Here is a 70,528-nt window from a genome sequence, read left to right as displayed (position 1 = left end):
GAGGTCAGAGGTCAAGGGACCCCTTTGAAAATGGCCATGTCAGTTTTTCCTCGCCAAAATTCAGTGTAACTTTGGAGCGTTATTTAGCCTCCTTTGTGACAAGCTAGTATGACATGGTTGGTACCAACAGATTCCTGAGGTTTTTCTAGGTTGATATGATGCAAGTATCTGCATTCTTTAAAACTGTGCTTGCTACAAGGTAAAAGTCTCAAGTTGCGTTAATGCATTATCTATCTATCTACCTATCTATCTACCTAATCTCAGTTTGTAGAATACCAATATTGATTTCAGAGCACTCCCCAATTACTCTCCTGTCACGAGAGATTATGAGGATACCGAGTGTCTGCTTTGGCGGATATCATTAGCCTCGGCATCTGTCGCACCAGATTTAACAATATTGAACTTCTCAGGGGTGTAATTTGTTTAACCTTTTGCTTCTCGATCTCTCTGTCTGGACTTAATTTTGTTTTGCAGGGTGAGCAGGTGTTCTTCATAGTAACAAATTACATCGAGACCCCCAATCAGAGGCTGGGCTTCTGCGCCGAGGTGAGAAGAGGAATGTCATGATTGGCTTTTAATTGCTTTGTTTTTTCATCCTAATATTTGAAATGACTGTAGACTACACGGTGCCAGATTACCACGTCCACACGATTGCTTTTTCATATCTCGCAGAGTTTCAAGGTGCAAGACGGACGATGTCAAAGTGATGATGACTGCGTCGAGGGCGAGGCTGTAATAGCTGGCCATGGTGAGGATCATAAACTCAAAATCTGGATAGTTTTTAGCCACAGTTACAGGTTGAGATCTGTCACATCGGTGACTGACAATCTTAAAACAATATTTCCCACGTAGTCCACATGAATCACTAATGTTGTAGTTTGCCTACTACTCTAAACTCAATGCTATCACAAAGTTATTAGACTTAAATAACTCATTTTATAATAGTTTGTTTCAACAACACTCTCTGTTATCAGTACACACACTACCAATAGTCTTTCAGTTAATCTTATTTTAGCATAAACTCTCTTTAAGCTCCACCCAGCCAAGAATCTCTGCTCTCTCCGTCAGGAATAAAGACCGGCTTGTGTCTAAACAGCACTGGGACCTGTGAGATTCATGCCTGGTGTCCTGTTGAACACAGCAAGAGACCCACGTGAGACCCCCCATCCTCTCTGACAGAACTTTGGAAATGTGCCATTTTGTGCTACTACATTGACACTCACCCTGATCCCCTCACACGGGTCGAGATATTTCACAGGTTCTATTTATTACTAATGCGGCCTGTCAGCTCCACTTGTTTTGTTTTTATTTCGCACAGCTGCCTGTCTCTTTCCCTTCCAGAGAGCCCTTACTGAGTCAAGCAGAAAACTTCACCGTCTACATCAAGAACTTCATCAGGTTCCCAAAGTTTGAATTCTCCAAGTAAGTGGTGCTGATGGCTGGTGCTGCCTATATGGTTTCAAGGCACGGTGACATAGATTGCTGAGTGAGACCCCGCCGGCTGCTTTAAATAGCTTTAGGGTGCAGAGCCTTCTATTTATACCGGCCTGTGCATTGCACTCAGTGGGGCAGTGAAACAGTGATCTGAGACGTCCTTGACAGCAGGCCTTGCCCTGGGGACAGGTGTCCGGTCGGATGGGGCTATCCCGTGGAGCTGAGCCGCTGGCCTCTCTTCTGTCGTCGTCTGTTCAAGTCTTCCAAGAAGGCAGAGAGATGCCACAAGCCACAGCTTATTCATCTGTCAGGATCTTACTCTAATTACACCGCCATATCTTTCATGTTTCCTCACTAATCGTGATATGCTTAACGGGGATTGGCTGGTAGTACAAATCCCTTTAATGTGTGTTACTCGAAATGGCTGGCAGCACTACACTTCTTACAGTGTGACACATCCAGTGTGCTTAGAGCCAGAGGGCGTAATGGTGAGGGTTGAATGACATATGTATACTGTATATGCTGCTGCTGCTGCTGGGGTGTGTGTGTTTGTGTGTGAGGAAAAGCTTACATTTCAGTCAGAAATTATGCTATTAAGCTCCAGTAAGTAAAGATTATAAAAGACAGCGCAAGAGCTCTCTTAGGTTTAAGCAGTAATTGTTTCTAAGATAAAGGTCAAAAGGTCAAATATGCCAATATGAGAAGTTGAGCTCTGTGACTCTGAATTGGCAGGACCAGGTGTCTCTTCGTCTGTTTCCACCTCTCCAGCACTTCTTCTGCATCACGTGAAAACCTGATAATTCCTACTTTTAACTTCAGAGGAAGGTTTACAAGTTTTTTCTGGGTTAGGAAAAGGGACGTTTTGGTGCTAGATCGGGAGCATTTCTGTCAGCCCACATGGCAACAGCTGAGCTCGTAGCTCACAGGGCTTACAGTGAAAACAATGGCAAAACTGCTGACAGAGCTAACGGTGTTAACCGGGGGGAGAGACCACAGGACGTGCGCTATACTTCTGTGATGAAGCTGTAACCACCGTTAGAGAGCAGTGCAGAGTAGCGGCAGTGAGCTAGCCAGTGGGTCACGCTCACATGCACTAACATACACTGTGCTTTGTTGACATCGCGGCCGGCCCAGCGATGTCAACAAAGCACAGAGAAACTCAGATTACAACACAGAGGGAAAGTGACTTCATTCTCTGCTTAGGTAGACATTTCTCTATATCTTTACATAGAAAATAGTTGTTTGCTGCTATATTAATGCTGTGGATATCATAAAGAGCACCTTTAAACTCAGCAATACATAATGTTTCACGTGAAAATAAGACTGGTTTCCATAGTTCCTGAAGATCTGACATATGATACATGTGCTTCATGTCTGCTGTATTGACCTTTTAGGTCCAACGTCCTTGAAACGTCTGACGACAGCTACCTGAAAAGATGCTCCTTCGACAGACAGGACCACCTGTACTGCCCCATCTTCCGCCTCGGGGATCTGGTCAGCTGGACTGGACATGACTTCCAGGACTTGGCTGCTAAGGTACAAAGTGTAATAATGTGCCAATTAAGACTTGTGTGTGGGAGTGATTTCCATTACTGGCTTCCTCAAAGTCATTTGATAATTAACTATAATAGCCTATCACATTTATGAATTATGGAAATCCATTTTAGCTGCTCGTGATTGCAACTGTAGAAACACACTTGTTCCAAAGAGTACAGAAGCAAAGGGATGAAAATCTGGTGCTTTTTTGACAACAGCCGCTAGATGGCGCTGTGGTAGCAATGAAGCCATTTTGGCATGAAAACACCAATGAGTCCATGGCCATGGATGTAAAAAGAGACGTCTGTAAATCAGAGGATCTTTTTTTTTTTTAGGTAAATCAACTTCCTAGTATGAACACTTAAATAGCCCTCATTTAAATCATGATGTCCTCAGAGATCCAACAAACACACCTGCCGTTACCACTTACTGCCATAGTAAAACGTCTGCCTAAAAAATGACGTACAAAAGCAAAACAAAATGATTTATATTCTATTGTCATATTCTACCAAAATGACCTGTGTTCAACAATGAAATATTATAAATATAATAAGCGTTTGGCGGCAGCAGTTGATGTAAAAAAAAAAACAAAACAGAGTTTCATCTCTTTGCTTCTATACTCTTTGATATAAGTAAAGAAAAAATAGAATTAAAAAATGAATTCCATACTTAGGCCACATGACAGGAACTAAACCATCTTCATGAAAACTAAGCTAACCCCTGATGAAGGCTACAAGATGTGGCTGAAAGCTTCGGAAAAAACAAGCAAGTGGACCTCGTGATAAGAACTTTTTTGTCAAACTGCTAAGTCAAGAATTAACCTTCCAGCTAAACGTTTATCTTAAAGCCTCTGCACACCCACACAGGTATTTTCGATTATTCTGGCTGATGAAACTTCTGCTCAGGTTGAATAGGAATCTATTAGGTCATGATACTTGTGTCATTTTTCCTGCCCTAACAGGTTCAACAAAGCTAACAGGAGAGTCAGGAAGATGTCACTCAATTAGTCTGTGGGTGTTCAGATGCTTTAAAGGGATAGTTTGGTTGTTTTGAAGTGGTGTTGTATGAGCTACTTATCCATAGTCAGTGTATTACCTACAGTAGATGACGGTTGGCACGCCCCCAGCTTGGAGAAGCAGACAGGACTTCACGGGAGTAAAGCAATGTACTGCTGTGGACGGAAATCATGAATGTCAATAAAGCAACAAGCTACAGTAACATGTGTGAGGCTGCTCTTATATTCACAAAGTCACTGTTTCTTTCCCCATCAGGGTGGCTCTGTTGGTATTCTTATCGAGTGGGACTGTGACCTGGATAAGGACTCTTCGCAGTGTAATCCAGACTATAGCTTTACCCGTTTAGATATGAACGTGAATAACTCTGTCACATCAGGATACAACTTCAGGTATGACCCATCAGGCATTCAACAATATATACATCTGCCAGCCCACTGCCTCCTCTCTGATTTTCTGTTCGGTTTTATTTTCATGCTTTATCGACTGATTTTTTGCCCGTACAGGTACGCCAGATATTTCAAGGATCAAAATGGTGAAACCTTTCGCACTTTGTATAAAGTGTATGGGATTCGCTTCGATATAATGATCAATGGCCAGGTACAGCAGTGATATGATCCATTTTTTTCTACGGGAAGCATGTGATTCCAGTAATAGACTTCCAGTGATTTCCTGTTATTGTTTTGCAGGCTGGGAGATTCAATATTGTTCCCACAATCATTGCCATTGGTTCAGGTCTTGCCCTGCTGGGTGCAGTGAGTAATTACTGAAATGTTCTGTTGATGTGTCAGTGGATAATTAGTGTGGTGTCACCTGACGTTTGAAACATGTCATATGACAGTGATAGTAGAGGGTGACATATAATGGAAATAATGATTCTTGGCAGCTCGTGAAAATTCTGTTGATATTGTTTTTTCTTCCAGGGAGCCTTTGTATGTGATATGATACTCCTGTACATGATGAACACGAGCTCCTTCTACCGAGAGAGGAAGTTTGAAATCATCAACTTCAAGTATGACTAACTGTATACACACAAACTTAAATGATGGGCCTTTTTAAATCACCCATTTTCCAAACCTTGATCATCACATTTATTGCAACATCTCTCTCATACTGTATGTAACAGGAAAGACCGGACCAAACCGAAGGATGGGAAGACGGGACACCGGGAAAAGAGATCCAGGAAACCAGCTGCAGAGAAAGAGGGCGCCAACTCCACTAACAAGGCGGAGGAGACTGAAGCCACTGCAGAGAGCCAGCTGCCTGTGGACAAACGGGGTCCCACCATTCCACGCAACACAGGACAGCGATACTCTGCCATTATCTCTCCCCAAGCTGCAGAGCCAAAGCCTCACATCACCTTCTCTTCACATAATTAAGTTTGCGGGCAGAGCAACACAAATCACCTGCAGTGGTCTGCAAGAGGTGGAACCAAAAGTTGGACTGATGTCCACTTCTCACCTACTGGCGTGACCGCTGGCATGCCACTAGCTTGAGTGATGCTTGTCCTGACTTGGTGCAGAGAAATGTTTATGTTCTGCACTGTGCACGTGGGCCAGGAAGCTGATGTAGAAATACACAGAAAGGTGGTTTTCAGTGGCTGGGTCAGGGTCCAAAGCTGGGATGTGGGAGATTACAACAGGTCCATCAATAATGATATGCAAAAGTACTGTGGTAATGCAATTAGCAGGGTAAAATCATTCGTCCAAGACTTTAAGTGAATTGCCAAATATCTGTCAATTACAAATGCAAATAATTAATTGTGTCTTTGTTTCATGTCATAAAATCAGTACTTAAAAGCTTTTTTGGCTGTTGATCAGACTAATTAAGCATCATTTCCAGTTTGAATAATATATGATGGGCCTTAGTTTTATTTTTGCCATTTATGGACTAAGTTATAAAAATCACAGCAAAAATACTAGACGTGATAGATTCATGAACCTCAGATGTAGGATTGGATTAAGTAAAATAGACGCTGTAGACTAATAAAGAGTAAAATGATTTCTGCTAAATCACTTAGCAAAATACCTTCTAAATATTTTGTAAGCATGGATTTTAAGAAAAAATGTAAAAAAAACTGCACTTGGAAGCAATATGTAAGAAAATGTGAACGGTCTTAATTGTTGGTATTTCAGTCGGATGCATCACGTACCTGTGTTGTGACAGCAATTTGAGTGTACTGTTAAACACTGCTGATGCGTTTCCTGCTGTATGTTGACGTTGATTATCGGCCATGCAATGGCTACAACACAATCTTATTCACGATATAATTCACTTGTGAAGCTGTGGAATGCGGCCGTGATGTGCTACGAGTCTACTCTGAGTGGACAAGTTATGTACTGGCTGATTGTTAATGAATGGTGCAAGACATCGAAGTGCATGGACTCCCTCTTGTTTGTTCTTCCTGTTGCTATTTATTGAATGGTCTTTAAATGTTATTTGTCATGTTTATTTTGTGATGTCAACAAATGCCTGAAAGACAACCTGATTAATAATGTATACAAACAAATTGTACAGAGGTATTTATTTCATTCAGTAATCAGATTTGTTATAATTTAACCATGATATTATACATGAAATGTAATGCAAAGTGCTTACACCTTGTTAGGATGTAGTCAGTTTTGATCTGTGTTACACTACAACCTACATAATCATAACTGTGGCTCTTATCCTGGCATGGGTGATACTAAGCAGGAGTTACAGGTTGAATATTCACCGCTAAGTGTGGAGCAGGAAGGATAAGAGAACAGTTTTTTGCATACTATAATTATTAATACATCCTCCGTTTAATCAACAGTTCATAATGGAAGAATTCTTCTACTAATGGCTTATCTACAAACAGCAGGGTAGACAATATTATGGGTTTACGTAGCATTAGTTAGGACTAATTTGGGGTTATTTGTGGTAGATAATATTAGTACACATGAACCATTCCGTAGAGGAAAGTCCAGAACAGGACGTAAGTGAAAAGACCTCCGACAAGGCCCCCGGTGAAGAGCAGCCGCCGCGACTTAAAGCATTTGTTCCACCGCCGTCCCGCCTTGAGAATGAGCAGCAGAGAGAGGAGGAAAGCGGAGAGGAAATAAAAAATGAAACCATACAGTCCAGTCAGCCCGAGGATGCCAGCTGTTGCTCCGGACAGAGCGGATACAGAGGTGCGGCAGTAGTCCAGCACGGCGGCGTTTCCCCTCACGGCTATTTCGCTGATGAACTGCGGTCCCTCACGTTTGGCGACAATTCCTGCCATCTCGGCTCTGGTCAGCGTTCACAGGAAGGTGCTCCTGTTTCAGGAAAGATTCAGACACAACAATTTACTCAAATGACCCTAACCATGTAAACAAATACAGTTTTTAAAATACTTCTTTACTCACCCCACTACATTAATTTCACAGATATGGACACTAGTTACTTTGCAGATCAAGATTTTATGTTCAAAATCTATGAGATAATCAAATGTGATGGATTGTTACAGATCACAACATTAAATAATACTAAACTCCACCTCGACCAGCTACATGAAAAAATGCTCCTTACACCTTACTGTATAAGTAGTAATAATATAAAATTGTAGTTCTCCAAAACCTTTTTGTGAGGATTGCAACTCGATCAGAGTCACATCTCCTCTGCTCCTCTATTTAAGAAACTCCACATTCTTACTATTTATGATATCAATATTTCTCAAATATGTGTTTTTATTTATTAGATGCTTTCTGGTGGGAATATTCCTGAGCAGTTCAAGACCTATTTTAAAACAAATTCTCAGGTCCATTCTTACTCAACCCGTCAGTCTCTAGATCTTCATCCTCCTACATTCCTCACTAGTAGAGGTACATTTTCGATAAGATTTAGAGGAACCAAATTATGGAGTAGCTTTTCACATCAATCAATAAAATGTTCATCTGTCAAATGTTTCAAAAGTCGCTTAAAGGGTCATTTAATTGCTGTCTTGTAATTGCTTTCCCCATGTTGTCCATGTATCTGTTTTTATGTTTTTTATTTTTTCCCACTCACAATGTTGTTTGGTTACGATCGGCCAGAAGTCTTTATAGATATTTAATCAATATCCTCCTCACAAATCTAACCATACACTTCCACTCAACACACACACACACACACTTGTCTTTTTTTATATATTTGCTGTATTGTTATGTTGTATTATATATATTTATCTTGTCCTAATTGTTTGTTATCACTATTATGTAGTCATATTATTTCTTATATTAATATTGTCTCTAGGTGGAGGCTTCAGATAAGCCCAGTGGTTTTTTTTGCCTCTTCCTGCACTGTATATTATTCATTTATTTCTTTGTGATGTTGTATAGTCTTAAATTGTGCAAAACAAATAAACAAAAAGGACATATAACACTGACAGGGGCCATTCTGTTGCATAATGACAACTTTTACTTTTAGTATTATCAGTGCTTTGTTTTAATACAATTTTGAATGCCTGACTTTTGGAGTATTTTCACACTGTTGTATTACTTTGATTTGTTTCTATCTTAATGTTTATCCCAATAATGGAAAGCAAGACCATTGCTAGAAAAGCTCCTTTGTACAGGCCTTACAGATGTCAATATGTGAATGTAATGTATTCATGAAACATTTTAACATATTAACCACTATGAGGAAGATATTACAAAGACAGAAGCCCTGATGCATTAAAGCCAGTTAATGAGTGATAAACATGAATGTCAGTCTTGCATTTTTAAAATGATGTTAGTTTAGATCTTTCTTCCTTTTGTGTTATTGTGTTTTTTGTATTCCTTTGTATAAACCTGTGGCTGATTGACCTCTCCTGACACATTTCTTTTTCTTTCATTGACTGGATTTTGTGCAGTTTTATATATGTGCAAATAAACAAATAAAAAAATAAAACATTTGACCCACTATGAGGAACAAATAAAGAACTAGACAGCAGCCCTGATGCATTAAAGACAGTTAATATGAGACACAAATGAAGCCTTGGTCGATGTTAGCTTAGCTAGCTAGCTGCTGACCACAATAAATCAAAGTATATCACATTAGCTAATAACGTTACAACATAAAGAACTCTGGTGACAATTAAACAGGAACATAAAACACCAGAAAGAGACACAAACAGAGTCAATAAGAGACTACATGTGACATTAAACACTGGGTTAGCCTGTAGCGTTAGCATGCTAGTTAGCATTATTAGCTCTCAGAAGGTGACAGATTCTCACCGGAAATACACGCAGCGACTCGTTGGCTCCTCACAGCGAGATTATAAACACATAATCTGTAAGAGTAGCTTCACAGACTTGATGTTAGGTGGTTTTTAAAGGGATATCAGCTGATAAAGACAGAAACAGCTCATTGATTCTCATGAGGATGACACTCCTAGACAAGAGTCAGCCATGTTGCTCCGTATGTGTCAGTCCCGAACGAGCCGACTCTTTGAGCCGACTCTTTTATTTTTTTTTATACTATATTTTTTCCCTTTTTTCAAGGTTGTTTTCATACATGCTTTCCACTGTTCGTAATTACAACAGTCTATAAACCAACTTTTAAGTAGATGAGCTTACAGACAAACCCATCAAGTACACCAGAGAAAACAACCTCAACATTCAAAACCGAAACAAAACCAAGAAAATAAATAACAATAATAATAATAATGACAAAAAGAAAGAATAGAGTTAAAAAAAAACAAAAAAAACACACATAACAGAAAAAAAACAACAATGATAATACAAAAATACGAGAGTAATAATAAATTAAATCAACAAATAAGTTAATAGAAAATAAAAAGAGTCCGAGAGTCTTTTTTTTTTTTTTCTTTCTTTCTTAAAGGGACTATTTGTAACTTTCAGAAATGCTTCTTAACAGCGACACCTGTGGCCGTGAAATCAACGAAAGTCAGCGCCGGGCTCGCGCTTGCTCGCTCTCAATATACCTGAACGAGCATCACTCAAAACAGTGAGGCGACACAAGTCAGCTAAAACCACAATATCACTCTATATTTCAGCTGCTTGGCAGTAATGTTAGCTGACCAGACGAAGGTCTCTCCATTAACATGATTTAGATCTGATCCTAGTGTTGGCTTTTCCTGCCTAAGTGCAGGCTGAGGCAGCGGGGCTCTGCAGCGTGTCTCCCTGCTCTCTCCTCCCGCAGCCGGAGAGAGCAGGGAGACACCGGCACCCGGTCGGTAACGAGAAGACAACGTAACTCTCTGAAAAGCCCGGTCACTTCACAAGACATGGAAAACCTCTGTTGGTCTGGAGGAGCTGCAGCAGTTATTTCTGCACAAACGTCCCCTGTACATTCACTAGATATTCTCAGAGCTAAACTAACTCTTCTGCAGTGTGGAGTGAGCGCGCATTCACGTCTAGAGGTGGAGCGAGCTGAGCTGTCTGAGTGAAGGCAAGCAGGCAGAGGAGGAGGGTACAGCGGTTACACGCGAACGCGCATATGCGAGCGCGCATGTGTGACGACCCGCTACATTTATGCCCGTACAAAGTTACAAATAGTCCCTTTAATTCAAGGCAGAATGATAGTATGATCTTCTCTGCGCCACGGGCACTCCATGCGCTGACTGTGACTGAATGTTGTGTTAATGATGTCCGTGCGACCAATCAGGTGATGACAGACAAGAATCATACCATCAAGCAGGGAGGGGCGGCGCACTGGCGGTCTACAGGTACAGAGCAGGAGGGAGAGGAGGAGAGAAAGAGAGAGAGGAGTGCGGTGCGCGAATAGCAGACAAGATGAGTGACAGTCGGAAACGAAGCAGCATGTAAAATTATGATATTCTGGAAATTATAGGGTTTAGTATAATTATATTGAATAATTTAAGTGATATATGTGCACACATACTAATCATAGGTCAAAACTGCGCTAAATTTGGCTGAACTATAAAAAGGCAGAAGTGGTAAAAGGAAGAGCCGTTTGGGAGCCGAAAGAGCCGGCTCTTTTTGGTGAGCTGAGCCAAATGATCTGGCTCACTAAAAAGAGCCGTAATTCCCATCACTAGTAACGCTCAAACCGGATCAAACAGGACCCGACGGTGTGGTGGTGCGTTCCCGGCACCATGAAGAGCAGAACATTCTAGTTTTTATAATAATACAAGGGAAAATACCGAAATACCTTCAAGCTTACTGTTCTTGGGTGAGACGATAAATCCGCTCTTTTCAAACGCCCAGCTGTTTCACAACCTCACCCAACGGAGCAAAGCCAACAATAAAAAAATCTGTTACCATTGCAGTTAATTTGTTATAATTTCTGCCCAAATTCATCAATATGCAGTACACATGTTTCTTCTTCTTTATTACCGTTATTATTTACTTATTTATTTATCTCACTTATTATTGTAAGTGTTGGTATTATTATTGTTATTGATATTATTATCATGACCTCATCATCATCTTTATTATTATTCATATTAATAATATATATGTGGATGTGTATATACTGTATTATATATATGTATTTTACTCATTTATTTTCTTTTTATGAAGGATATCTATGTAGATATGTGTGCATGTGTACAGTATATGTGTTTAAGAGTAGATATATGTCATATATGACCATCTAACCTCATTCAATGCCAAACACACACACACATTCTTCAACCTGCTTTTATCCCCATGTGTTGTTTTGTTTTTGTACTTTGTTATTTGTCTTTCTCTGTATAATATATTTTGGTCTTTTTATATATGTCCCTGCACATGTCTTCACTTGTTTTGTTATCACTTTATAACACAATAAAAAAAATAAAAAAATGCAGTAACTTTAGTCGTAGCATGGGCAACAGCATTTTATTCTGGGAAAAAAAGGTTTTGTGTCTTCTATTCTTTCTCCCTAGATCCCATAGACCAGTAAAACCAATAAACAGCACACTAGGCTACCCCCACAGTAATAAATAACCCTTCTCATTGAGAATAATTTGCCTTGTCATATGAGGAATATAATAATAATAATAATAATAATAATAATAATAATAATAATAATAATAAAAAATAAATAAATAATAATTATAATAATAATAAGCAGCTATAAAACAGAGTTTACAAAGTGCTTTGACAGTCAAAGCAAAAGCAGGCTACAAGGAAACATAACAACAGAAAGCCAAACAAAAATAAAACATGACCGGATGTAAAACGTAAGCACTATTAAAACAGCAGGCTTACAACAGATATAAACAATAACAAAGCACAGGTAATGTTAATGGAATGAGTAATGACTTCATTACATTCAGGTGTATCATGGCAGTGAGTCATCATTATTCTGCCAATCGGTTGAGTAATTACTAAAGTAACAGCATTTTATTCTGGGGAAAAAAGGTTTTGTGTCTTCTATTCTTTCTCCCTAGATCCCATAGACCAGTAAAACCAATAAACAGCACACTACCCCCACAGTAATAAATAACCCTTCTCATTGAGAATAATTTGCCTTTTCATATGAGGAATATAATATATAATAATAATAATAATAATAATAATAATAATTATAATTATAATACTACTACTACTACTACTAATAATAATAATAATAATAATAACAATACTACTACTAAAACTACTAATACTACTACTATTACTACTACTACTACTAATAATAATAAAAAATAATAATAATAACAATACTACTTCTACTACTACTACTACTACTAATAATAATAATAATAATAATAATAACAATACTACTACTACTACTAATAATAATAATAATAATAATAATAATAATAATAATAATAATAATAACAATACTACTACTACTACTACTACTACTACTATTACTACTACTAATAATAATAATATAATACAAATAATAAAAATAATAATACAAAATAATAAGCAGCTATAAAACAGAGTTTACAAAGTGCTTTGACAGACAAAGCAAAGCAAAAGCAGGATACAAGGAAACATAACAACAGAAAGCCAAAACAAAAACAAAACAAAACGGATATAAAACGTAAGCACTAATGAAACTGCAGATATAAACAATAAAAATGCACAGGTAATGCTGAAGGAATGAGTAATGACTTCATTCCATTCAGGTGTATCATGGCAGAGAGCCATCATTCATATAGTCACACACCTGACATGAATTAAGGGCATTGTTTTTAATTTCCTATTACGTACTTGAGCGTGAACGCCGCGTTGTTGTGATGACAGCTGACTAACCAGAACAGTCCGGTATATACAACCAGAGCTCTGAGTTCATCAGCAGCACCATGTCTACCTGTTATATCCTCGGTGTAGACGTCGGAACCACGTCGATAAAGGTGGTTTTATTAGGAACTGGCTCCAGATTGGTGGAAGAGAGTCACACTTTACCTACTACGGCTGATATCTCCGACCACAGCGGCATAAAGGTGAGTACAACTTTTACCTTCCAGCTCATCTCAGTGTTTACTCTGCTCTGTGTGTGTGCTGTAACCTGTCTACGTGTCCATGCTGCTGCTGCAGGCTAAAGAGCAGGAGACCAGCCGGATCATAGACACCCTGAACCGATGCATCAACCTGCTGCCTGGAGACAAACTGCAGAGAGTCATCAGCATCGGGGTGACCGGACAGATGCACGGGGTGTTATTCTGGAGAGCACAGACAGGTAAGAATACCAATACTAGTACTGCCTGCATGCATGGATGAGCGCAGGCTATTGCATTGCACTAGGTGTGGTAAACTGTGAAACAACGGATGTAATGCATGAGCAGTTTGAGCAGCAACGAGGAAGAAACTTATATCTTCTTTTTTAAAAATAAATAATTACTTTTTTTCATATTAATTATAACATCCATTTGTTAGAGGCCTGAGCTGGCTAAAATAGTAAACAAATGAACATAACTGTAATATATACATTTTTTAAGTCATGTGAAGTGTCAAAAGATTGTAAAGAGGGATCATTTTCAGACCAATTTAGTCTGTATCTATAAGTGTATCTATATTTTGGGTGCCAGAATATAGATACACGTGCAAAACATTTGTAATTACAACCAGAATATGTGCTTATGAAGGTGAAGTAAACAAATATAAAGAGGGGCCCCAGTTCAGAAGATTACAGGACTCATGAAGAAGAAGAAGAAGAAAGGCATTTTATTAATCCCGAGGGGAAATTACATTTTTCTACGCTGTTATATACAGGACACACACACAAATGCACAAACAGGACCTTTATACATGCATTAGTGGAGAGATGTCAGAGCGAGGGGGCTGCCCCTGACAGGCGCCCTGAGCAGTTGGGGGTTTGGTGCCTTGCTCAAGGGCACCTCGGCAGTGCCCAAGCAGCAAACTGGCATCTCTCCAGCGACCAGTTCACACTCAGTACTTGGTCCATGCAGGGACTTGAACCGGCAACCCTGGTCTGATAATGTTGTTGCCCTTACTGTATATTTGCACACTTGCCCAAAAAGCTCTTTAATCTTATGATTCATAGAAGGGCCCAAATATAAGGATCCCACATCACACTCTCATAGCGCTTTGAAGTTAATTGAAGATGTATTTGATATAATCACTCTTCTCTTAAAGGTCCCATGTTGTAAAAAGTGATATTTTCATGTCTTTTATATTATAAAATAGTTTTAAGTGATGTATAAATACTGTTAAACTATCAAAACGCTCAATATACAGAGAAATACACACAGCCTGTATTCAGAAATTGGGCATTTGAAACAAGCCGTTAGGATTTCTGTCCATTTGTGATGTCACAAATATACAATATTTAGACCATTACACGTTTTTTAAACTTAAACATTCTAAGTGTGTCCCAGTTTGTTTCTTGTTGCAGTGTATGTAAATAACATCAGCTGACAGGAAGTAAACATGGACCCAAACTGTTGCCTAGCAACGCAATTCCGTTGCAATTCCGATGAAATGCACTAAAACGGAGAGTTTCAGACAGACGATAAATATAGATTTATTCAGGCAGACCGTATGAGGAAAATAAAGTGTTTTTTTTAACATTAAAGCATGTAAAGCATGATCTAGTAGAAATCCAAAATACAAGTATGAATCTGAAAATGAGCATGATATGTCCCCTTTAAATATTGAAAATGAAATGGTTATACTCTTGGAGCTCACTTTTGAGTAGTATTATTGTTTCCGTATATATATTATATGATGCACACTTTTAAAAGGGGCCCATATTGCCTCATGAGAACCCTCAAGTGTTAATCACCACCTGTTCATTTGGTCATGTACAGTAGCAGAGGCTGGTGGCTGCAGACAGAAAACAATATAAGTGTTTCAAGTACACACAAGTCTCAATATGAACAGGCATGATGGAGATTAAAGTTCTACGTCAGGTTCAAGTTTATATCACAGTCTATTTCATCAAGGACATTTAATGTGTTCAGAAAGTGTTATAATTGAAGCAAAAGGTTCTCAAGTTTGCTACTGTGTGTACTTTTTATTATCACTGGTCAGTTTTACTTGGAGCATGTTCATATGTGACTCATTACAACCCCCTCTTTCTTTAGAGACTAAAGGTTATTAACAGTTTGATTTGGACAACAGTTCCCTTAATGTTTAACCAGACCACAGGCTTTAGGAAAACATTTACCAGAACATGGTGAACATGGGGATTTGTAAGAGTCCTTTCAAGAAGTCATACTGATTATCCAGTCTGTAATACTGATGACCTTTTAAAGATGCTTGTTGAAAATAGATTGAGGAGCTGGGTAGTTATTGGAACTGAATTCTTCTGATAACTTCTCCTTTAAACAGAAACTTGGTCGGTCCGTTGTAGCTCTTTCATAACTCTGCCCTCTGCTGGTTGCAATCAAAACTTGAAAATAGGTTTGTAATCATAGTAAATCTAATATGTTACTGGGATGTTCTCATATCCAAACCATTAAAGCGGACCTAATATGCTTTTGTGCTTTTTCCCTTTCCTTTAGTGTGTTATATATATATATATATATATATTTATTATTTTTATTTTCTGCATGTAAATGATCTGCAAAGTTACAAAGCCCAAAGTCCACGCCAGAGGGAGTTACTCTTCCCCACAGGCTCCTGAACTGTCTGAAACACCTTGCTTAAAGTCCCGCATTTTCTTCTGTAGCGTGATGATGTCACCAAGTAACACATTTGCATAATACCTGCCTAGCGGCTAGTTTGGCATGCCCTCAAACAAAGATAGGTAGAGCGGAGCTGGAGCGGAGTCCAAAGAGTTTGGTTCGGTTGACCAATCACAACAGAGTGGGCCAGCTGACCAATCACAACAAAGCAGACATTAAAGCATGTAAACATATTCCAGTAGAAACCCAAAATACAAGTATGCACCTGAAAATGAACATGATAGGTCCTCTTTAAGTCAGATATAACTTATTTTGTCTGCTGTAATTTTCTGTGTCTCTTGCTCCTCGCAGGTTGCGATTGGACCAAGAGGGATTTCTTCACAACCAGAGACACCAGTCAGCTGATCACTTGGCAGGATGGACGCTGCAGCAGTAACTTCCTGTCCTCACTTCCAGAGCCAGACTCGCATCTCAGTTCAGCCACGGGGTTTGGCTGTGCAACAATCTTCTGGTACATGAAACACAGGTCAGTGCTTTTTAAAAATCCCTCGTACTGCGCCGCTTGGTTTTGTGATATGAAAGTGAACTTAAAGGTTTGTTGTTGTTTCTCTGCAGGCCTCAGTTCCTCGAAGACTTCACAGTTGCAGGTACCATCCAGGACTACGTGGTGTCCATGCTGTGTGGTTTGGACGGCTGTGTGATGACGCCCCAGAACGCGGCAAGCTGGGGCTTCTTCAACACCTCCTCCAACCGGTGGAATACAGACATGTATGTAAAGAGCAGAACTTCCTGTTCAGTTCAAGTACTAAACGCATGAAACATAAGTTTGCGCATGCTCGGTGTTAAACTGAAAATACGTTGTAAGCTTGTATTGAACTGTGAAGAGTTGTTATGCCTAACCGACATAACAAGCCACTGTGTGTGTGTGTGCATGCTCTAGTCTGGAGGGTGCCGGCTTCCCTTTGCACCTGCTTCCTGAGTGTGTGCCGTCTGGTGGCTTGGCGGGACAGACGTGTTCTGACTGGCATGGCATCCCTGCTGGTACGCCAGTAGGGGCCGCCCTGGGAGACTTGCAGTGCTCTGTCTACTCCTGCATGAGTGCGCAAACAGACGCAGGTGAAACATGAAGTCCAGTTATTTTTCTCAAGGCCAGGATCACATTTAATGCAGTAGAAAAACATCCATCAGACTTCTGCTATTGCACTGCTGATTAATGCTTAAATTCACTGTGGTTACAAACAGCAAAGAGAACAATAGCAAAGCATAAGAACGGTTTATAAAAAACCCTACAAAAGATTCTACAATAAAGAAAGTACACAGAAGTAAATACCCATGTCTTAGTTTTGTACTCATTATGTTTGAGCAGACACACAGAAAACAAATGCATTATGGATCAAGTGTAATCCTGCCATCAGTGTCTCTTGCATGTCTTGTTCGGAGCTGTTCGTTCATACGCCTCAGATGACAGTATTTATCTTTCTGCCAATTTCCGTAGTTCTTAACATAAGCACCTCAGCCCAGCTGACCTACGCCATGCCAGCTGACTTCAAGCCTCCAGAGTTTCCTCAGCCTGCCTCCTCCGTCTCCTACTTCCCCTACTTTTACAACTCGTACTTGGCGGTGGCGGCCTCGCTCAACGGAGGGAATGTGATGGCGGCTTTTGTGGAGATGCTCACTTCCTGGATGAGAGAGCTTGGTATGTATTTTTAGCCGTGCTAGTAGTAGTAGTGTGGTTCTAGGGGTGGCAACGTCTGTTCACCACTTTAGTCAAGACTAAAATATCACAAATATTGGATTGCCATGTTATTTGGTATAGACATTCATGGTCCCCAAAGGATGAATCCTAATGACTTTGAGAAGGGAAGCCAATGCAGTAGTGCATTAAACTTGCATTCTTTCTAATAACCAGCAGGGGGCGACTCCTCTGGTCTCAAAAAGAAGTCTGATTGTATAGAAGTCTATGAGAAAATGAGCCTACTTCTCACTTGATTAATTACCTCAGTAAACATTATAAACATGAGTTTATGGTCTCAATCGTTAGTTTCAAGTCTTCTTCAATACAGCATGATGTTCATTTAGTAAATTATGGTCCCATTTAGAGTCAAATAGACCATAAAGCAGGGGATGCTTTAGGGCGTGGCTACCTTGTGATTGACAGGTCGCTACCACGGCGTTGTCCGGTCTGGGAGTTGTCTGTGTTTTTGTCTTACAACTTTAACCCTTTCACAGTGTGTAAAAACTATTCAGCGTTTGTCTGTACTTAGCTCCACCCTCTCGTGTCACTCCTTGTTGCAAAAAAAACCCCAAGATGGCAACGGCTAAACTGCCGAACTCGAGGCTTTAAAACAGTAGGCCACAAACCAATGGGTGACGTCACAGTGACTACGCCCACTTTTTATATACAGTCTGTGGTTGTACTGTACACACATTCATGTTCCCATCAGGATGAATTGTAATCACTTTGGTTACTTTTCCTCTAGCGCCATGATCAGTTCAAAATGTTAATGTGTCCAACACTTTGGTTTATGACCAAACACCTGCATAATTAATGACATTCCCATCAGCCTCAGCTGTCCTTTTTGTTAAGTGGTAATTAGCGGCGGTGTAGTGGTCGTTGACTAGGTGGATGAACTACTACTGTAGGTTACCGAGGAGGAAGAGGGTATACTCCTCTATGTACTCCAGTGGCTTTTTGGTTGATAGGTGGGTGTATTGTAAACCACAAGAAAAAGAGGTGGGTTTACCCCATATATATATACATATATATAGTTGACCTTTGACCTTTGATATACCTGCGTATACTCTTCACCGCGCCACTGCTAATTAGCTAATGCTTGTATGCCATGTGTTTCTAAGTACAGCCTCATAGAGCTGCTGGCATGGCTGTAGACTCTTGGACTCATTCATGCTCTAATGGTGGAAATAAGCAATAAGAGTCTGGTCAGATGCATATAGGACTGTAATATACACAACCCATTTTAAACCGCAGCTAAAGATCAATGGCAGATCAGAGAGGACAGTGTTCAGTAAACTTTTTAAAGTGTTTCATCCAAATGTTAAATCACGCCTCCTCATCCCTCACAGGTGCGGAGATGAGTGACTCGTGCTTATACGAGAAGCTGATAGATTCTGCCCTGAACCAGGAGACGAGCGACCTGAGGGTGAGCCCTACCATCCTGGGAGAGAGACACAACCCTCTCTGCCTGGGTCAAGCGGCCAACATCTCCACCACCAATCTCTCTCTGGGTCATGTGACCAGGGCAGTGTGCCGCGGAGTCATGGACAACATCACCACCATGATGCCCGCCGAGCGTCTGCAGCGGGCGGGCGTCAGCAGGATTGTGGGCAGTGGGAGCGCCATCGCCCGCAATGAGGTGCTGAGGCAGGAGGTGGAGAAGGCATTTCCTCAGCCGGTGGTGTACGGACTAAACGCGGACTCTGCTGTCGGCGTGGCCTTGGTCCTCTGTGACCTACTTTAAATGGGGAGTTGTAATCCACAGGGGAATCCCTGTCTGTTTACAGGATCAAGTGGAAATTGTGCACATATAACTACTTTATCGAATGGCATCACTTTGTTTAAAAAAGGAACAATCAGGCAAACTGAAATGCTACAACATAATTTGCTCTGTGAAACTAAAAGCAAAACGTGTTTGCCGGCGTTACACCGAAATCTGTGACCGTAGAGAGACATTTCTGGCGGCTGTCGTTACAAAATGTGACCCCACTGTATCTAATAATTGCCTCTATTAGAGTTTTGTGAATATTTCTTTAAATTAAAATAAATGTATGTTTTTTTAACAATTTAATTTTGTGTGTTTTCTGTCATGTGTTTACCTCATTTATTACACAGGTACAGTCGGGTCACATTTTCTGATGTCACAGATTTCCGATGGATTTCGGTGTAACACCGGGACAGAGATCAAAAGCTTCGTGTGAAGTGTTATTTTTTCCCACAAAAAACGATGCCACAATAGAGATTTATAGCATAAAACCTAGAGCTGCTATTTTGCAAAGATGATAATCATTCATCGGAAAAAAAATCTACTGTTGAAGCGTTCATTTCTTCACTGACTGCAACCTCATTAGAGCAGTATAAAGTGCACCAGCAAAAAGCTTTACAGCTGTTGGCTTCTGCACCAGATGCTGTAAGAGTTGAATGTGACAAGCTCACACTCATTCCCTGTGTGTTGCTAAAATCCACAAAGTGGATCGAAATCACAGCGCTGCTGGAATCCTTTGAAGAGCACAGATTGAAGATCACAGATTTATGATCCATAGCAGGATGTGCGTATTTGAGGGTGGACTGCTCCTTTAAATAAGACCATAGTCGCTGCATGGTTTATCAGGTGTAACAACTATTAGCATGTCAGCATTCAAGCAGAAAATAGACTATCAAGGAAATGCCTTTTCCTCGGTTACTACTATGTCGTTTTCTTTCATCTGATGGTTTCTGTGTTGCTCCGTGCAAGGAGCTTCTTTTCTTTTAATTTCCACTTTGAGTCTAAAAAGATACGTAATAGTAATCTTGACACTGAAGCTGTCAGGGGTCCACAGTGGTCCCATATTCCTTTTATCACTCGTCACTTTATTTAAACTATGCCGGGATCCTGGGAATGATGAAGGACTTTATTTCCAGTAAGATGATTGGTCATTAGTGTTAATGTTTTAATCTGATTCTCTGAAGTTAAGCGGTACTCATTCACTGTCCCTGCTCAGTTTATCAAAGCAGATTCAAACACTGTGATTCTTTTTTCTTTTAATGTTGTGCTTCCAGTGTCCCTTTTTTCAATTTTAGGAAGGAGGGCTTTAAGTTTTTACATGAAGTGAACTTATTGTTGTTGTTTTCTATCGAGGTCTAAATCCATGATTACTGCTCTTTCTTTGCCGTCTCTTGATTTTTGAAGTCTTAATCTTCCATTTTTAACTCACAGAGTGTGTAAATATCCTTGCTTTGTGTCAGTCTTAATGTTAATTTTGCTTATAGTACTTTGTTTTCAAGAAGACGGTCTTAATTTTATCAACCGTTGCTGCTGCTGCTGCTTTTTGTCATGATTGAATGCTTGTTTCATTATTCAGATTATTCAGTGTACAAGGAGAATACATTTGGTCTGAACTGTCTAGATCGGTAACTCAATGATTAGGGCTGCTCCCTCTTAGTCAATTAGTCGACTAATCGATCATTTTGGACTTAATCCACAAGATTTTTTTAGCTGTTTTTTATGCTTTTGTCCTGCTATTTCCAAAAAACTTACGAGCGCTTCTCTGGTAAACACAAGATTTAAAGTGGTGCTCATAAATTTCAACAATGAGCAAATAGAGTAATTTTTCTACAAGTAAAATGAAACACGCATGACATCAGTGCTATTAGTATTGCCATTCATTCATTATAACAGAGCAGCGTTCTGTTGAAATGAATACAGTTATTCTTCTTTTAGTTAGCCATTAGTTCACAGCTGATGTGATGTGATTATGGTGCAAATAAAGCAGTATTAAGATTTCATTTTTGTCTCAAATCTTGAATATATTTGAATGAATGTCACTGAATTTTGATATTGATATCTTCTCAACTGAGTCACCACGATTATATTCTGGTGCACTTATTCAAGTTTTGAATGGAGAGCACTATCTTTGCATAACTTTGGGAATGAAGCACCAGGCTGTACAATGTCGGATATAAAGTTTTAGTTGGTCTGGTGCCTGACATTTTAAGGAGGACCTATTGTGCTTATTTTCAGGTGCATACTTGTATTTTAGGTTTCTACTAGAACATGTTTACATGCTTTAATGTACAAAAAATGCTTTACTTTTCTCATACCGGCTGTGCTGCAGCACCTCTTTTCACCCTCTGCCTGAAACGCTCTGTTTGAGCTTCTGTTACTTGGTGACATGTCCACGTTACGGAAGAAAGGGCGGGACTTCAAGCACGGCATTTCAGACAGCTCAGGAGCGTCTGTGTAACTTTGTAACAAAAAAACTACATAACGCACTAAAAGAAAAGAAAAAGCATGAAAGCACAATAGGTCCTCTTTAAATACTTGAAGCCCCCTGTGTTAACGGTAACCATGCCACTATGTGAAGGCATGTGTGCCCTGTTTGACTGAAAAAAGGAAGTGATCTTGCGAAAGGAAATCGTCATATAATCTCATGAACACAGATCACACTACATCCCACGCTGGTAGGCAGAAGCTCTGCAACCACACGGTCACAGGACCACAGCTGCACTGAAACCACACCCTCATGCAAGCGAAACAACACATAAGACACACGGGAAGCACACCAGCAACGTCATGGACTAAAAGAAAGAGTAAGTTCTTGATTTATCTGTTATTTTCTGAGCGACATGAGGATATAAATATATATTTTTAAGTGTCACTGGTCTTTACTTCATGGTAATTCCTTTCCAGCTAAGTGGATTACCTTAAAACGGCTCTGGTCTCTCTGATGAGCTCATTATGAAACACATCTGTGTTCATATCAGATAGTAAACTAGTGCTATGGATTCCTCTGTGGTATTTTATGCTGTGTTGGCTTGAGTAGTGATGGTCAATACATCCTTTTAAGCACTAAGGGCTCCAGTAACATACTCTATATTCCCTAGGGCGTGTCTCCTGCTATCCCCCACCATCGTTACGTTAAAGGAGCGTTTAAGAAGCATCTCTGCAGGACACTCCACTGTGTGCTGTTGTTATATTTTTGACTTGAAGATCCAGTTTTGAATCAAGAAGACAATCTGGAGCAGCAAGATTTACTTCTGGTGAGTTCAATTATAGTTTTGTTTAGGTTTAAATAAATCTGGTCCTGAAGAACATCTTCAAACATCTGTAACATCAGTCCTCTTTGTTTGAACATTTGTACAATCTCATAACATGCTGTTGTGATTTGTCATTATATATTTTGTACATTGTGAACATGTAGAGATTTAAAAAGATGCAGTGCACTGCTTGGTTTTGTTGTTGTTTTGTTTTATGAGATTTAATGAGGATATAGGAAAGAATGGTAGAGTAGTTTTCACCACTGGCACTGATTGTGTCTCTTCTTCTTTATTAATAATTGTACGTCTGCAGCATGGTGTGGAATTAGGTGCTTCGTATGCACACACACACGATTGAACAACAAAGGTTTTAAAATACTGTTTTGTCAATGAAAACAAATGTTTGATTCATTCAGATGTGATAAGACTAAATAATTGTTACTAATATATTTTCACAGTTTCATTGGGAAATCCACCTTTTTCTAAAAATAAGGCCTCCAGTAATTACTTCTCTGTTTTTCCATCCTTTGTTTCCTGCTGCGCTACATATTCCTCTTGTGATGTCTCACAGAGATTCTACTGAGTCACTAATTCCCCATTTCGTGAAAAAAGAGGAACAAGAAGCCACCAGAAATTAGGTTCCCATTATCTTTGACGGGATCATTTAGAAGAAAATATCATGTCGTGTCATTTTTAGCTGAACTATGCAGAATATTTTCACTCCGTTTACTCATTGATTCTGTTTCTGAATAAACCGCATACTGTATCTGATTTGATTATTCTGCAAAGCGTGCGAGTGCTGCTGGAAGTCTTCCTCTAAATACTCTCCTTTGTTAGTCACTGAGGCTGAGACATCACATGTCTGCGTGCCCTTGAAGGTCAGTGAGGTGATCCCCTGTGGTAAACATGTTTCAAACCCGGATGATACAAACACATGGTGACCCATTGACACAGTTGTGAGCAGCAGAATGATCTTTGATTGAGTAATTCCAGAGGCTAGAGAAGATAAACGATTTGTCAAGCATACTTAAGCTTAGTTAGTTACTTAGCTGATGTACTTCATTTCATGAAGTGAGAGAAAATCAGACATGCGCTACGTGGCTCCAAATTTGAACGGGTTTGGCAGCCCTTCCTTAGACATATTGAGACCTCGCAGCTTCTCCCTCCGCCTTCTTCCTGCTCAGCACATGACCAAGATGACCCATAAATGGCCCATTATCTTTATTTTTATTTTCTTGTTTTATTAATTTTGTTATGACTTTTGCTAGTAGTTAATATATATATGTTTTTGAATTATTATTCTTGTTTTCTTAATTATAATTTTTTGCGGATATTCCTGTATTTTGTGAGGATGCATATGTATTGATATTAGTGCTGTCAATCGATTAAAATATTTAATCACGATTAATTGCATGATTGTCCATAGTTAATCGCAGTTAAGAGCAGATTAATCCCGTTTTTTTTATCTGTTCAAAATGTACCTTAAAAGGAGGTTTGTCAAGTATTTAATACTTTTATCAACATGAGAGTGAGCAAATATGCTGCTTTATGCAAATGTATGTATATATTTATTATTGGAAATCAATTAACAACACAAAACAATGACAGATATTGTCCAGAAACCCTCACAGGTACTGCATTTAGCATTAAAATATGCTCAGATCATAACATGGCAAACTGCAGCCCAACAGGCAACAACAGCTGTCAGTGTGTCAGTGTGCTGACTTGACTATGACTTGCCCCAAACTGCATGTGATTATCATAAAGTGAGCATGTGTGTAAAGGGGAGACTCGTGGGTACCCAGAGAACCCATTTTCATTCACATATCTTGAGGTCAGAGGTCAAGGGACCCCTTTGAAAATGGCCATGCCAGTTTTTCCTTGCCAAAATTTAGCGTAAGTTTAGAGCATTATTTAGTCTCCTTCGTGACAAGCTAGTATGACATGGATGGTACCGATGGATTCCTGAGGTTTTTTCTGAGCCTGCCACAATCAAAAAAATTGCAAGTTGCATTAAAGAAGTTAGTGGCGTTAAAACTAATTTGCGTTAATGCGTTATCATGGCGTTAACTTTGACAGCCATAATTGATACTGTGTCATAAGTCCCTGCCCGATGTTATGTTGTGTAGGAGAAAATTCAGTTGGTTCATTCAGGTCTGGTTGTTGTCTGAATGATGTGCACTTGTGCTGCATGTCTCTGCAGACCACTGGAGCAAGAGGTGAAGATGGACAAGTCAGAGATGTTTGGCTTCTCGCTGGAGGCGGACGACAGGACGGAGGAGGAGAAAGCGAGGCAGAAGGGCGGTGTGGCTTCTACCCAGGGTTCGGGCCACGAGTCGCCCAAGGCCCCCATGGACACTGATTACCAGGAGGAAATGGAGGAGACCGGGCCTAAAATTAGATTCAATCTCAACTTTGACAAGTGAGCCTCACCATGTGAAGATAAAGTGATTTCTACCTTGTTTTAATACCCATTATAGCATGTGTGCTGTGTATTATCAAGCCCCACGCTGTTGATGAATGTGGAGTGTGGAGCTGCTTGACCTTCTGACCTACATGAATCTTTTGTAAACTGTAAAATGTGTTTTGTCAACAGAGGGATTCGAGGTGAGAAGGTTGACAAGAGAGACAGCAAGTCGTTTACCATCGATAGGTTGTTTGAAGCGGTGGCCAGCGGGGACGTCAGCAGGCTGGACAATCTGCATCTGTACCTGCACCAGAACATGAAGAAACTCTCCGACTCTCTGTGTGAGTGCGAGACCCATAATGCAACAGCTGCACCAAAACCGTAAAGCTTGAAACCTGTGCGTTATCTCCCTGAATGTGTGGTTACACCCGCAGATCAGTCCTACGGTAAAACCGCCTTGATGAAGGCTCTGCTGCACCTCAGGGACGGCAAGAACGAGACGGTGGAGCTGTTGATCGACATTTCAGAGAGGATGGGCGACCTTAAAGAGTTTGTGAACGCGGCCTACACCAACAGCTACTACGAAGGTAAACTGTGTGTGAAGCAGAACTGCTGAGAGAATAAACTTTGTGTCGTCCATCAAACAAAGACTATGTAAAGAATTATGACTGATTTTTTCCGATATGTATTGATGTGTGTCTCTGGCAGGCCAGACAGCTCTCTTTATAGCCATTGAGAGGAGGAGTATTTTCTACGTGAAGCTGCTGGTCAGTAAAGGAGCAGCCGTCGATGCCAAAGCCTGCGGAACATTCTTCCAACCACACGATGGCCCCAACTTCTACTTTGGTGAGTTCATGCTGCTGCAGGGAGGAGCGCCCTCCTCTGGAGCCTCACACAAAGATCATCTACTGACAACACGAGTCACATATTACCGCTTCTGTTACTGTCAGAGAGACTTTTCTATGTTTTCACAACATCTTGTGACAACAAGCGACATAAAGCAATACATTTTCATTATTTCTAAGTTGGGAATTTCCTAAAATTGCATTTCACTATTTCCTTTAAATTCTTACATTTAACTTAAAGGTGCTCATTACAGAATTCAGAGCATATCTATTGCCTCCTTACGGCTCTCGACATGGAGACAGCTAACAGTGCTGTGTTGTCCTCAGGTGAGCTGCCTCTGTCTCTGGCAGCCTGCACCAACCAGCCCGACTTGGTGGACTTCCTCATGCAGAACGAGTACCATCGAGCGGACGCTAAGATGACGGACTCTCACGGCAACACGGTGCTGCACGCCCTGGTGGTGGTGGCCGACAACTCTAAGGATAACACGGAGTTCATTACCAGCATGTACGATCGCATCCTCAAGACCACCGCCCAACTGCACCCCAAGCTGAAGCTGGAAGACATCGAGAACCACAAGGGGCTGACGCCTTTCAAGATGGCTGCCAAGACCGGCAAGATTGGGGTAAACATTACTGCAGAGTCACTACAGACACAGCGTACATCAGACCGGCAATACGTCATCCAGAGTAGGCTCTCATGACCACGCCCGCTTTTGGGGGAAAACAACCCTGTGTCCCTCATAGACGGTAACAGAGGAAACAGAAGATGTTGAAACATGTCTCCAAACTTCTACTTTAACAAACCGGTAATAGTAATAACACTATACTAAAGAGTTGCTGTGTAGTTGGTTGCACCAACAATAAATCCAAAACGCTGACGCTGGTATCGCGAATGCTCAGGTTCAGGCAAGGACGTAGAATAATTATTAGGTCCTCTAAAAACCCAATTTCAGTCTCGATGTTCTACTACTTGGATGAGTGTAATTGACTTTTCTTTCATTTGTCCGCAGCTTTTTTCACACATCCTGAAACGTGAATTCCACGACAGTAGCACCAAACATTTGTCCCGTAAATTCACTGAGTGGGTTTACGGGCCCGTCCACAGCTCCCTGTACGACCTGGCCTCGGTGGACTCGTACGAGGACAACTCAGTCATGGAGATACTGGTCTACGGCAGCGACACTCCTGTGAGTCCCAGCGTTATGAGAGCATTGTCAGAGCGGCTGCTGTCGTTATTCTGAGCTCACAACATGTTGTCTCCTCTCAGAACCGCCACGAGATGCTCCAGATGGAGCCTCTGAGCCGGCTGCTGGAGGAGAAGTGGAAGAGGTTTGCAGGTCGAATGTTTTTTCTCAACTTCCTGGTCTACCTCACGTACCTGATCATCTTCACCATCGTAGCCTACAATAAGAAAGCTGGACCGGTGAGCTGGCTGCTACAAACTGTGTAACTGATCTGTGTAATAACAGCCATCCCAGACAGACCTAGATCAGACCTGTGCTGATGCTGCTTTCGTTTCCTTTCTGCCCCACAGCCTCCATTTAAACTCGAACACACCAAAATGGATTACCTGTATGTTTCAGGCCAGCTAGTGACAGCGCTGGCAAACTGCTACTTCTTTCTCATAGGGGTATGTATGTGCTTACATGTTTTAAATTAACATCCAGTGGCTCATATCACCACGTTGTGGAAGTTAATCAAAAACCTAATGTGAATCCCTAGATCCTAGACATGAAGAGGAAACGGCCGAAGCTGCAGACGTTGCTGATTGATGGATATTATGAGATTCTTTTGTAAGTAGTAATGCTTATCTCTCAGATGTGATAAAAATGTAAAGGTACCCTGTGGAGTTTTTCTATTCACGTTCAGTGTTTTCACAGAAACAAAAGGAGCCCATTGGACTTGGAATCATTTTTAACTGGCAGCATCTGTGAATCATTTATACTGTAGTGGTTGGTGATTGTAACTGAAACTATACATACCCATGTATGCGGCTGTAGCTCCTCGGGTAGAGTGGTTGTCCTTTAACTGCAAGGTTGGTGGTTCCATCCACCAATCCTACACACTACACCTTTAAGGGTGTCCTGTAGAAGTTTGTTTTTGTACACATACTATGTAGTAAAACATCAGCCAAACCTCATTGTAGCTTTGTGTTTTACAGTACACATTTGCATTGTTATAATCACAAAGCTGTGCAGGATGGCTCACAGTGGCTTCTCTGCTGTTGCTAGTTTTGTGCAGGGCGTCCTGTTCCTGGTCACAGCCGGGCTGTATCTGTTCGGGAAGCACGAGTACCTCAACTTCCTGGTGCTGTGTCTGGCTCTCAGCTGGGTGAACGTACTCTACTTCTCCAGGGGCGACAGACACATGGGCATCTACAGCATCATGATACAGAAGGTAGTCCGCGCAGGTCACACACTGCACCACAAGTGAACACCACAGTGAACGATCCCTGAAGCCCTTTGTCTCTCTTCTTCTTTGTAGATGTTCCTCAGTGATATCCTGCGCTTTCTCCTCGTCTACGTCGTCTTCCTCTTTGGATTTTCAGCAGGTAGTCTTAGGCGGGGACTTCATTTAGGATCCTATTGTCAATATGAATGGAGGATGTACTGTATGTAATCTGTTTCCTTTGTCCTGTCAGCGGTGGTCACCCTGCTCATAGAGCCTCCTGTGAAGAACATCACTGTAATTAATCCTCCTAAGGGGCGGCTCTATGTTCCCATTGCCTCTGATGAGGAGTGTGTAAAACCCTCCTTCAGAAGCATCTCCTACACCACGCTGCAGCTCTTCAAGTTCACCATCGGCATGGGCGACATGGAGTTCACCCAGGACCACTATAGCACGGAGATCTTCTACGTGCTCCTCATCGCGTACATCATTCTCACCTACATCCTGCTGCTCAACATGCTCATCGCCCTCATGAACCGCACCGTGGACAGGACCACAGAGGAGAGCGCCAGCATCTGGAAGCTACAGGTGAGGCGTCCGGTGCCGGCTCTGTTGTCGGGGGAAAGTGTCTGTCCAAAGGCAGCCGTGATGTTGATGAAGTGTTGTGGCTGTTTTCAGAGGGCTATCACCATCCTGGATATGGAGAGAAGACTGCTTTGCTGTCTGAGGGGGAGGTTTCGCTGCGGGGAGGAGAAGAACCTCGGCACTGCTCTTGAAAAAGACTGCCGCCGGTGTTTCAGGTTTGCTCCTTTCAGTTCAGTGACAATAGAATCAGAGACTGATTACGTTTGGAGAGGCTCCATCAATAGCTGCATGTGAACGACCTGGATGACTTAGTCTCACATAGCCAGACCTCTCTCCACAGCGCTGTGTCAGTGCTAAAGAAAGGTCTAGCACCATACATGATCATTCTGGTATAGGGGTAATGCCCTATAGTATCTTTAAATTAATCACAATCGTATTGGGTGCAGATAGCGGAAGGGGAAGAGAATACTGGTTGAAATAGGCGGCCAATGGCAGGCTTACGGTCTACGTTCAGTATGTCAGACTATGGATAACATGACACACACAGACTTCCATCATAAATGTTCTTGCCCCATCATAGATAAGGACCCATCACTGTGTGGCAATGAGTTTGTGATAATGCGATTATTTATTGGTAATATGCACCACTAAAACACGCATAGGTTAAACCAGGGATGGCAATGTTGAACTGTCGGCCGGTCTACAACTTTGGTCCAAACCGAAATCTTATTATTGGATAGATTGACATGAAATTTGGTCCAGACCAGACATTCATCTTCCAACTCAGGGTGAATTATAATAACTTGATATATTAACTTTTCATCTACCGCCATCATAAGATCAAAATTTTGTTTTGCCGAAGCCTTTAAGTGGCTAAATGAGATTACTAAACGTCATCACGTCGACTCGTTCACCTTTACAGCCTCGTTGTGTATACTCACTCTCATGCGACCGTGGTGTAGTTCGTTTCTAGCCTAACGTTAGCTTTTCCAAGCAAATCCAATGGAAAAATCCCATTGGCTTTTTGTCCAGGGAACCAGAGCGATGCTAACTTCCTGGTTGGCCTACACAAATAAACATCATCCCTGCAGCACTCTATTAGCAAATGTTAGCATTCTAACATACTAAACTAAGATGGTGAACACTGCAAACCTTACACCATCAACATGTTATCATTGTTACTGTGAGCATGTTAACTTCAAGTGTAGAGGCGCTAGTTGGTTTCTGGGACCAAAACATAGTGAAGCCAACGTACAGTATGCAATCTGCCTTGTGCACTGTGTCCTGACAGGTACTTAAAGGCAACAGGATGCATGCTCAGTGCACACATATGGCTCCCTAGTAGATGAATGTAGGGCTGGTTGCTATGTTTATAATGGTTGAATAAATAGAAATACAAGTAGAGGCATATTTTGTGATTGGCTATGATATTCATATGTCTACTGCTCAGTTATTGTGTCCAGTATGCTGGATAAGACACTAAATCTGCACGTATGTCCAAAATGCAAGAGAGAGTTAGTACTGAAGTTGTTATTTGACCTACATTTTTGGCTGGTATGGTCAGCTTTTGGACTTGTTTGTGATTTTGTAACATATAGACAGGGTCTGCTATGTTACTAAATGTCTTTTACATGTCAAAAAAAAATCAATTGCACCAAAACTGTTCCACCTCAATAAAAATCAAGCAAGTTATAATAATAACGGATAACGGTTTTAGGCTTGAAGATTTAACAAAAGCTGCAGCTGTGTGAGCGGGATCGATTGATGCGCAGCACACTGTGCTCTTCACTAATTTGCCTCCTCTGACAGCTGATTGATGCATCACACTGCAGACAGTAATTGGAGCATGTGTCCTCTTGTCGTCTCAGAGTGGAGGAAGTCAACTGGAACAAATGGAACATCAACCTGGGCAAAATCAATGAGGATCCTGGGTGCTGGATTCGCGGCCAACACTCTGCCTCGAGCCCCCCGCCGAACAGACCAAACAGAGGTGCAGAAACATGAATGTTTTTAGATCAGATGATGCCTTTTTAAGCATTTCTCTGTGACAGGAAAGCAGTCCATGTGGAGTTACATTTCCTCCTTTATCCACAGGGAGGAGCTGGAGAAGCTGGCGGCAGCAGACACATCAGTCCACAGAGATGAGTCTTCTGAGCCCCACGCACGTCTAAAGAGACAACAGAGAGCTTCACTGTGGCTGCTCAGCCTGACTGACCCCGAGCATCGAGGCATTCAGACCTAAAGACAGTCTTCAGTTTCAGTTCCCCAAGAAGTGTAACTGTCAGATGTGTGAACTGCCTTTCTGACTGACTGATACTCCCTCATGTCAACTTGCTTTTAAACTTAGTCCTTGAGGCAGTATTTCACTGAGACGAGCAGTGATGAGGAATATATTGTAGACATTTGTTCATCTGACTGACATAAAGGTGTAAAATAAAATTTATTGAAGCTGCATCAAGTGAGAATCTTAAAGGGGAACACCACCTAAATTATGAATTACATTATTATTATTTATTGGTCTAAGAAAGTGAATTCAATATTTGTGAACATGAGCTTCTCTCTCTCAAAGCCAGAAACTAGAGAAGTAAGTCTCAAACTTGTGACGTCATAGGGTATAAAGTCTGGAGCTGCTCCATAGACAATGAATGGAAGACCAACAGAGTGTTTGTTTTCTTTCTTTTTTCATACCCAAATGAGCTTTATTCTATTTTAGTGTTCTCAGTTGTGAAACAGAAAATGTTCCCATATACTGAGAACATTCGCCTGGGTGCTCTCAGTGTCATCTAGAACATCTCTCCCAATTCATTGTCTATGGAGCAGCTCCATTGACTTATAAGAAGTGCACAGTGTCACTAGTCATGTCGAGATGAAGCTTCACGAAGCACTGAAGCTCTCCAGCAAATTGGTTCGCAAAAGCTTTCATTTCATGAGGCTTCATCTGGGCTTCATGTGCACACGAAACCACCTATTGGACAAAGAGGGTACAACTGGCATATATTACAGATGTGTGGCAGGGGTTTAACCGGGCAGAAGGCAGTAAATACAAGCCTCGATACACGCTTCACAGAAAACTTCCTGGATTACTCGACACACGTTCCGAAGCCTCGGCACAGCACGCAACATCACTAGTGATCACCGTGATGTCACCGATTGGTTTGATTTGAAGCCTCGAGTTTGGCATTTTTTCGCCGTCGCTCGCCATCTTTGTTTTTGCCCGTTGCCATCTTCTTTGCCACCATAAGTGACACCAGAGGGTGCAGCTAAGTACAGTACAGGACTGGACAACGCCGTGGTAGTGACTTGTCAATCACAAGGTAGCCACGCCCTAAAGCATCTCCTTGCTTTATGGTCTATTTGACTCTAAATGGGACCATCATTTACTAAATGAACATCATGGTGTATTGAAGAAGACTTGAAACTAGCGATTAAGACCATAAACTCATGTTTACAATGTTTATTGAGGTAATAAATCCATTTTCAGCTCATTTTCTCATAGACTTCTATAGCAGATTCGCCCCCTGCTGGCTGTTGGAAAGAAGTTTAAGGCACTTGCGCATCGGCTTCACTTTTCAGACCCCGGAGGTGCCCACTGAGCTGTTTATACCCCATGACATCACAAGATTGAGATTTAGCACTCTAGTTTATAGATTTAGGAGAGAGTTGTTCATATTTAGTAGTATTTTTGGACTTTCTTAGGCCATAGGATTTACATATATGAATTCTGAAAGTGGGTGTAGTTCCCCTTTAATTACCAAGTCATACATTTTAAACATGTAATCCAAAGCTTCTGCACATGCTGTTTCTACCCGCACCTGAACAGGATGCACATCCTCTCTGCACAAAGGCCACAACCTGCCGGCACCTCTGACATCGCTCAAAATCCTTCATGGGGTAATACTGATTACGAAGGTGCTGATCCTGCCCCCCCGCCGTGTGCCCTTTATACGAGTCCCATTTTCATCACAGCCAGACAAGCTAAATCTACTGCAGCCAGATAGTCCTGTGGATTTTCACAGCTTGCTTTGTCTACTCTACTTCCCTTTTCTATTTGGCAGAGGCAGGCTCTGATAAATGGCATGAAAGCACAGCAATTGGTGCAACAATCGCCACCTTCAGCACTAGCTGTCTCGGTTACAAATTATATGTGGTTTTCGGCGGGCCTTTTGAACCGTTCCGCCACTTGTAACGCTGATTATGCAAGACGCAAATCTGTGAGTAGTAACCTACCTGAACAGTCAGACAGCATGAGCTCAGGCAGCATGAAGGGGAGTGGGAGAAAAGTGCACACCTGTTGTCAGCGTCGGTTTAAATCAGCGTTGCAGACGATCCACACTACGGTTCAGACACATTTCAAAGCATAAATTAGAACTTTATTTTATTATTACAATATTACAAAAAGAGTAGCACAACTCTCACGCTCTCGCCTCTTATCTGTCGTACAGAATGACACAAAAGAAAGGCTTGTGGACCTTCTTCCATTTCACAGCAATAGTACAAGAAACAAAAGAAGAAATTTAAATAACAAGCAAATCAAGTATTATAAATAGTCACAACTGCAAACTGATAGCTTTGAAACTTGGGGGGGAAAAAATGTTACAGCTCAGTAACTACACATTGCTAAAATATATAATTACAAAATATTACTCCTTTTTCTTGCTTTCCATAATAAAGAATCTCTAAAGGAATTGTTGTCTATTCAACAAAACTTCAATAAAATAAAAAAGACAAGAAAGAAAGAAAAAAATTGCTGTTTCTGCGTTTCCTTATCGTCTTCTTTCTCCTTATTATTTGGGGTTTTCATTAAAACCATGCTCGTTTTCAAGGGAAGTCCAAGGACCAAACACTTAAGGCTTTTTAAGGGCTGTTAGGGAGTTAGGTGAACAAAACGTGGGCGTCATTGTGTTTATGCACACACACTCTCTTTCTCAAACACACACACACCCTTAACTCTACCCACATCAGCAGGCAAACATTCACACACAATCGTTAAAGTTACAGTAGTCTAGTAGGTAAGCCAGTGTACAATAAAATAAACAATGCATTTGCTGTTTCACAACTCAAAAAGTCAGTTTTGTTTACCTCCGAGTGATCTTGCAAGTGATCAATTTGGTCTTTTTCCAAGCAGACTTCACATCAGAATCAGTAGCAACTACACGTAACTTAATTCACTTAAGTTCCTGCTATCGGGATCAAAACTCTGGTGACTCGTAGTTCGATTCTGCGTGACGTTATAGTGACGCTATTATTTCTTCTACTCCAGAGTTTTGACTAACCTATCCCCTTCAACAACTGCAATGCAAATAATCTCAACATTCAAGTAATACATTTTGTCATGGTTACAAAGGAAAAAGGAAACAAAACACAAAATGGCACATCTTCATAACAGCGTGTCCTTGTTAGCATGACTTTGGCCATTTTAAAAGGAACAGTGTGTAACATTTCGGGGTGATCTATTAGCAGAAATGGAATATAATATTCATAACTATGTTTTCATTAGGGTTCTCAGCTTCACAGGGTCCGCCATGTTTCTACGGTAGCCCAGAACGGACAAACCAAACACTGGCTCTAGACAGAGCCTTTTGCGTTATTATGTTACCTGAAGGCCACCGTAGTTCTCCGACACGCTTGTGAAACTGGTTACGTGCGGAGTGCAAAACCGTGGTACCGCCAGCCGCCGTCTGACTTCCGTTGCTCCTAAAGTAGTGTTATTATGGTAAAGATGGCCTCTGAGAGAGGTGAATGGCGTTACAGCTGTTTTGCACTCAGCGGCTCACGTTACCGCTTGCAAAGGGAGGAGTGAGCGGAGGGGTACTCAGTTGGTTGCAATCTGCAACCACACCACTAGATGCCGCCAAATCCTACACACTGTCCCTTCAAGGTATGAGAGTTAATCTTTCATGACTTTTTTTCTGCACTAAACATTTCACAATCTCGTTGCCAAACCTTCCTGGCATTGACAAAAAGGTTTTTTTTTAAACACCTGAAGTAATTGCAGCATTTTCAGCAGGAACAGAGCGTCGCCTTTTCAACATATTTGTTCCCTGCTGGATCTCGACTATGTACAAACAACCTGATTACATGCTTCCTTGACTGACAGAGAGGAACCAATCTTGAAAAGTCCTATTATACAAATAAATAATTACATTTAAAAAGAATAAAAACCTATGTGTGCATACCGCAAGCTTTGCTAGCTGTACTTCGTAGTCGACAGTGTCTGGTGGCTTTGCAATGAAACAAGATTATTACTCTTCTGTCCTCATAAATGATTGTGTTTAATCTTGAAATTACTGTGAGATCGGAGCGTTGACACCAAAAGGAAAATTGGTCTAATAAAACTAGTCTGAGCCGAAAAATTCCTGACATGACCCTGTTAAAAACCAGCAGTTTTTCTGTGAGGGATCTATCAGTTTCTCTTCTTTCTTACATGCATAAGAAAACATTACCGGTAGGTCTGAAGTAGAAATAACACAGGATCTGTTGAGATCCAGGCACACAGATAGTACAATAGAGGAAGGAGGGAATGACACACACACAGTACAGATGTGTACACACACGCACATGAGAAAGTTCCCTAAAGTGCCAGGTAAAAGCACTCATTAACAAAAATAAAATAGCAATTGATCACTTGCAAGATTTATAAAGAAAAAAAAAAAAAAAGAACAAAAAACTACCGTTCTTCATTAAATATATTAATTTACCCTCTTTAACATTAGCGGTCATTTGTTTAAGTTTATTCATGTGTTTCCTTTCTTAAGACTAAACAAAGGGGTTTTTGATAACTGTTGTGTAGACAAGGCCATAGCTTATCTGTACCCTGGGTGCTGGATGAGAGCGGTTCTGCCATCCCCGACCTCTGGACCTACCCTGCTCAGAGGAGGCCTGTGCATCTTGCCCATCAACCCTAGATTCTGATCGTGGAAGTAGGGCGTCTGGAAGTCCCCACCCAAGTAATCTGCCGTTTGCATCAGATTAGTCTGGGCGGAGGAGGAGGAGGAGGTGGAGGAGCTCGTTCCTAGCCTGTAATGGGGAGCCCCGGGGGGCCCACAGTCTAATGCGGTGCACCCCCCGGGGCCCGCACCGTGGAATGGCATGGCTATGTCCTGAGACCCGGAGCTGTCACTGTTGGGTGTGGGGAGGATGCTGCTGTTCCAAATGTGGGACTGGAAGTAGTGACCATTAGTGTAGTGGGCCATGTGGCCGGGCATGCCGTTGTTGACGGGGGGAGAGGGGGTGGGCCTCTCTACGGGAGGTTTCAGTGTGTAAGGCTGACCCACGCACACATCTGCAGGGTAGCCCATGCCCTTAAAATGGAAGGCGGGGTCCCTGGAAGGCTGCTTGCAGAGGTGGGTCCCACCGTTCTGAATGTGTGGCATGTGAGCCAACTGGTGCTGATTCCAAGAGCGCATCTTCTGCTGCTGCTGTGCGTTGTGTTGTAGCTGTTGATGCTGCTGATTCTGTTGTTGATGCAGATGCTGCTGCTGCTGCAGGTGGTGCTGCTGCTGCTGCTGCTGCTGCTTGAGATCAGTGTGGTTGGAAGGCAAGTGGTTCATAATAGCCACGCTGTGTGGGGGGTGAGCTCCCACTTTCTCTTGAGCGCCTATAATGCAGTTGGGTGGGGGATAGCCAGGGGTGGCGGGGTTACTGTGCATGGACACCCTGGAGCAGGCGCTGATGAGCAGGTTGCGACTGATGGGGCTGGGGTTGGCGATCTGGCCCTCGCACATGGAGGTGGCTCCTGCGCCTTGGGCCCGAGCTTGGCAGAACTGGTTGATCTGGTGCACGATGGTGCTCAGGTCAGCCTGGCGGCCCTGGTGCAGCCCGGCGGCCATGGAGAGTGGAATGGTTGAGGTAGAGACGGTAACATTAGGCGGCGCGTCGCCATCTGGCAGCTTCCTGCCCCCCTGCAGGCCAGGTGGCGGCTGCTGCTGGAGGTGCTGCTGCTGAAGCATGACGGTAGGGGGCCCCTGCGGGTGGCTGAGGGCTGGGTGCTGAGACAGAGTCTGGAGTCTGGGTTGGCCCTGAGGGTGCTGGGCCATGGGGGGAGGGTGTCTGAGGCTCTGGGTGTGGCCCTGCTGCTGAGAGAGCGGCATCTGTAGAGTCTGAGGTGTGTCCTGTGGTTGAAGGGGTAAGCTCTGCTGCAGCCGGGTGAGGTTCGGCAGAGGTGGGTGGTGGTTTAAAGTGCTGGTCGAAGCCACTTGGTAGGATCCGGCGGGGGGGTTCATGATGACTTCAGGGTGCATGCGAGCCCGGCTGCCGTCAAAATCTTTCAGGATGCCTTTGACCGTGGGCACCTTGATGACGGCGAGGAGGCCCGTCTTGGCACTGCCCTGAGAGGAAGGGTAAGGGCTGTAGCGCTGGCCCGACGTATCCAGCCCGTTGACGGTACGGCGCACGTGGTTTCGCTGGGGGACCTTGACGCTGTTGGGGAAGATCTTGATGGTGAGGGGGTTGTTGGCAACCTTCTTAGCAAATGCGTCCAATTCTGCAGGGGTTGGAAACGGAGCGGATCTCATCCTTTGTGTGGTGTCCCCTGGGGTGGAGGAAAGGACGGGTCAGAGGTGAGACAGAGAGAGAAAGCAGGAAGAAGAGAATTGGGGTGGGGGGGGACGAAGAGAGAGGCACAATGAGAGAGATAACTTAATCCAGGTAGAGATGTATATGGCACAAAAGAGCAAATCAGTTGTAATCTGAGCGGCTGAGAGGAACCCGATTTGGACAGCGCTCTCATATTCCATCACGGTTTTCCCCCTAAAACCCTCACAGCTCCGGTCTCATGAGGACAAAGAGAGATTTCCAATCTCATTCTCAGCTGAATTATTGCGGCCAACACATTCCCAGTCTGAAATCCAATTTTGCGGTGGTGTCTGTGACTTTGAGGTCAGGAGCTTTTAGTGGCCTTAATTGACGCAGCATCCGGCGGGCGAACAATAAGTATGCATCTGAGGGGGGGTGCTGCGCTGCATGCTACTGAATCACAAACTAAACAAAGAGTCGAGCGAGGCAGCGACAGTCCCCCGTGGCTGCTTTGGGGAGAAGGAAAGAAAGAGATCGACGCGGAGAGCAGAGCTCCATGACAGCAGACAAGTAATCAGACACAGCAGCAGCAGCAGCGGCGTCTCTGATCTGCGGGAACACCTCCCAGGCCTTCAGCTCGCAGACATTCGTTACACCTGCTAAGCGCCGCGGCTAAATTTAACAATGCCGAGGTGACAATGCGAACACGATTACGTGTTTGTGCATGTGTGAGTGCGAGTTTCGTTTATGAGCCTGTTTAAAAAATGTGCGACAGGATCCTGCAGGTGTTGGCTAATGTGTCAGTGTCTCGGTACATAATGGGCGCGATTGCATGTTTCGATTTAACGCAGTGTGATCTCTTTCGCTTTCTTCACTTACACAATAAAAGTCAGGGATAATCGTTTTAGAGAATGGCAGGCTTTTCTGTCTCACTGTCCCCGTCAACTCAGCCCCGCCAGTCTGACCTACTTACACCACAGTTTTCTGACTGATGGACACGAGTGGAGCTGATCTATGAAAAGGAAAACTAGTCTACATTTAATTCACTTTCATTATTGTTTGAGGAGGGGACTTTGCGTAAAATAGATGTCACCATTACAGCATACAGGCTGCTCCTCTCTGTTGTTGAGTGAGCAGTAATTTGAAATGTCTGAATTGCTGGCAGAGGCCTGTGGTTTCATGCGGCCGTGGCCGTCATGCTCAGTCTCGCAGCGGGCAGCCCGGGCTTGAGGGATGAGGCACAGAGCTGAACCGCGAGCTCTGACACGGCGGCACCGAGAGTCGTGCCAACTGGCTAATTAATTCCCGCTTTATTTGTGAACAGGAAACAATGGGCAGCAATGTGCGGGGCCGGTATGGGGCGGCACACAGGGGGCCGCTGTGTGACCGAGTGCTCAGCCTGCTGATGGCAGCCTCATTAATGCGGGGGTCTGGGCCAAGGAGCTGGAGCTCAACACCCGCCATCACTGAGGCCTAATGTCTGCTCCTGAATAAATGCCAGGGTAAGCAAACACAGATAAATGAGCGCTTAGACACAAGCTGCTGAGGATGGACTTCACCTGTCAAACACAGGTAATGGTCGGTTTCCTATAGCGACACAGAAACAGACTGAATAAATACAACAGATTACATTTAGTACGCAATACACACCATTTTAAGCAATAAAACGACACTTTGATAAAGAACTTGTTTGCTATCAGTATTCAAGATATATGGAGAGCTTGTGAGATTCTGGCACAGCCTCCTTTGACTGCAGCTGTTGTCAAAACCTCATGTCAATGTAGCTTTAGAAAGGGTTGTACGTAGGTGGGAAGAGAGAACCATCAGCTGTTGCAATGAATAAAACATCTTTTATCATTTCATGGGAATAAGATTCTTCTGGATGAAACCAGGATTGTGGACAGCATGATTGAATGTTAAAGACCACAGTAAGTTTAAGTGTAACATCATCTTTCAGGGTTTTGCTCTGTGTTCAGAGAGGAGCAGATAAGCTGCATGGGGATATAAGGGTACATACTAAGCCAGCGTGGAAAGGTGAAGTGGGGTAATTAATACAAGCAGCGTGCAAGACTGATCAAAGCAGTCACACGTAAAGAGCTTTAACAGAGACAACAACTTTTTGTTTCTGTATAGGTTTCTAATCGGGGTCAGACAATTAAAGAGGACCTATGGTGCTTTTTCCCTTTCCTTTAGTTTTTTGTGCTTGTAAAAGGTCTGCAAAGTCACAAAGCCCAAAGTCCCCACCAAAGGGAGAAACACTGCTCCTGAACTGCCTGAAACGCCTTGCTTGAAGTCCCACCTCTTCTTCTGTAACGTGGTGATGTCACCAAGTAACACATTCGCATAATACCTGCCTAGCATCTGCCTGACCTCTGACCTCCAGATATGTGAATGAAAATGGGTTCTGTGGGTACCCACGAGTCTCCCCTTTACAGACATGCCCACTTTATGATAATCACATGCAGTTTGGGGCAAGTCATAGTCAAGTCAGCACACTGACACACTGACAGCTGTTGTTGCCTGTTGGGCTGCAGTTTGCCATGTTATGATTTGAGCATATTTTTTATGCTAAATGCAGTACCTGTGAGGGTTTCTGGACAATATTAGTCATCGTTTTGTGTTGTTAATTGATTTAATAATAAATACATACATACATTTGCATAAAGCAGCATATTTGCCCACTCCCATGTTGATAAGAGTATTAAATACTTGACAAATCTCCCTTTAAGGGACATTTTTAATTTCAACAATTAAAATATGTGCAATTAATCGTGATTAATCATGCAATTAAATATTTTAATCGATTGACAGCTCTAAATATAATACCTGAAATGAATGCTAAATAAATATAAATATGTGTATAGTTTTATATTTGTATTTAGGGGAATTAAACAATGTTGGAACTATAGCTTTCACTCGCTTTTCGATTGAGAAATACAGCGGGACTGTCTGCAGCGAGCGTGTAACTGTGTACAGTTTGCCACTGGCACTTGTGTAATGAGTTTTATACTTAAGTTGTAAGACTCAGGCGAGTAGCAAAGAAAGCAATGTCAATGTCTGGAAACTGACCAACCAATTAAATTGGAAAAGGGATTATACATTGTTAACAAAGGCAGGCATTTTGAGATTAAAAAAAAAACTCAAATCAGAATGAAGGGTTTAACAGAACTGCTGTAAAATGTGTAGTGAAATCGGTAAATTGCTGTTTAGAGTAGTTCTCCCAAACAGGGGATAAAAATCGACCCCTTGCTGTTTACAACTGTTTAAGGGTTCTGGCAGCTGTTGATTATGTGTTCTAGTAAGCAAGTGTTCCTTATTAGCATTTCAACCTTAACCTGAAACCTGGATTAGCTGAGCAGCTAAAAGTATCAAGGGAGGGTTAATGAGGATGTGAGTGAAGTTTGTAGGCGGCTGCTGGTGGCTGCGAGCGTATCATCTCTCAGATCTCCAACTAAGCACGTTCCCAAGGAGGGAACAGGGGAAAGAGGCCAGTCTGGCCATGCGTTAATTACCCCGCTGCTAGCAAGCTAGCTGGAACACAAGTGCACAGTCAGCAGGCGCTAATTAGGGTTTCTTTTATTCTAACTACTGTTTTTATTGAACAAGGTTTAAGCAGCAGGAGGGCGGCGGCTCATGCTGCTGCAAATTGCGATTTCTTTTTTTTTTTGCAATAGAACAGGAAATTAGGTCTGAAGCATCAAATTAGACATTTGGTTTCCCGCATGAGGCCACCTCCTTACATTTTTAAAATTGAGCCTCCCATGATGATAGTTCAAGACGGCGAGGCCTTTGAAAAATGAAAATTATTATAAGGAGAGGAAGAAAAAGATGGTTGCCTTTGATCTCAGTCGGGATTGAGATGTGAAAAATCAGCCAAGTGGCCCAGCTGTACTCTCTGTTTGTTCTGCCTGTGAGAACTGAAGACCAAAGGGCCACTTGGTGGTGCTTGAGTCACCCTTGCCTGGAGTATGAGCCGCTTTCTTTGTGACCCACTGTCTCTATGCGTACCTAATCTACTCCTCCGACAGCCTTTACATTTCATGCTAACAGTCAATCCCTGATGATAAATACTGCAGCTGCTCTGGCCTTGCCTCTGATGGCGACCTGCAAGCTCGTAACTTTAAATGCCTCTGCACAGATTCACCTGCAGGAGAGGAGGCAGTGCACGGCGAGCCTGGCGACCTGGAGCTCTTGGTGGGAGGGGAAAGTGTCAAAGACAAAATTCTATAACATAAGACTCAGCATCAGAGTGCACTGAGGAGCTAAAATAAAAAAAAAATAGTGCTCAAGGATAGACAAATTGGAGTTCATTATGTAAACTCTCCATCTGAGCGTTTTTTTTTTTCTGTGGAAACTTGTCAGAGTACTGAATAAAGATTTCAACTAGTCTATGAATTTCACCCCTTAAAGCAGCCAAGCACACCTCTCATGGAGTTAAGCTGTCAAATTATGCTCCACGCTGGGTAAACGATGGGGCTCTGCGGAGACGAGGAGTCCCGTGGACAGCCAGGAGGGAGACGGCAGAGTGTTATTTGAGGGTTTAGGCCTGATTCCGGCTGTGTGTGTGGCAGCATGCGGGGAACTCAGAACACAACAACGGCAACAAACTGTGGACATCCAGAAGGCGATCTACAGCAGTGACTCTCAAAGTGGGGTCCGGGGACCCTCAGGGGTCCGTGGCAATCTGTCAGGGTCCGCGTATCAATAAAAAGCACATATCTACAGATGGGGACCATTTGCGCCAATTAAACAAGCATATTGGGTCCATTACTTCCATCCTAGTTAGCTTTGGGCAAATAGAAACTCATGAATCAGTTCCTGCTTGGCTTAGCTTATAAACTAGCTAGCTGGCGAGCATGAAGAAATATTTGAGTCAGTCCACATCGTCAACTGACGCTAAGCCCAAACTAGCTAAATTTAGAAAATATGACGACAGTTATATCGGGCTAAAGCGACGGGAGTATAAAATGCGTCATGTGTCTTCGGGCGCCGGCGATCGAAGCCATGAAGCGGGCCAAGCTAAAGTGACATCTGATTACAAAGCAGGAATATCAGGGCAAAACAAAGCGGTATTAACATGATTCAAATAGAAATGTGTTTCTGTTTATCACTTTAAACATGTCTGAAGTATTTAGATTGAAAAGTTTTAGAATACAAATAGTTCCAATGGCATCTAAGACTATATATGTTAGTAAGCATTATGCTTAATCGGTGTTACAATTATGAGGAGGTCCTTGGAAAGTTTGAGAACCCCTGATCTACAGGAGGCAGCAAGAAAGGCGACTTGAGGGTTGTACAGATTTTGTTTACTGGACTTTTTTCTTTAACACTTTGATAAAAAATGATTTAGTGCAAAATGAAAAACAGCTCCACTGCTTTTGATGTAACACCGTGTCTGTTAATGATACTTTGAAGAGTGGATGAAAAGGAAAAGCGTTATAAGAGAATGACGAGGAGGAAGAAAAAAAAAAAAATAGATTGAAATTACACTTCTAGGACCGTTCGTGCTGTGAGGAAGCGCGCTCCATCACCAAAATGGATTACAGCGTTGGGCAGAAAAACAAATTGAACCCCAGTTGCGCCTCGTGCTCCGATGTGTCTCAGCGTGTCACATAAAGGAAGAGCGGAGAGACGGCGTAGCTGATGGCTGCGCTATGTCACAAGCCTGCCTGAGTGAGGCAACAGACGTTGGCACTTAGCAGACTCCCTCACACTTGCTGATCTCCTGGGGGTTGGCTGATTACTGTGATTCTGAAATTACAGTCTTGATGAGCTGGAGTATTTTACAACAAAAAAAAAAACTGCAGCAGAAATGGGTCAAGCCGGAGCTGAGTTTCCACTCGGAGAACATGCAGGAGGAAAAAGGAGATGTAGACTTTTTTATGATCGAATACATAAAGCTGACCAACTGGATGCGCCATAATCAATGTCTGGGAAGGGATTGATCTTTTGGGTATATATAAAAAGCTCACTGTAGGAGGGAAAGAAACGGATTATATAGTATATCCAGGCATCATTGAGACTACATTTACGCATTATTCCAAATGTGAATGTACATTTGAATGTATCTAAAAAACAGTGACGTGTTTAGGGTAAAAAGACAAGGAACAACGTAAAGACAACAACACTGACTTAAAGGGATAGTTTGTGTGTTTTGAAGTGGGGTTGTTTGAGGTACTTATGTAAGTAATACACTGACTATGGATAAGTACCTCATACAACCCTACTTCAAAACACCTGAACTGTCCCTTTAAGGCCTTTACACACCGGGGGTGTGACGAATAAATGACACAAAAATGCGAAATACTCGCCTGTAATTATTAAATATCTTGGGCTTTTATTGTGAAATGTAAGAGGTAATAAAGTTTGCTGTTCTGGTTCGGACTACAGAGCCTCCGTGTTGTTCTTTCATAAATATAGGCGCAACTAAAATATACCGACGGCGACTTAATCACACGAAAAAGGCCTTTATTGTTACCGTTTCTATTCATCAGTTTGTCATACATAAATCCCAAGAGCCAGTTAGTAGCTGCCCCCAACACTGTGAGGAGTCCAAGTTTGTCAGCAGTCGAGTTGTGAAATTCAAACACATTGAATTAACTGGGCCAGCTCTGACTAGTCGGCCGTTAAACCGGGGGCAGCAGATTGCTTCTTAAATTCACTCCCATTACAAGATCATCAGGGCAAAAACCACTCGGACGCAATCTGTCTGCCAGTCTGACAGCGACTGACTCCTCCTGATGGCGGAAAAGTATCCGAGATGAATCTAACACACGAATGTGGCGATGGCGTTGTAGTAGGGCCGCTCTCTTGTGGCAGACAGATCTTTGGGGGCGATGAGGAAGGGAAAGGGGCCAGTTGTCTGTTCATCAGCAAATTAATGGCGCGGTTCGTCCTAATTTCCCCTCGACGACAGATCTGTGTGCCCCGGAGCACGCAAATATTCCTTCTCTCTTTCTGGTTTTAACACTGAGCTGCAGAAGAGAGGCAGGCCAAGGTTGGCATGGGCATCTGACGTGGGGCGGGCAGCAGGATTGTAACAGCTTGGTTTGTTGTGTGGGATGATGATGGTGGTGGTAGTTAATATTGTGTGAGTGTGTGTGTGTGTGTGTGGAGATACTTACATTTCTGATGTCCAGTGTTCATCTGCGTGTGGGGGAGAAGCTGGATGGGGAGGTCACCTGGCCCTGGCAGACAGGCCAGCATTTCACACAGACACTAATGCAACATGGGACACACACTTCTCCTCACACTGCAGAGAGAGAAAGAGAGAGAGAGAGAGAGAGAGGGAGGGAGGGTGAGGTCAGCAGTCAGACATAACTGCAAGGCAGCACATGGTGCGTGGTGATACAGAGGCTGGGTCCAGACTAATAGAACTCTGCGGCCGATCCCCGGAGGCACGGGGGGCTGAGGGAGACATAGTTTCCTTTCAATTAGAAACTGATTCACACCTGGAGCATCAGGTAAGGTGACATTTGATGCCAATAACAACTTCAATTAAACATCAAACAGCTGAAGTAAAACGGGCAGACTGGGCCTGAGGGGCTGGCTGCTTCAAATCGACTCCCTCCTCCGCCTCCTCCTCGCCCTGCATGTTAGTCAGCTAGTTGGACCCTGCTACCTGCGCTCTACCTCTCCGCCTCCACCAGACCGTGGCGGAGGAAATTAATGACTCCTGTACACTCGAAAAAGAACACACTCGAGAGGCCTGCCGCTGACAAGTTAGTGAGTCTCTGATCGATACCGAAGTCCTGCAGACCTCAAAGAGGCCTTTATTTTGGGGACATTAAACAATGGAGCCGGCCCCAATAAATGCCCGCCACTTTGTGCAATAACCTGATGTAATAGAGAGGGAGAAAGCGTTAGCCATGCTCCGCTTGGCTTACTGCTGTATTCAAAACACCACAGATGCTTGCTTAATCAGCACTGAAGAACAGTCAGGGAGCAAATTAAGTCTACAGAGTCCGCGCCCTCCCCTTTCGCTGCGCGGCATCAGAAGAGGGCGGCGAGTGTGCGCAGACAAAACAGCGTCTATGAGAGAGGCAATTACCCACAAAACAACCTTGGCATGCCTGTCTGCCGCAGGGTGATGGCTTAAAAGTGTCTTCCCCCCCTGCAGGGAGAAGAGACAAGTGGAGGAAAGAGTGACAAAGCGAGAGAGAAAGGTGGAAAGAGAGAAAGACGGGTGGCGGGTTAGGGGTGCTGGTGGGGGGTGGGGTGCTGAACTTGCTTTAAAAAGCAGGAGCTCAAAAAGGTCAGGATGACAGCTCATTTAAATCCTCCCAGCGAGAGGAGAAAAAACAAGCCTTAATGAAGCTGCCAGTTCTACACAGGTACCTGTGAGCGTTGCACCTTGGGGTGCTGCAGGGGCAGAGCGGCAGGGGGGAGGAAGGAAGGGAGGAAAGGGTAGAGAGGAGGGGGGAGACTGGCGGGTGGCGAGGCTGCAGTCTTGAGACAGATCTGAGGATTTGGGGGCGTTTTGTGCGGTTGATGCTGCGTCACCCTGCCCAGCCTCCCACCCACCACCCTCCCCCTCCCTTTCCCCTGCTTTCTGATTTACAGCCTGGACCGCCATATGGCAGCAATCCCCTGCCCTCGATTCAGCGTGTCACCATGCATTAACTTTAATTGGCCTGATATGTTATTCTTTTCCCTCGGCCTTGGAAGGATTTTAGGTACATAGCGCCTTGATGTCAGCAGCAGGCAAGATTTCCAGCTCTCTCTCATTTATCAGGGTGCCAAGATTTCACACAAAGATAACAGCAATCTCTTTGACAACAGGCAGGTTTGGGGTGGAGGGAAACTAAATATCAAATGGTGGCGAGAGACTGAAATGATGTGGGGGGGGAGAGAAAAAAGCAGCATAAACTGTCAGTGCATTTGTTATAAGAACACACACATCAACGCACTACAGGCAAAAAACAGCCAACAGGCCATCCGCCCGCCCCCCTTCCTGCCTCCCCCCACGGCGCCCCTGAATGTCAGAAAGCTGTGCAGTGGGGAGTGCAGCGGCAAAGGTCAGCCTATGGTAATGCCCCAGCTGACAATCTGCTTTATAGAGCCGCGCAGGAGGAGATGAAACCCAACAGACAGCAGCCTGACGTCTACTGACTCGCCTATCAGCACCGCTGCCACGGCGACTTCAAATATACATCACACGCCAAACACTGGTGCTTTCTACTGAAGGCGCCCGCCCCCGCAGAGGCCTTTTCCAACAGATGGACTATTTGTATCAGGAGCAGGAGGACTACACCTGATAGTAGAGCTCAGACGATACGCCTATCTCCCGATTCGAAACTATCACGATACTTGGGTGCCGATTCGATATGTATTGCGATTTGATAACACGATTTATTGCGATTTTTGTTCACTCTTTTAACACTAGACCATGGGAAAAAGTTGAATCATTCACTTCTAGGGACTTTTACTTTGGAAATTATCTAAATTAATACAGTAGAAATTAGGACTGTCAATCGATTCAAATATTTAAGCGTGATTAACGCATGATTGTCCATAGTTAATCGTGATTAATCGCACATTTTTTATCTGTTCAAAATGTACCTTAAAGGCAGATTAGTCAAGTATTTAATACTCTTATCAACATGGGAGTGGGCAAATATGCCGCTTTATGCAAATTTATGTATATATTTATTATTGGAAATCAATTAACAACACAAACGATGACAGATATTGTCCAGAAACCCTCACAGGTACTGCATTTAGAATAAAACAATATGCTCAAATCATAACATGGCAAACTGCAGCCCAACAGGTAACAACAGCTGTCAGTGTGTCAGTGTGCTGACTTGACTATGACTTGCCCCAAACTGCATGTGATTATCATAAAGTGGGCATGTCTGTAAAGGGGAGACTCGTGGGTACCCATAGAACCCATTTACATTCACTGATCTGGAGGTCAGAGGTCAAGGGACCCCTTTGAAAATGGCTATGAAAGTTTTTCCTCGCCAAAATTCTGCGTAACTTTGTAGCATTATTTAGCCTCTGTCCCGACAAGCTAGTATGACATGGTTCGTACCAATGGATTCCTTAGGTTTTGTAGTTTCGTATGATGCCAGTATCTTCACTAGCTTTAAAACTGAGCCCGCTACAACCTCCAAAAGATCATTTGCATTAATGCATTAAAGAAATTATTGGAGTTAAAGTGATTTCGCGTTAACGTGTTATCATGTTAGTGTTGACAGCCCTAGTAAAAGGCTTGATTTACAGCATGTATGTAGTCACGTTTTTTCCTGCAACACAAAAATCAAAGAATAAACACATATCCCTCACAAATTAGTGGTATTTTCCTTTTAATATATAAAGGACATGTAATATTTTATACTTCTGGTGAATATAGTCCAATCAATCTTATTTCCATATATGTATTTCGTTTATACACCTTATTTTGAAAACCGGACGTAGTCACACGTGTATACTTCCGATAACTTTGCCATTGCTAGCTCTGTGCTCTCCCCATCAGCTCCGTCCTCTGATAGATTGTCAAGTCCAGACGGACTGAGCTTAAGTTGGAGGTGCATCTAATCAGGTCGTCATCGTCACGTGACTGGCTCGGCTGGTGGCTTCTGCTGAGTCCTAATTGCCCTCTGACAACAGTGCAGGAGGTTTAGCCTGGTCTGGACTAGGGCTCATCTCCCCAGCCATCCACACATCCAGGCAAATAGGTGTCCACCCCAACAGCTTAGTAGCCTTTGTGACATAGAGACACAGCCCCTCCTGTCCTGAGTGGAAACAGAGTTGCGTCTGTGGAGGCCGAGCCGAGCCAGCTGGGCAGCACCGTGGAGCGGGGATCGGCTTGGTGGACTTTAGCCAGGCGTCTCACACTATCAGCCCCGTGCAGACAGACACCACAGGGTTCTCAGAGAGTATTAGTGGGGGGCCCCCGTGACTCGGCAAGTCTCCACCAGGCAGCTACTTATAGAATCGTAATAAAAGTGTGCGAATAACTGCGCGGCTTTCATTATGGAGACACATAAAGGCGAGCAGACAAAGCAGGACTTGAGCGAGTGATGCGCACGGCTTGTGTCATGTGTCAAATTGCTCCCATAAAAGCTGACCTATATTTTTCTTTTCATTCCTCGGTGGGGAAGGAGAATAAGAACGCCATCCGAAAGTAAAAAAAAAAGAAAGAAGAGAAGAAGGAACAGGATAGATGGAAGCTATTTAGGAAATTAGACCAGCTAACTGCATTTGTGTCGAATCTTTTGATCAATACCTTCCTCATCAACTATCTGCATTTGTTCGAATTTGGGAATTGCATCAGGCTAATTGCGTAGGAAATCATCTGTTAAAATACCCACCAGCGTGAGGAAAAACGAGGATTGTGCACCAAAAATAAGCTCATTAGAAGGAGACGCGCAACAATATTTTAGAGGAGAAAAACAATAAAGAAAAAGGTGAGAAGGTATGTTTGGTTGCTGGTTGAATATTAACAGCTTTTCTATACCAATTAAAAGCAAAAGCAATTAGGAGAACCAAGTCACCATGTTGTACATTGCTTGTGCTAACGGCTGAAGGAGAGGAGAGTGGAGGAGAAAGCAGGCTGCTGTTATTCTAATTGCATGTTTACCCCCAGGTTATGGGTCTGAAATAGAGCCAAGAAAAAAAAATGTTGCAGTAGAAATTCAATGCAACTTCACTGTGTTGATTCTCTCAGGGACAGAGAGAGTGAAATTACTTTTCTTTTGCAAGCCGAGCCTCTGAATGGGAGGTAAAGAAAGAAAAAGGAGCAGGAAATAGAGAAAAGCTTTTTACCCTTGAATACCGAGCCAGAGCGTTCTGTCAAAAGAAAGGGGGAAAAGCCTTGGCTCTTGAGCGCGTTAGGAAGAAACGACACATCGGCGTATGGCCTTCATTAGCCCATCAGGCTTTACAAACAACAGAAGTAGAAAAAGGATTTTCTGTTCACTAGCGGAGGGCCACGCATGTTAGGCTAGGACAGGCTGGCTCGCGGCCTCACACAATGGATCCTGGATGACTCCAGCACATCCCGAGGCGTTTGGGACGGGCCCGTTTGCTTTTACAGTCAGCAGAGAGACCCCTCGTCAACACGGACTGTTATCTCACACCAAAAGAGAAAGGGCGAGAGAGCGGGAGACGGTCATGATGGCGAGGCGAGAGAAGACAACCAACCCAAACTCAACTCGCACACAAATTGAGAGTCTGTAAAATAGTGGTTTTCCAAGTTGCAAGGTGTCAGGCATAAAACTGTCAAACAAGGAAACTGCTGCAGCAGTGTGGGAGAGAGGAAGACAGCTACTTGAAACTACTCTTCCTTTAGAGGGAGGGAGGGGTCTGCGAAACAACTGGGAGGCTGTATGAACGCTCAGTAACTAACTGATGAGAAAGTGACAGTTCCCCGAGGTGAGATGGTGGATATGGAGCGAAGAGAGACAGCATGCCCCTGGAATAATGCATAGTCCACACAGCTGGATCGGCGGAATCTTTGCGTACGTGTCAGATACGGAAAGTTGGTTTCACAATGAGAACGCAGGCTCTTAGAGGAGCTGTGCACCGTGAAACTAAGAAAAGGAAACACACATCCCAAAGCATGAGGCCTCTTCTTATCAGAGTGACCTCATTCCTCCACTCTTGTCTTTACATCGGCGGTTTGGAGCCCCGGCCTCTTGGATGATGTCCACTGCTCCTCCTCACAGCGGAGAAGATGACAGTAATGGTGGCGAGATGAGAGGATGAGACGATATCGGGGAAGCGAGTGTCCTGGCCTGGCTTGGCTATCTTTGCCAGAGCTATGTCACGGCCATTACCCGTCCACCGCGTCAGCGCTGCGGGGACAAGCCAGCCAGCCAGCCAGCCAGCCAAGGTCCATCCTTCAACTTAGGGTCAGTTTCACTAACAGCCACTTAAGCCCACTTGCCTTCTCCGAAGAGCTCTACAAATGTGGAAGGTAGAGCTAAGTGTGCTCAGTGATGTCAAGCCTGGCCAAGGTCAGACGGGCAGACCGAAAGTGCTGGCAGCGCCGCATGCGTTTCGTCGTGAATGCCAAAGCGCCGGGGCCCCTGGCTGTGCCGTTTGACAGACATGTTTACACCTGATAGAAAATGCAGTGTGGATGGCCTGCCAAAACAGAGGGGATCCAAAGTGAGGGGTGCCAGCCTAGTTATTTATTTATCTGCTGCAAATCCATCCAGAGTGCAGCCAGAAGCTGGGCATGCCTCAGTGAGGAATAAGCCGGCCTACATTCAGACATGACAGTCTTTAACCACTTGAGGGAGAGAAGGGAAAAAAAGATCTGACGTGTAGTAAAAAGTAAAAGCTTGGATTCGATTTACTAACACTCCTAATACATCTCAATGATTAACACACGGAATGAGTCAATTTAATCAGAGTCTGCTCTGAAATCATCCATGTCAATGTTTCAGAGGCTGCTCACTCAGCATTGCAGTTAAAACACTACGTAGTTGGACTTAGAAGCAAATATCAACACAGTGAGGCTGTAGCTCTAACATCAGCAATCTAACATGCTCACAATCACAACAAGGAGGACAAGTTTTCCATATTCACCATCCTCGTTTGGCGTGTTAGCATGGTCGGGCACACACCAATTACATAACGTAGGTCACATCATATGGGAAACATCAATATCTGAAAATGATGTGCCAATCTGTCAAAGTAAAAGTTGAAATATTTCACTGGATAAGAAGAAACTTTCACCTGCTTGTGGTGCTGGATGAAAAAGTCAAGAGATCACCAAAGTCTGGGGACCATGAATGCAATAGTTGTTGAGATATTTGGACCAAAGCGGTGGACTGACCGATCATCTCTACAGCCACACTACACTAGCTCGGTCTATTGGATATGCCAGATGACGACAGTAGAGAAACACTAAGAAGCACCGGAATGCAAGTAAGCACCATGGAAGAGACTCTGGAGAAACTTCTGGTCACACAACTCAGAGAGGTCCCTCTCTCTCATAACATATGAACAACACTGCTTCCTTTCATCTCCCGTGCGGTGCCACCGCATCTGTGTCATCTTCACATATCCCCATATGACACCAGACAACAATGTGCTGAGTCACATGCTGCCGTGTCAGAAGCCAGACTGTGGGGGTTTGGTACAGGACCAGGATGACATGGTTAGAACAACACAGACATACAGATACTAGACTACCGTTGATCTACTATCTGTGTGTGTGTGTGTGTGTGTGTGTGTGTGTGTGTGTGTGTTGGGGTATGTGGAGTGATAGAAATCGTCAGACTTCAAGCAGCTGGTTTTTCAAGTTGCTTGCTCGTGTGAATGCTGGGCTATAAATCACATAGTTGTGGAACAGGCAGGATGAGGAAACCTAAACAAACAGATGAGCCTGTGCTGAACTGATCTACTGCAGATTAGCAATGTGAGAAGAAATATGATCTACGTGTCCTACTCTGTAGACAAAAAATGACATATGCCTTGTATTTGACAGCAAATTTGTGGCTGAACGTTACCCAACCCGTACAAAATAAATGTTCTGAAAATAAACTGTGGCTTAAGGCCGTTATACACCAGCGATTCATTTGCACGTCAATGTATTTTTTATTTTTGTCACGAGTACCTCACATAGAAAGCAAATAGCACCCGGCCAAAGAGGCCATTTTTCAGAATGAGGTCGATTTTCAGCCAATAAAGGCCTCAACCAATCACGTTGTGCGGAACCGTTTGAGTTACGCCTATATTTATGAAACCAGACCAGATCCACACCTTCCATTCTTACCTTTCACAATAAAAGCCCATGACATATAATATTCGCAGGCGAATATTTTGCATTTTAGTGTCGTTTATTCGTGAGTAAAGGCCATTGGAGGAAACTATGCGGTCACATGCAATGAGTGCACTGGCACTGAGTGTGCGCAGGTGCGGGGTTAGGTAGGTAGACAGGCAGGTAGCCCATCCAATCATTTCATGCGGGCAGAATGAAATGATTGGATAGGCTTATTACAGGCCTGCGACAGCCACAGATACCAGAGTATTTTTATTTATTAATTGCTGTCGGGATGTTAAGAGAATTTCAACAAATATAACAAAAAATGCTTCCAAAATAAATTGCCTATCCGAACTTTAACTTCCTTTCAGGTCTGAAATAGAAGCGAGCCGGTTGCCCGTCAGAGGTTTAAAAGCAGACTTCTGAGCATGTCCTAACTATTTGACTGTAAGTCGGCCAGGCCTTTTCCCCCGGTTAGCGGGGAAATAACTCAATGTGCCGAGAGCTAAAGCGCGGCAGCATTGTTCCAGCTGGCGGAAAAACGGGGAAATGAAGATGGAGTGGTTTGATTTCATTTGTTAGCAGGTGCATCCATTTTGTGTTCTCCTCCCCACACCCACCTCGCCTCTCAGTCAAAGCGCTTATCAGAAATTGGACACCCCAGTGACAAATTGAGCCTGCGATTAAAGGGAGAAAGAGGGAAGCTTTGTTAAGTGCTGCTGATTGGGATCCCAGGCTGCCCTCACACATCGGAGGTGTGCATGTATGTGTGTGTGTGCATGTATGCTTGGTACAGAGCCAATAGCAGAGCTGACACCACCACCTCCTCTTCTCCCATTTTCCCCTCTCTCCAGGTGTTCCCACGGCTTACATTTCTGCTCCGAGTACTCAGCAAACAAAACCAAATCAATGCAGCTGTTCCCCCATCTCTCTCTCTCTCTCTCTCTCTCCCTCACACACACGTACATACATAGGAAATTAATTACACAGGCGAACCTGCACATACACCAGTGATTTTCCCCTGCAGGAATAATGACCTCCTCTTGTATTTCCAGTGTCTTCTTATTGACATGAACGCTGTGTTTAACAGAGAAAAAAGTTAAGCCTCTGTGCGTTTGTCCCACCCAGACCCATATTATTGACCCAGCATTAACCAAGCCCCGGCCTGTTTGCGAGCGCAGCCAGGCTGCTTTAAGAAGGGGGTCAGAGCGGCTCTGCTAGGCAGAACCGTGCGAGCGCTGACTCTCACAAATCATCCTAAAAGGGCTTAACGAACAAAAACAGCCTCCAGTGTTACACAGGCCCGCTGCGAGAGATTTATCCACTTTGCCATTATACTAACTGGCCTCTCTCTCCCATATGAGCTGCGTATATACAATTCACACACACATAAAGAAAAGAAAAAATCCTAATTAGACTCACGCCTGGTCCAACTCTGCAGGAGGACAAACAATTCAACCTTTTATTATTCCGCATTAAAAACACAATCTTGTTTACCATTAGTCTTCTTAGTTATGGCCGACACGTTGCTCACATGCTGTTGGTTTAAACACCTTAATGTCTTAACTGTGACTCAGTGACATAATGTGAGTGTGAGCGGTGTCTACGTCTGGAAGTTACCATCAAGAATTTTGACGCTGTAATAACTCTGGGCCAATCAATCATTCATGACAATTTTTAGTAAACCAGAGATTCATCAATAAAAATATGCTCCAAAAATAACATGGCAAACTGCAGCCCAACAGGCAACAACAGCTGTCAGTGTGTCAGTGTGCTGACTTGACTATGACTTGCCCCAAACTGCATGTGATTATCATAAAGTGAGCATGTCTGTGAAGGGGAGACTCCTGGGTACCCATAGAACCCATTTACATTCACATATCTTGAGGTTAGAGGTCAAGGGACCCCTTTGAAAATGGCCATGCCAGTTTTTCCTCGCCAAATTTTAGCGCAACTTTGGAGCGTTATTTAGCCTCCTTCCCGACAAGACGGTATGATATGGGTGATACCAATGATTCCTTAGGTTTAGGTCTAGTTTCATATGATGCCAGTATCTTCCTTCCAGCTTTAAAATGAGCCCGCTACAACCTATAATTCGCAAGTTGCCTAAAAATGAATTTGCGTTAACACATTTTTAATCGCATTAACTTTGACAGCCCTAGAATAAATAGCACATCGTTACAAGGAAATTCTGCGCGTCATGAAGACGCATTTTAGGTTTTTCGCGTGTCATTTGTACGGTACGCAACAAAACTACTTTGTTAAGTATAGGAAAAACATCATCAAACATCTTAAAATAAGTACGTAGCTTAAGTAAAATACGTACAATACAACGTAACATAAGTATGGAAAAAGCGTCACAAACGTCACTGATGTAACTTACACTTTTGTTGGACCCATCCACCCCTCCTCCCACCCACCATAAGCGTTTTTTCTCACTAGCTCTGAGGTACAGGCCAGACTACATGGCGTAGAAATGACACGCCAAAAGCAAGGAAAGGCGTTCTTATTGCACGCTAAATGCCTTGCGAATTATCGTGTCATTCATACGCCTTTTTTGTGTGAACGGGCTGCATTTTATATACAGTTTAATTTGTTATTGTTAGTTTATAACACGTCTGGGGCATTGTTTTTAAAAATTTTTAAATGCAGGCCAAAGAAAACGCTCTCATTGAGATTCTATGGAGGCACATTGGTTCAGCTAGAGAGAGTGGATTACTGAGAAGCAGGTCAGGTGGATGCTTGCTCTGAACTGGCGTGATGTCCAGAACGGGTTCTTTCTATTCCGCTGCAGCTACAGTCAAAAGCCAGAGTCAAAAACAAATGTCTACATGCCGATTCCAAACCCTGCTGTGTACATGTTCGATAAAAGCCGATCTGTCTCCATCCTGTGTCTGTGCGAGGTTGGTAAGGTCAGCCGCCTCCATGGCAGCTCTGACATTCAGTCTGGCCTCCGGCGAGACCAAACGAGTCCCCCTCGCACCTACAGACCAGCCGAGGAATAAAAGAGGTCTTTTTTTTCCACCAGACAGGGTTGTGTGAGACACACAAGACATTTGTGGCCTCTCCTTCATCTCCTGTGTATATGTGAGAGCCCTCTCTGCCCCCAGTTCTTTCCCCAGCAGACACTGGGCTCGGGGCACTGGGCAGCCAGCTGGTGACTCTGTGGAGAGACGGGCAAACACAGGACCGGCATGGCAAACATCTCACCTCCGTGTCTGCATGGGAACATCTGGCCCTCCCAGGCTCACAGGGCCCTCCGTCTGTCTGCCTGTCTGACTGTGAGCCTACACACACACACATACACTACGGTGTGTATTGGTGTTGTCATGGCACCATGATTTTTCTTACTCCTACACAGGTACTGGGTTTATTATACAAAAAACAATAGATACAATAACAAAGCAAACAAGCCAAATGTCACACAACAACCACTATTTATGATTATTCAGACAATGATTTAGCAGCTTTGTTTGCGTCACAGGAGTTCTGATAAGTTGTAGCGATGTCCATAATTAACTGTTTAACCGATAACCGACATTAAGCATTTTAACCGATTAACGCTATCGGTTAAAACGGTTAAAAGAAATGTTAATAATTAACTCAAACGCTGAGCGGCTCTTCACATTAAGGAGAAAAGCTGGCCCACCTTAAGAGGCAGACCCGGAGTTGCAGGATACAGAAAGTCGGCTCCGGTCTCTGGCTCGCTTGAGCAGAGCGGAGTTGTAGGTTCGTAGCATTTATTCAGCGACAAATGCTACACTTACGTTCACAGCTATAACGCCACCAACAACATCACACTCTGTTGAAAATTCGCTAAAGTTACGCAGACTACGTGTGCGGCGGCGAGCACGAAGCCTCCGGCAATGCTAGAGCTGCTAACGGAGCACAAATACACACACTGTTTGTTGAACACTCGCTAAAGTTACGCCGGGCAGACACACAACTGACAACCTGCTAAACTAAACTAAACGTGTGGTGGAGACTTTTACTGGGAAAGTGGCTGCATGTCCGCAACACTAAACGCAGCATCGTAGCTGCTACGTTAACGCTCCCGGACGGTGAACTGGGGACTCCCGTCAACGAATATCTGTTGTGCTCCTGCAGCTGGTACACCGCTGCATGCGAGGCACAAATCTTGTCGGTAAACGGTTAATAATCGGTTATCGAGGGTCGGTTATCGTTAAGAACATTTTTCTTTTTTTAACAATAGACCATGAGAAAAAAGTTGAATCATACACTTCTAGGGACTTTTAATTTGGAAAATAGCTAAACTGACACAGTAATAATGTTGATTTTTCAGCACGTATGTAGTCAGAGAAGTCAAATATATCAGTCATTATTTATAAAAGAAAATTTCCACCAACCCAAAAATCAAAGAATAAAGACATTTCCCTCACAAATTAGTGGTATTTTCTTTTTAATTTATAAGGGACATGTAATGTCCACTAACTTCGCCAAGTCCGTCTTTAGCTCTGAGCTCTTCATATACTACTTATTTGACCGCTGAGATGTGAGTGGCGGCTGGCTTGACCGCACGTTACCGTGATACGATAACGTTTCCTGTCCATGACAGAGTTAGTATGCAGCTTTAGCCATGATGTCTAGCTCTGCTTTTCCTGCGATGTGTGAAACCCAAAGTGTTTCCATACTTTACTGGATGTGTAGTGTTTACCACTTTGGATTTAAAATGTGAGGGTGCAGGTCATATCTACACAGATCCTCCGCCGTATTCTACTTTCTCGTTTCGGCTCGATGTGGTCGGCTGCGGTTTGTTTTGGTTGACAGATATGAAATAATAGAATAAAAGCGGTAGCTTCCTTCTACCTCCACATAGACTCAAATGAAGCAAATATATTGACTGGACTCGAAATGGCGATACATCAGTGAATAGATTTTTTTCCCACCCCTATTGAGAAATGGAAACTAGCATCAAATGTCTGGTCAGATGTTATCTTGGTTACTTATTCTTCAATCAAATAGTTGATATCAAAATAAAGCTTAACTCAAAATATTCAATCTTTTCTTCTGGCCTGTACCAGTGAGATAGAGTCATATGAGTAATAGAGTTAGCCCCGATCATAAAACTCCTTTTCCTATCGCTCACTCTCTCTTGCTTTCTTGCATCATGCCCGCTCATCTCAGATCTCCGGCGGCCGTCCAATGATTCAAGACTGATGAGGCATGCTCAAAGGTCTATGCCGTTGAGCACAGCATTAATGCACCCAGCAGCAAATTTTTTGCCATCGACCCCCGTTCCCTGCAATAAGGACAGAGCCATCAATCAGGTCGAGATAGCAGACACCAGACACGGGCTGATGAAGTGGGGGACTTTGGAGCTAATGACAAATGGATCTCTCAGATATGGTCACAGAATACTACGACGGTCCGCCGAGAACACTTGACCTTTAGCAAAAACCCTGAGCCACTTTTTGCCAACACTGTGCAATGTAAAAATGGGAGAATATGCAAACTGCTGTTGCTGTTAAGAAAGTGTGGTTATTGTGTGAGAACTCCAGGGTCCAGCTGAGAGTCTCGGTCCCGTCACTCTGAGAGCTGCTCCTGACCGGCCCCAGCCCTCCTCTGTTCTCACACCAAAGCTCTGGGAGTGACCTTCAGGAGGCCTGCTAGTCCTGCTAATTGGGGTCTCCACAGAGCACAGCAATCACACTGCACTGGAGGGGGGGATCGGGGCAGCGTGGAGGGGGGGAGATAGCAGGGGCCTCGGTTATCTGCTCGGTGGGAAACAGACAAAAAAAGTGGAACCTGGGCTTAAAAACTTCGAAATACAGAATTAAATTTGGGTTGCACGGAGAGGAAAACAGTAAGATAACAAGAGTCGGTTGTAAGATGGATGCTGCTGAATATATAGGGCTGGTCAACAATTGACCAAAACTCGTTCCTCTGATATCAAAATCTATCACAAATTCCCCATAAGTACAGAAAATCACATGTCAAGTTGTCTACAATGGACTATGTAACAACAGAAAGTATAACTGGAACCAACAGAGTTCATTTTGGGGGGAAACGTTATGGAGGAAGTTATCATTGTTAATCTAGACATTATAACATTTCACAATGTTAAAATGATAGACGTTAGAGATTAAATGCTTTATATTGATATATTGAACACAGCTGCCGGCCAACAGTCCAAACCCAATAGAGACTTAGCAGCATTATGTTTAAAACATTTTGTTTAAAAAATTACTCAAACAAATAATTTGGTATTAAAATAGTTGCTGGTTATTTTTCTGTTCTGGTTATGATTTCAGCTCTAGTTGCAATATATGAGCAGTATGTGTGGCAGAGCTGCTGTGAATGTGACATTCGCAGTGTGTTCTCAGTTCATGAAAGTCAATTATAACATTTTGATCGCCTAAAAATGTCTTATTCCACGTTCGGTTCTCGTGTCACTTCTGGTTGCAAAAAAACAGAAGGGTGACGTCCACTTCTTATATACAGTCTGTGGTTAAAATAGTGGTTGAACAAAGTAGTAAATCATAGAACAAATAAATGTAAACGGCATAATAGCTACTACAAAACCAAATTATATTAGTGAGCGAACACCACTTCAAAATAATACATTGAAACAGGGGAAAAGTATGATGGTATTTGAAAAGGTAAAAGGCACCACAAAGTGGATCAAGGGCTTTTAAAATGGACAGTGGGTCTGGCAGGTCAGCGCTCTGCTCTCAGGAACACGGAGGAGACAATGACACAGGTCATTTAGAGCAGGTTCGGCCTGGCTGCAGATGTGCACTGAGCTTGCAAACACATCATCATCATAGCAGGGCCACTTCCTATCAGTGTGATCAGCACTCGGAATAAAAAGGGCAAGAACATGTACAGGAAGTCATCCTGTAAAAACAAGATACTGTCTGAGAGCCTTTATGTAGGGAAAGTAGTTGTGGAGCTGGTTTTTGAGAATGAGTTTAAGAGCGAAAGACACTTTTCTGAAGGAATTAAAAGGACACAGTGAACCTGGTAACCATTTTAAAGTAGGTTTGTGATAGATCCAGTGAATGAGACTTTGGGCAAGGGTGGCCATGAATAGAAAGGTCTGCATTTAATTTGCTAATCCATCATTCCAATTGTACTCTGTAACAAAAGGGAGAGAAGAGTGGTGGGGCATTCAGAGGCAATGGAGCATGCTGAGGGGTGCGTGTGTGGTTCTCCATAGAGCCAGAGAGGCCGTGGCCCTTGGCCCTAGAAGCCCGGCCGGCGCTGGGGAGAATGGGCTCTGATGAGCTCAACGCAGGCAAGACTAATCCCTTCATGTCCAAAGAATTGTTTAACTATGTTTGACTGATTAACCCAAACCCCGCGATTGCACTTACAATCTATTTGTTCAATCAAGTCTCTTGCACTCATCATCGTGCTGCAGTGTGTGGGTGGTGATGGCGAGGGAGAGAAAGAAAAAGAGAAAGAACCAGAGAGAGAGAGAGAGAAACAAAGGGGGCTGCAAAACAATCCATTTGGAGGACGCACACAGAAGTCAAAAGGACAGCTTTTTTGTTCCACTTACAATTCTCCAAATGCACATGAGTTCCTGCGAACCAGCTGTTGCTAACATTCAAAAGGTCAGAGAACTCTTGCCTTGAGAGATTTCAAGTAGAAAGTCAGCCGTGGTATGTTAGCATACCGCACTGGAGTGCTGGTTTTTACCAGTTTCATGGGAAAAAGGAAATTTAGAGATACTCTCCCCTGTGTGGAAAAAGAGGTTGCCAGGGAGATTAACCCAGCTTCCTTTTATAGCCTCTGACAAGAGGTTAAATCACACATTACACCGCCTGAAATGTCTCCTAGTAATTAGATCAAGAATATTACTCTCTCTTCTTCCCCTCGCAGACTGCAGCTGATCAAAGCCTAATGATGGTGTCAGTGCCATTGGCAGTGCTGGCTGGGTAAATCTCCCCATCGGGATGGCAATCTGTCAGGGCCGCGAGCCCTGCTAAACAGCACAGGACGCGAGGACAATGGCGCTCGACACAGAGTGGACTAAATGAACCACATCTTTCACCAACAAGCTATCCATCATCAGAGCACCATTAAAATTCACAGTAAAATTCTTTGTTTTTTTAGCTGCGATTTTTTTTTTTTTTTTACACAGTCAGCTGAGATGTATACAGTGAGAGAGATGTTGGTGACATCTGTGAGTTTTATCCTAATAACAGTGAAACCCACCACCAGCGTATCTGCTGTCTTTCCATGCCAGAGCAGATCTAAGCAGCACCTGGTCCCTTGATGGGGGTGAAGGGGGCTACTGGCTATTAATTACAGAAAGCCGACACGCAGCGCAGGCAAACCCTCGCAATGAGACCCTGGGACGTCAGATACACGGCAAGACGAATGCTTCTCTGTCACACAGCAACATGACCTGCCTCAGGACTCTTTACACACGAGCACTTTCAAGTATGCCTTTCAAATCGTGGCCCACCCTTCTTCCTCTACCCCCCCGCCCTCCCCGTCTTCTCCCTCTCTATCTCAATCGCATTCTGCGGATGTTACACTACTTCAGGGGGTGTTTTCCGACTAATGCAAAATGGTTGTGCAGTACAATGATAAAAGTTGACATTTTCCTTTTCTAATTCAATGCTTCCTTTGTAAACAACCTCGCCTTTTTTTATGTGCGCGCATTCACACATTGACGCACGCAGGCTGCAAAAAAACATCACACATAATGGTCAGTTTCATCATTTGCTCTCGAACTCAACTGCCTGCAAACAAAAGGGGGAAATGGCGGGAGATATGCCAATCATTTATCGCTGAAAGATGCCTGACAAAAGAGGCCTTAAAAACCTGACAGCTTTTCCTTTTCACGTCAGTCGCCCCCCAGCACAAAAAGAGGGGCCCCAGACAACAGACTCCTGCAACAGGTCTGACCCCAAACTTAACCCCATACAGGTGGCACAGCGCGAACACAGGAAGCAGGAGTGCTATTCACAGGACGCAGGGAGAAAACGTTGTTCTCACCCAAAGACCTGCTCTCAGAGATCATTTAGAACGGCACAAAGACAGCTCAATGCCAGTAAAGTGTATTCTAACGCGCTGAATAGCAAATCCCTTGAACACATTAATGGTTAAAGACTCGGTTTTCAGTGTAGACTAAAAGCATCTGGTTAAAGGGGTTTCGAGAGTCACGATGTTAGATAAAACTCTACAACTGGTAGCAACATTGTATTATGCTGTGAAGGCTGTTAATCTTTAAGTGTTGGCAGGAATGCATCGGTTGTGGTTCAAAGTTTAAATAGCAACGTTTAACGCTAAAGAGAGAAAGGATATGCTCCTAATGTGTCAATAACAACCTTCAAAGCAAAAATGCTGTTAAGATCATCTCAATGCAATCAGTAATGTGAAGTCTTCAGGAGAATAACGTGACTCCTGTCTGATTGTTGCTCAGCTGAGTCAAACTACAGTTGAACTATGAACTGTGATTACAGCCAACATCCCCCCCCGCAGAGCGACAACTGCATCTCTGCACATTCCGGGAAACGCAGCGAGCTGAAGACAGCAAATACACAAAGAGGAGGAGGAGACATAAACAACGTAAGCTAGTTTGAGAGCCGCACCGATGTTTACTGTCTCACTAAGTGCATTTCATCCCCGCTGCTTTCACAGCAGCGGCGGTATTTCAGCATGCGGTACGGAGGGGCTGCTGATGCCACAGGTCTGTGTACAGAGGGCTCACTCACAGGCTGGAGAGACTGTTTGGACAATGTAGGTGTCAGACACACTGCCTGTCTGGAATAACGATTCAGTTCAGCCGCTACAAAACACCCTCTGGTTCCTTTATAGTGGAGGTTCGATAAAAAAAAAAAAACTGACTGTTTTTGTCTTGTTGCAATTGACTTGACCGTTGAAAACCTAATAGGAATTTCTGCCTTGTTCGGCTTGGAACATGTGCTATCAGGGAGAAAGGTCTGCATTCGCTTCAAACAGGCACCGAATGACATGCCAGAGATTAGCCTCTGAAGGTCACAGTCTTCGCCTATCCTTTCAGCCGCTTTTCACAACACAACCCTGGGCCCTTTTGAACAACAGGAAGAATGTCATCTGGTTACTTTTCAAGGCACGGAGATACCATTCACTGTGGCCAACAATGGCTGCAAACAGGACCGGAGGGTTAAGAGGTTATAAAAGGGCCCCATTCTAAGCGCTGCTCGATCTCAGTACACCGCACGCACACACAGGAAAAAATAAAAAACACACACCCACACACTGAGGCCTGGAGAAGTGGTGCAACCGAGGATAAACTGAGGAGGGTTATGGCAAAGTGCAGCGCGTTGACCGCTCGCCTCGGCCTCAGCCGTCCCCAGCAAAGCTCTCAACAAAGCAAGCCTCCGAGCCATCGACTGCTTTGTCAGGGCTTCAGATGCACTCGCTGCTTTGTCATGTTGGAGAATATAACTGTTATGATACATCCTTCAGGTTATTCTGTCTTGTCAAAGGTTACATAGAGCAAAAAACACTAGTTTTTATTACCAATTTCACACAGCTTAGAACAGGGGTCTTCAAACTTTTTGGGGCCAGGGACCCCTTAGAGGGGAGAACATTTTGCAAAGACCCCCTCATAATCGTAACACCGATTAAGCATAATGCTTACTACCATGTATACTCTTAGATGCTGTTGGAACTATTTGTATTCTAAAACCTTTCAACCTAAATCCTTCAGACCTGTTTGATAATAATAAACAGAAACACATATTACTTAGTTTAGCCCTGATATTCTAGGTGCTTTGTAGGGCTTACCCAAAAGCTTCGAAGCTTTGACCATTGCCATGGTAATCGACCTCCAAATCAGTATTCGAATGCTTCGTTGTTTTTCTTTTTTATTATATAAGTATGTAATCATAAAGTATAAATCTCAAATCCGGAAGACACGTGACGGGATTTGGTTTCCCGTCGCTGTCGCTCGATAGCTGTTGACATATCTCAATCATATTCTCAATTTAGCTAGTTTTGCTTAGTATCACTTAACTAAAATATTTTGCCAAGCTCGGTTTGTTGCACCATGAGTGAGTTTCTATTGGCCCAAAGCTAACATGGGTAGGAGTAATGGGCACAATACACTTGTTTTATTGGCGCAAATAGTCCCCATCTGTAGATATGCACTTTTTAATGATACAGCACAATTTTATAATTTATAGCAAATGATTTCACGGACCCCCTGACAGAGTGCCACGGACCCCTGGTGGTCCCCGGACCCCACTTTGAGAATCACTGGCTTAGAAAATAGAAAAAACTGGGATTTTAAATACCTCCAATACTTTCAGTGCATTCTTGGTGCAAGAGAGAATGTGAGATAACTACTCACAGTCAAGCAAGAATGAAATGCAACATGACTGAAATGCTTGTAATGAAAAGTAGCATTCCTCTAAACACACTATACCCAGTGTTCAATGACAAGGCATTAACAGAAAATGATCTGCTACTACTCAGGTTGTAAAGCCTGCTCCAAAAAGACTCTTCGACTACAGCCGGAGCTGAAATCCTTCACCAATTTAGTCTCTAATGAACCCTCTGAAATATTAAAAATAAAGCCCAATTAGCCGACAGCATTTTACATCTCCTCCCTCTATAATCCTCTGGTAGCTTAGCCTTATCTAATGTCTGCGCCAACTATGACACTTTGAGCTCTCTCTCCCTCTATCCCCTCCACTTGATATCCCCTACAGCTTTACTGGTGCTTTGTTGTGGCATTCTTTGTGACCCCGCAGACTGGGTCAGACTCAGAGCCTCTCTGGTGGTGGCTAATGATGCCCTGATATGTACAGTTGGCATGGACGTTGGAAAAGTGCAGCAATAACCGCGGACATGTTAATGGCATCTATTAGGGTTACTTAAGAGTGATATGGGACTCGCCTGGCAACCTCTTATTACAGACGGTTGGTATTGGGGGTGGGGAGTGTCAGAGGAGGGTCAGTGATCCGACTGAGGCGGCCTTATCTTGTGCCATAAACAGATAGCAGTATCTGCCCTGCTCTTCTGCTGTTCCTGCGAGATGGAGGTGGATAAACAACCCTGTCGTCTCCAGTGTCTCCGCCGAGCCCGATCAGACAGATGCTGTCCTGAACCAAGCCTTGTTCCTCCTGCTGCTACGACTGCTGTTTTTTTTTGCCTTGAATGTCACCAGGAGGCTTAGATTCTTCCCCTGATTGCCCTCGAGCTGAAGACACAACAATTCCAGAAAGCCCTTTGGTCTTAGTGTTTGTAACGTCAGGTTGCAGCACTCCCTGGCTTAAAGCCTCGGGTTTGCTGATTACGCAAACCACCCAGCAAGAGCAGGGCTTTTTGCCCTAATTGGACCTGTCGGCTAACATGCAAATCCATGCAAAAAAAGAGTCACAAAAATGTAGCAAACAAAGACACAAAGTGTATCAAATCAGACCCGTCGCCTGGAGTCATTTGGCACAACATAATTCAACCCATGTGAACCAAACTGAGTACCATGTAACTAACAGCTGACCCACAGCCTGAGCCCTGCAGGCCGGTCCCTTGTTCTCAGAGGTATCCAGGAGTTGCCCATGGAGTCCTAAACACCTGATCTGGATGTATCATGTGGCCGCAGTTCTTTACTCCCAGTCTGACCCGTGCTTGACCCTCACGCCCGTTCTCCTGACTTTCACACAAAGGCTACCAAACATCTGCCTTCTGTCTGGAAACAGACTCATACAGCTGGGAAGACCTCACAGAACGTCTCTCCAAGTGGCGGGTGGCTGAGTACGGGCCGACAGCTGCCCCGGTGACTGGAGGACCGAAAGGTGGAGCCGGCTGGCAGATCATCGGTACCTGGGAATCTCTGCCCGGCTGTCTGGGACAGCGGGTCAGCCTCATTTAGCAAATGGTTGATATTCAACAAATGCCGCTCATCTAAAACTACCGGGGTGAGGGAAATAAAAATCTGCTATGCACATAAAATTCACAGACAACACCTGCAAGAGATTTAACACACACGGGCCCCCGCTGGAATATGAAAGGAAGAAATGTATTGCATTGAGAGGAGCGTACCGTTACACATTTCCAATTCAAGTACCGTCTCTAAAATGCAACACCAAATGACTGGCTTTGAATAAACCAAAATGAGCATCAGCCAAGTGGCTCGTTCCAGCTCAGAAAAATATGCTGGTTAGTCGACCCATTTCACAGTCAACAATCACAGAATCGGGACCGTTACTAATCAATGTATTTTAATGAGCTCCCTGTGAATCCCAACAACAGCTGAAACGTTAAATCTGCTCAAGTTCTCTGGTTCGCTCTTTGTACCTTGTGATCTGTTATTCATAGTCTTGCTCTGAAGTCTCCATGAAATAAAGCAGAGCTTTGATGTTCCTCTTATTACTGCTGTCTGAGACCACTGGCCTAATGTTGGGAATCAAATCGTTTGAATGTCACGTGGAGAATCTCCTGCAACACAGAACATCTGGGAGTCAGCGTAAGGTGCTCCGAATGAAAACCAATCATCACTCGCTAATATCTTACAAGAAGAAAGTTTGATCCAGGGAGGTTCGCCTCTAGAAAACTGTGTGGGTGTGCAAATTACATTCACACTGCACTCTACTCACTACTTTAAAGCATCCACCCAAGTCAGCTTAAATATGTAGGTGTGTATGTCCTCTACAATGTTATATTTTTGCAATAGTTTAACCTCGTCTAGGCAACTGACTGAGAGGCTACTGCAGCCAAGATGCAAGTATTTTAGAGGAAATTACCCTTCGCCTCTGCTGCCCACAATGTAAATCAATATGTCCCAATATATTTGTCAGCGGTCGGTTGAAAAAAACCCAAAGCAACTTGCTTTCCTGTCAGTTTGCCCCTCAGCAAAGACTCTGTTTTTTTGCGGTGACAGGTCAAAGAGTCAGCACATGCCTCACGGGCAGAAGAGGAGAGACACTCTGGAAAGCCATGCCGAGATCTAATTAACACATGCATTCAAGTGGTATTTTCAATTTGGCGGAACGCTTTAATTTTCTACAATGCTGACCAGCATGACACGGACAAATGAAACCAGGTGCTCCTGACGATCAGGCTTATCTTGCCGGCGTTAGAAGTAAGCGCTAAATACACACATTAGACATGAATAAAAGAGCACACACATAGTCAAACTTCTACTTCTAATACTACATTGTTAACTATTGCAAAATCTATGTATGCACTGTTGTTACAGCCAAGCATTTGCACCTCAGTAACTTTGAAGCATTTGACTCCCATTCTTCTAGGTATCCGTCATTGCTGTCATTAGAGGCGAACTGCGTGTTACAGATGGGGAGAGGCCTTGCAGTCATTTGTTTTTAAGACCTAATTAATCTTCATTGTGCTGGGAAACATAGCACCCCAATGCAAAAAGGGTTCCTTCTACTACACGATAATTGCAGGGAGTCTCGGGGCCTGAGTTTCCCAGACAACAAGGTTTGAAATTTAATTATCTGCTCTTTGGAAAATGTAGGGGGAAGAAAGCTACATTGCAAAACTGCACTTTTGGGCAAGTGATGTCAGGCTCTTGTTTGAGTAAGCACAGGATATCAGTGAGCACATCCTCCCTGCTGTCATTAACCAAACAGTCTCACCTTTGTTGAGGTAAAGGAAAAGATAATGGCTTTTTTACTAGGGCTGTCAAAGTTAACACGATAATGACGCGTTAACGCAAATTCATTTTAACGCCACTAATTTCTTTAATCGATCTTCCGGAAGTTGTACTGGGCTCAGTTTTAAAGCTAGAGTGAAGATACTGGCATCACATGAAACTAGAAAACCTAAAAATACCATGTCATACTAGCTACTACGCTCCAAAATTGTGCTAAATTTTGGCGAGGGAAAACTGACATGGCCATTTTCGAAGGGGTCCCTTGACCTCTGACCTCAAGATATGTGACTGTAAATGGGTTCTATAGGTACCCACGAGTCTTCCCTTTACAGACATGCCCACTTTATGATAATCACATGCAGTTTGGGGCAAGTCATAGTCAAGTCAGCACACTGACACACTGACAGCTGTTGTTGCCTGCTAAATTTAATACCTGTGAGGGTTTCTGGTCATTGTTTTTTGTCGTTAATTCATTTCCAATAATAAATATATACATACATTTGCATGAAGCAGCATATTTGCCCACTCCCATGTTGATAAGAGTATTGACAAATCTCCCTTTAAGGTACATTTTGAACAGATTAAAAATGTCTGATTAATCACGATTAAATATTTTAATAGATACAGTCCTACTTTTTTACAGGACAGATTTATTAAACTTCAAAAATCCTCATGCAAATGTGCACTAAACAGTTGTTAACCTCTCCACACTTTAACAGCTTTATCATCTTACCATCTGCAGAGTAAACCCAGTCACTTCCATAGTCCAGTCAGTCAGTCAGTCACAGGAGGAGTGTTGCTTTACTGCAGTTTTTTTTTAATCATATCCGTCAAGCTCCATGACATTATAGACCCGACTACAAACAATAAAGCAGCCAAAGACAACACGGACAGGCTGTGGCAACATTAACATTCCGCCGCGTAAAGATCAGGCTCGGAAAGGGGGAGAAACATCGATAGGATCCCATTAGTTAAGTGTGCCCTTAGGTTACCCGAAATTTGATCAGAGATAGACCTTTTCCTTCCAGACACGAACCATTAGACGTTATGGCAAAAAGAAAAAGCTGCTCCTGAAACTACTCCTCCATCCCTCCCCCTCCTCCTCCCTCTCCTCCTCCTCCTCCTCCATCCCTCCTCCTCCTATCCTCCTCCATCACCTCCTCCTCAGTGGTCGAGGTTGTGCAGCAGGATCAGGATGAGCCCGGTGACGTCAACCTTTTGTTATCACCTTTAACACTTGCCTTTGCAGGTGGTAACACTTCCCCCCCCGTCGGTATATTAAGAGGTGCTATTTGCAGACACGCTGCGAGCGAGGAGCTCATGCACGCAACATCTGTATCTAGACGCCTCTAAATTTGGATATATAAATGCATGCATATATATCACGATATATATATGCATGCATGTATATTTGGATATATATATATATATATGCATGCATGTTCTAATGAGTATATCTGGATACTAGCAGTGGGGAGACAACTTAGTGACAGCTAGCTACACCATGCAATATCATTTTCCACTTGTGCAATTTTGTTAACAGTCTGTTTATTGTCAATCCTGTATATACTGCTCCTATTCTTATACTTCCTTCTATTTAAATGGTTCCTATTTTGTTACACTTTGTTCAGCTCTTTTTTTAGAGCTGATGCATCTTGTTTTTTTTTGCACTATCCCCTTTGCTGCTGTACACTGCACATTTCCCCACTGCGGGACTAAATAAAGGAATATCTTATCTTATCTTATCTTACACTTTGAATAGCATGAGACAACCACACTTTCATCCACAGCTCCTCCAGGAGAGGAACTTCATCATTTCATCTCTCTGCAAAACTATTAATGAAAATGATGATATAATGATGATTTTGCATGCAAAAAGGAGCTTAATCCTCTCTAGACTTTGAATAGCATGAGATAACCACACTTCATCCACAGCTCCTCCAAGAGAGGAACTTCATCATTTCCTCTCTCTGCAAAACTATTAATGAAAATAATGATATAATGATGATTTTGGCATGCAAAAAGGAGCTTAATCCTATCTAGTTGTTGTCATAATGCAAATAACAACTAGCTAACAACTACACAAGCCCAGTTTCATTCAGTTAACACCAGCTTTGCACAAGAATGCATGTGCCATAATAAAATATTGAATGCACTTGCTATAATAAAATATTTTTGGCTCATAATAGACATTTAAGCTGCAGTAGATATGCAGACTATTACAGGGGTGCAGTATAGCTATAAAGGTGCATGTTGCCAGTCAGTGTGCCAGCTGACTGCCCAGGCTGCAGGATCTCCTGGCTATAGCTAACAGACCTAGCTCAGCCAGTCTGAACCATACACAGTCCCATTGTTGCCTCCTTTTCCTCATATATATGCCTCAATTTAGAGAAGATGTCACCCAGCACCAAGGCAAGCAGTCGTGTTTATCAAGAGACAACTACTTACTCTCCGTTTTACCTCTGCGGAAGGCATCGTTTTAGTGCGTCGCCATGGTGTTTTAGAAGCGGACAGATTTTCCTCCCGTTGCGCTGCTGCTGCTGCGCTGCCGAATCACTGCTGCTGCTGCTGTCTGCGGCAGCGACTCTAGGCGCATGCGCAGTAAGCCGGGGACCGCTCCAGACTGCGCAGGACCAGCCGGAGTGGTTTAAAGGGACAGGCAGGGGGACGTTTAATTGGATGGCTTTTATTTTTATTTTTATTTTTATATTATTATTTTTTATATTATTATTTCATCTTTTTATTTTTATTTTTATTTTTATTTTTATTTTTATTTTTATTTTTATTTTTATTTTTATTTTTATTTTTATTTTTTATATTATTTTATTTATATGCGCAGTACCAGCCGGAGTGGTTTAAAGGGTCAGTCAGGGGAAGTTTAATTGGATGGCTTTTATTTTCATTTTTATTTTATTTTAGTATTTTTTTATATTATTATTTTTATATTTTGATTTAAATTTTTATATTTATATTTTTATTTTATTTGTATATTTTATATTATTATATTATTTTATTTATATGCAGGACCAGCCGGAGTGGTTTAAAGGGACAGTCAGGGGGGAGTTTAATTGGATTGCTTTTATTTTTATTTTTATATTATTATTTTTTATATTATTATATCATATTTTTATTTTTATTTTTATTTTTATTTTTATTTTTATTTTATTTTATTTTATTTTTATTTTTATTTTTATTTTTATTTTTATTTTTATTTTTATTTTTATTTTTATTTTTCCATCCATCCATCCATCTTCAACAATTTTCATTTTTATTTTTATATTATTTTATTTATATGCGCAGTACCAGCTGGAGTGGTTTAAAGGGACAGTCAGGGGGAAGTTTAATTGGATGGCTTTTATTTTTATTTTTATATTATTATTATTTTATATTATTATTTCATATTTTTATTTTTATTTTTATTTTTATTTTTATTTTTTATATTATTTTATTTATATGCGCAGTACCAGCCGGAGTGGTTTAAAGGGTCAGTCAGGGGAAGTTTAATTGGATGGCTTTTATTTTCATTTTTATTTTATTTTAGTATTTTTTTATATTATTATTTTTATATTTTGATTTAAATTTTTATATTTATATTTTTATTTTATTTGTATATTTTATATTATTATATTATTTTATTTATATGCAGGACCAGCCGGAGTGGTTTAAAGGGACAGTCAGGGGGGAGTTTAATTGGATTGCTTTTATTTTTATTTTTATATTATTATTTTTTATATTATTATATCATATTTTTATTTTTATTTTTATTTTTATT

The 70,528-nt window shown here is 42.9% G+C and overlaps 5 protein-coding genes and 1 long non-coding RNA gene across 11 annotated transcripts in view; 3 read left to right on the top strand and 3 right to left on the bottom strand.

The window, feature by feature from the left end:
- p2rx5 (purinergic receptor P2X, ligand-gated ion channel, 5) overlaps positions 1-6,491 on the top strand; it is an 8,720-nt gene extending 2,229 nt beyond the window's left edge. Inside the window, exons 3-12 of the mRNA XM_074611096.1 lie at positions 475-546; positions 673-748; positions 1,069-1,153; positions 1,342-1,422; positions 2,829-2,970; positions 4,242-4,375; positions 4,490-4,583; positions 4,673-4,738; positions 4,907-4,995; positions 5,110-6,491. Coding sequence (XP_074467197.1) covers positions 475-546; positions 673-748; positions 1,069-1,153; positions 1,342-1,422; positions 2,829-2,970; positions 4,242-4,375; positions 4,490-4,583; positions 4,673-4,738; positions 4,907-4,995; positions 5,110-5,362 — 1,092 coding nt within the window. The 3' untranslated portion in view covers positions 5,363-6,491. The remainder of the gene's footprint in view (positions 1-474; positions 547-672; positions 749-1,068; positions 1,154-1,341; positions 1,423-2,828; positions 2,971-4,241; positions 4,376-4,489; positions 4,584-4,672; positions 4,739-4,906; positions 4,996-5,109) is intronic.
- Positions 6,491-9,375, bottom strand: emc6 (ER membrane protein complex subunit 6). Its single transcript, XM_074611097.1, has 2 exons — positions 9,185-9,375; positions 6,491-7,264 (listed from the first exon to the last, which is right to left on the bottom strand). Exon 2 carries the CDS (start codon positions 7,228-7,230, stop codon positions 6,898-6,900), a length of 333 nt encoding a protein of 110 aa, XP_074467198.1. The 5' UTR covers positions 7,231-7,264; positions 9,185-9,375; the 3' UTR covers positions 6,491-6,897.
- A 3,724-nt stretch (positions 9,376-13,099) lies between these two features.
- On the top strand, positions 13,100-21,460 carry shpk (sedoheptulokinase). Its single transcript, XM_074611729.1, has 7 exons — positions 13,100-13,314; positions 13,409-13,550; positions 16,312-16,486; positions 16,576-16,728; positions 16,901-17,076; positions 17,456-17,656; positions 19,045-21,460. Exons 1-7 carry the CDS (start codon positions 13,174-13,176, stop codon positions 19,437-19,439), a joined length of 1,383 nt encoding a protein of 460 aa, XP_074467830.1. The 5' UTR covers positions 13,100-13,173; the 3' UTR covers positions 19,440-21,460.
- A 652-nt stretch (positions 21,461-22,112) lies between these two features.
- Positions 22,113-33,683, top strand: trpv1 (transient receptor potential cation channel, subfamily V, member 1). 2 transcript variants are annotated; one of them, XM_074611723.1, is made up of 19 exons: positions 22,123-22,264; positions 22,559-22,714; positions 24,915-25,133; positions 25,308-25,459; positions 25,553-25,705; positions 25,827-25,964; positions 26,291-26,589; positions 26,977-27,153; positions 27,234-27,389; positions 27,501-27,596; positions 27,689-27,759; positions 28,198-28,363; positions 28,451-28,517; positions 28,608-28,942; positions 29,033-29,154; positions 30,808-30,929; positions 31,034-31,568; positions 31,760-32,490; positions 32,534-33,683. In XM_074611723.1, exons 3-17 carry the CDS (start codon positions 24,937-24,939, stop codon positions 31,108-31,110), a joined length of 2,328 nt encoding a protein of 775 aa, XP_074467824.1. In that variant the 5' UTR covers positions 22,123-22,264; positions 22,559-22,714; positions 24,915-24,936; the 3' UTR covers positions 31,111-31,568; positions 31,760-32,490; positions 32,534-33,683. The 2 variants fall into 2 exon arrangements, with proteins under 2 accessions (XP_074467823.1, XP_074467824.1); XM_074611722.1 differs by having other exon boundaries at positions 22,113-22,264; positions 31,034-32,490.
- A 484-nt stretch (positions 33,684-34,167) lies between these two features.
- Positions 34,168-34,530, bottom strand: LOC141753251 (uncharacterized). The gene is made up of 2 exons (XR_012590418.1): positions 34,423-34,530; positions 34,168-34,389 (listed from the first exon to the last, which is right to left on the bottom strand). It is a non-coding gene; the product is annotated as an uncharacterized LOC141753251 (long non-coding RNA).
- A 296-nt stretch (positions 34,531-34,826) lies between these two features.
- fam222ba (family with sequence similarity 222 member Ba) lies at positions 34,827-69,366 on the bottom strand. Of its 5 annotated transcripts, XM_074611728.1 has the most exons (4): positions 69,205-69,366; positions 44,578-44,705; positions 36,060-37,469; positions 35,600-35,987 (listed from the first exon to the last, which is right to left on the bottom strand). In XM_074611728.1, the coding sequence occupies exons 2-4, from the start codon at positions 44,657-44,659 to the stop codon at positions 35,743-35,745; spliced, it is 1,737 nt and encodes a 578-aa protein (XP_074467829.1). In that variant the 5' UTR covers positions 44,660-44,705; positions 69,205-69,366; the 3' UTR covers positions 35,600-35,742. The 5 variants fall into 5 exon arrangements, with proteins under 5 accessions (XP_074467825.1, XP_074467829.1, XP_074467826.1 ...); XM_074611724.1 differs by having other exon boundaries at positions 34,827-37,469; XM_074611725.1 differs by having other exon boundaries at positions 35,600-37,469; positions 69,217-69,353.
- Positions 69,367-70,528: the final 1,162 nt, after the last annotated feature.

The sequence above is a fragment of the Sebastes fasciatus genome, chromosome 16 (genome assembly GCF_043250625.1).
Source record: "Sebastes fasciatus isolate fSebFas1 chromosome 16, fSebFas1.pri, whole genome shotgun sequence".
In the NCBI taxonomy this organism is placed as follows: domain Eukaryota; kingdom Metazoa; phylum Chordata; class Actinopteri; order Perciformes; family Sebastidae; genus Sebastes; species Sebastes fasciatus.
Note: the sequence above shows the minus strand (reverse complement) of the source record. Positions and strands in the feature narration are given on the sequence as shown.

What these genes read in the sequence shown, in the direction of transcription:
- emc6 (XM_074611097.1), bottom strand. Translation starts at nt 7,230, where the DNA reads ATGGCAGGAATTGTCGCCAAACGTGAGGGACCGCAGTTCATCAGCGAA.
- shpk (XM_074611729.1), top strand. Translation starts at nt 13,174, where the DNA reads ATGTCTACCTGTTATATCCTCGGTGTAGACGTCGGAACCACGTCGATA. An exon ending in TTCTGGTACATGAAACACAG is followed by an intron (nt 16,487 to 16,575) that starts GTCAGTGCTTTT and finishes GTTTCTCTGCAG; the next exon opens with GCCTCAGTTCCTCGAAGACT. An exon ending in TTCCTGGATGAGAGAGCTTG is followed by an intron (nt 17,657 to 19,044) that starts GTATGTATTTTT and finishes CATCCCTCACAG; the next exon opens with GTGCGGAGATGAGTGACTCG.
- trpv1 (XM_074611722.1), top strand. Translation starts at nt 24,937, where the DNA reads ATGGACAAGTCAGAGATGTTTGGCTTCTCGCTGGAGGCGGACGACAGG. An exon ending in GAAACTCTCCGACTCTCTGT is followed by an intron (nt 25,460 to 25,552) that starts GTGAGTGCGAGA and finishes TTACACCCGCAG; the next exon opens with ATCAGTCCTACGGTAAAACC. An exon ending in CACCAACAGCTACTACGAAG is followed by an intron (nt 25,706 to 25,826) that starts GTAAACTGTGTG and finishes TGTCTCTGGCAG; the next exon opens with GCCAGACAGCTCTCTTTATA.
- fam222ba (XM_074611724.1), bottom strand. Translation starts at nt 44,659, where the DNA reads ATGCTGGCCTGTCTGCCAGGGCCAGGTGACCTCCCCATCCAGCTTCTC. An exon ending in GAACACTGGACATCAGAAAT is followed by an intron (nt 37,470 to 44,577) that starts GTAAGTATCTCC and finishes CCTCCACCCCAG; the next exon opens with GGGACACCACACAAAGGATG.